The sequence below is a fragment of the Miniopterus natalensis genome, chromosome 12 (genome assembly GCF_054644295.1).
Source record: "Miniopterus natalensis isolate mMinNat1 chromosome 12, mMinNat1.hap1, whole genome shotgun sequence".
Lineage (NCBI taxonomy): Eukaryota > Metazoa > Chordata > Mammalia > Chiroptera > Miniopteridae > Miniopterus > Miniopterus natalensis.
Genome location: NC_142092.1, coordinates 19,889,225 through 19,951,309, shown reverse-complemented (window position 1 = coordinate 19,951,309; position 62,085 = coordinate 19,889,225). Strand labels below are relative to the sequence as shown.

General features: G+C 37.8%; 3 protein-coding genes, 1 non-coding gene and 2 pseudogenes across 4 annotated transcripts in view; 3 read left to right on the top strand and 3 right to left on the bottom strand.

Moving 5' to 3' along the window:
* The first annotated feature begins 2,538 nt into the window (after positions 1-2,538).
* Positions 2,539-4,133, top strand: RRAGA (Ras related GTP binding A). Its single transcript, XM_016205485.2, has one exon. The coding sequence runs from the start codon at positions 2,744-2,746 to the stop codon at positions 3,683-3,685; it is 942 nt and encodes a 313-aa protein (XP_016060971.1). The 5' UTR covers positions 2,539-2,743; the 3' UTR covers positions 3,686-4,133.
* Positions 4,134-6,606: 2,473 nt separating this feature from the next.
* HAUS6 (HAUS augmin like complex subunit 6) lies at positions 6,607-46,325 on the bottom strand. The gene is made up of 17 exons (XM_016205486.2): positions 45,958-46,325; positions 42,019-42,114; positions 39,742-39,820; positions 39,086-39,218; positions 36,084-36,231; positions 34,255-34,320; positions 33,303-33,351; positions 30,745-30,915; positions 28,697-28,890; positions 27,763-27,889; positions 26,151-26,253; positions 20,565-20,646; positions 15,407-15,473; positions 14,916-15,101; positions 12,626-12,761; positions 10,733-11,335; positions 6,607-9,496 (listed from the first exon to the last, which is right to left on the bottom strand). The coding sequence occupies exons 1-17, from the start codon at positions 46,083-46,085 to the stop codon at positions 9,435-9,437; spliced, it is 2,430 nt and encodes an 809-aa protein (XP_016060972.2). The 5' UTR covers positions 46,086-46,325; the 3' UTR covers positions 6,607-9,434.
* LOC148091791 (small Cajal body-specific RNA 8) lies at positions 15,546-15,676 on the bottom strand. The gene has a single exon (XR_015715500.1).
* On the top strand, positions 42,628-43,587 carry LOC148091790 (gamma-glutamylcyclotransferase pseudogene; annotated as a pseudogene).
* Positions 46,326-53,504: 7,179 nt separating the features above from the next.
* Positions 53,505-53,862, top strand: LOC107531431 (large ribosomal subunit protein eL31 pseudogene; annotated as a pseudogene).
* A 7,145-nt stretch (positions 53,863-61,007) lies between these two features.
* Positions 61,008-62,085, bottom strand: part of PLIN2 (perilipin 2) — a 6,977-nt gene continuing 5,899 nt past the window's right edge. The window contains exon 8 of the mRNA XM_087823153.1: positions 61,008-61,494. Coding sequence (XP_087679279.1) covers positions 61,093-61,494 — 402 coding nt within the window. The 3' untranslated portion in view covers positions 61,008-61,092. The remainder of the gene's footprint in view (positions 61,495-62,085) is intronic.

Sequence of the window (62,085 nt, the reverse complement as noted above, 5' to 3'; positions counted from 1 at the left end):
TCAATTAAAAAAGAGCAAGAGATTTCACCAAAGAAAATATGTGAATGCTAATAAGCACATGAAAAGATGCTTGTGCAGAAAAGCATTAAATAGCAAGCCTGAAACTGCTATCCTTGGAAAGTCCTGCTTGCAAGGATTGCCCATGGCTAAGAACTTGAATTTTGGGAGAGTCTCCACCATTCTCTGATGATAATGGCTCACTGTGCCTAAGCTGCTCAAGCAATAGGATTTATACTGACCACCTACTTGCCTCCTAGGAAGCTGGAATTTTGGCACATGATAGGTAACTGGTGCCTATATAACCAGCCCCCAATAAAAACCCTGGGCTTGAGTCCCTAATGAGATGTCCTTGTAGATATTTCACACGTGTTGTCACAACTCATTGCTGGAAGAATTTGGAATGTCCTGTGTGACTTCCTTGGGAAAGAACCTTTGGAAACCTGTGCCTGGTTTCCTCCAGACTTCACCCCATTTGCCTTTTCCCTTTGCTGCTTTTGCTATGGGTACTTTCCGGCTCAGTGGTTGAGCATTGACCTAGGATCCAGGAGATCTTGGTTCGATTCCCGGTCAGGGCACATGGCCAGGTTGCGGGCTTGATCCCCAGTCAGGGGTGTGCAGGAGGCAGCCGATCAATGACGACTCTCATCACTGATGTTTCTCTCTCTCTCTCTCCCTTCCTCTCTCTGGAATCAATAAAGATATATTTTTTAAAAAAGTAAGGAAATACTGCCATTTGCAAGAACAGGGATGAACCTTGAAGGTATTATGCTGAGGAAATAAGTTCTAAGTAGGTAAGGTATCACACGATGACTATAGTTAACAACACTGCATTGTATATTTGAAACTTGCTAAGAGTCAACCTTAAAAGTTCTCATCATAAGAAAAAAACTGTAAATAGGTGAGGTCAGGGTTGCTCACCAAACTTATTGTGATACTTATTGGGCCATATATCACATCATGATGTTGTACACCTAAAACTAATGCAATGTTATATGTCAATTACATCTCAATAAAACGGGGGTAAAATAATCACTATGATCCAATACAAACACCAGAAGAATGTAAATAAATCAAATTCTAGACATTGAAAATATTCAACTTATCCATGGGAGAGCAGGCATTCTGCTATTGATACATTTTCACTAAAATCTATGTCAATATCTACTTGCAGCCTATGATGTTAGAGAATATTCTTGGTGACTTAGACTGAAGGTGTTTTAACTTTTAAACATAAAATCATAAATGTTTTTACATTAAAAGAGAAAAGATGGTCTGTATGAGTGAATGTAATATTATTCAGCCTTTAAAAAAAGACATCCTGCCATTTGCAACAATATGGATGAAACTGGAGGACATTATGCTCAGTGAAATAAACCAGACACAGGAAGGAAGGAAAAAAAAGCTTGTGTGATCTCACTTATGCATAGAATCTTTTTAAAAAGAAATCAAATTCATAGCCCAGAGAGTAGAACGGTTAACCAGGGTCAGCAGGTGGGGGGATGGGGAGATAGTGGTCAAAGGTATGAAGTTGCGGTTATGTAGGAGAGAGGAGAGATCTAACCTGCAGCATGAGGAGTAGTTAATACTGTATCGAATGCCGGAAATTTTCTAAGACTGGGTTTCAGATGCTCTCACCACACAGAAAAAAAAAGTAATTATATGAGACGTTCATTAGCTTGACTGTGATCATTTCACTCTGTATTATCCAATCATCATGTTGTACACCTTAAAAACATTACATTTTTTACATAAAATGGCGTTTCATCACTGAATAGATGTGTAGCTTGGCGATGTTGCTTAACCTCCTCTGAGCCTCGATTGGCTCCCTTGAAAATCGGGTTATTTATTCACGGGGTCATTGTGAGGACTGAGCTGATGCACAGGTTCCAGGTTCCAGTTTCCTCGAGCTTTGGAATGCTGGTTACAAACTCTGAAGTCTGAGATTATCCGCAAAGCAGGTAAAGGAGCTTCCGAGTGGGAAAAGCACGAACCTGGCGCCGGGACACAGCCCGGCGGGGACTTACTGCCACGGAGCGCGGCGGCTCTGCGCCATCGCTTAACGTCTCCAGGTCTCACCTCCCCCACCTGCAGAGTTGTGATCGGCCCGGCCCTCGTACTCAGTAAACCAGGGGGCTGGGGGGCCTACCCGGCTGAGGAGTTACCCCTCCGCCGCTCACCTGCCTCCCGCCCGGCCCGCGCCCCGCCCACGCACCCCGCGCCCTTCAGGCCAGTCGTCGTGTGTGAGGGCGCCTTTGGCCGCGAGATGGCAGCATTCTCCCCGGCGAGCACACACCCACCCACCTTTGCAGCCCTAACCCCAACTGGAACAGAACAGAACGCCAGAACCCTGGGTTCCCCTTCTATGTTCTCGTTCGGGCGGCCCCCCGCGCGGTTTCATTGAAAGAGCGGTTTAGTGAAGCTCGTTAGGCTGTGACGGCGGAGCGCCGGAGTTCTCGCGAGATCGCCGCCGGAAGTGGGTGGCAGCGGAGGCGCGGCGGCTCACCTCACCGGAAGGCGAGCGGTTCTCCCGAGCTGTTGCAGCCGTTAGTCCCTCGGCGCTCTCCTCCGAGGCAGCGCTCGCCCCGCCGCGGCCTCGCCAGCCCGAGCTCACGCTTTCGGCTTCCCCGACTGCGCTGCCGCGCGGCCCCGCCTGCGGAGCGCCCGCCGCGCCCGGCCGCTCCCTCCCTCCGCGCTGCAGTGAGGCCGCGCCCTGAGGCCCAGTCCGCGGCGGCTCCGGCGGGTGATGCCAAATACAGCCATGAAGAAAAAGGTGCTGTTGATGGGGAAGAGCGGGTCGGGAAAGACCAGCATGAGGTCGATTATCTTTGCAAATTATATTGCTCGCGACACCCGGCGCCTGGGTGCCACCATCGATGTGGAGCACTCCCACGTCCGCTTTCTGGGCAACCTGGTCCTGAACCTGTGGGACTGTGGCGGTCAGGACACTTTCATGGAAAATTACTTCACCAGCCAGCGAGACAACATCTTCCGTAACGTCGAGGTGCTGATTTACGTGTTTGACGTGGAGAGCCGCGAACTGGAAAAGGACATGCATTATTACCAGTCGTGTCTGGAGGCCATCCTCCAGAACTCGCCTGATGCCAAAATCTTCTGCCTGGTGCACAAAATGGATCTGGTTCAGGAGGACCAGCGTGACCTGATTTTTAAAGAGCGGGAGGAAGACCTGAGGCGTTTGTCTCGCCCCCTGGAGTGCGCTTGTTTTCGAACATCCATCTGGGATGAAACGCTCTACAAAGCCTGGTCCAGTATTGTCTACCAGCTCATTCCCAACGTCCAGCAGCTGGAGATGAACCTAAGGAATTTTGCCCAAATTATCGAGGCCGATGAAGTTCTGCTGTTCGAGAGAGCTACGTTCTTGGTCATTTCCCATTACCAATGCAAAGAGCAGCGCGACGTCCACCGGTTTGAGAAGATCAGCAACATCATTAAGCAGTTCAAGCTAAGCTGCAGTAAATTGGCCGCGTCTTTCCAGAGCATGGAAGTTAGGAATTCTAACTTCGCCGCTTTCATCGACATCTTCACTTCAAACACGTACGTGATGGTGGTGATGTCGGATCCGTCGATCCCGTCTGCAGCTACCCTGATCAACATTCGCAATGCCAGGAAACACTTTGAGAAGCTGGAGAGAGTGGATGGGCCCAAGCACAGCCTCCTCATGCGTTGAATATTGCCAAAAGCTCTTTCTGAAAACGCTGAATTGCCTTCCCCACCTACCCACCCCCCGCATCCTTTTAGTATTCATAACGTCGTGTGCTTAAAAGTGGGCTTTGAAATGTGTGCTGCTTACTACTTCCGTCTCTTTCTTCCCTACTCCCCATTCTTTAAACTTTGGACGCTATTTACTCAGCTATCCAGTAGAGCTTCAAGATGGCCTTTCTGAAAAGTTGGTATGGTGTAACACTAAAGTAGGTGGTGTGTGTGTGTGTGTGTGTGTGTTCTGATTACCTGGTTAATATAGATGTACACATCAAAGCCTTTACAATATCTTCCTGTATTCCTTACAAGATTGCAAAGATGGAATGTTACTATTTTATCAGCAAGGTATTAAAATGCATTTATAAATTCTTCTTGGCTTCAATCATGAATAAACATTTGCTGTTAGCAATTTAAAATACGGTCTTATTTGAAATAATTTGAAGGTGGATGATATGTCTGAAGAATCTTTAGACTAACATGTCATGTTTTGCTTTACTGGTAAATTTGATTTTGTGATCTTAGCCCCCATCACCTTAGGGATGTTTCATAGCAGCTGTAACAATGGTTGAATATTGGCCCTGGAGCTAGACCACCTGAGCTGAGTTTGTAGTCTCTTCACTTACTAGCTCTGTAAACTGGGCCAGGTACTTAATTTTGCTGTGGATTTTTTGGGCATTTTTTTTCCACTCATGTATAAAATATAGGTAAGAATAGCACTACAAAATAGGATGGTTGAAAAGGATTCAATTAAAACATGAAAAGCATTTAGAATGGTGCCTGGCACATAGTACTGTATGTCAGCAATACCACCTACTGAGCCATTCTTTCTCCCCCCACTGCACACACACTCCAGAATTACTTGACATGGAGCCTAGCTAAATATTTGAGCCCTTACTAAATGCCAGGTATTCCTAAATATTTGATGTGCATTTTCTTATTAATCCTCACATGAGATAAATTACTTTTATCTCTGTTTTAATAGATGAGAAAACAGGTATCACCTAATTCAGCTGAACATAGGCAATATGATTACAGATCCTCCCCCTTTACTATTACATCCTACCACTTATTCCACTGATGAAAGTGTTAATCATAAAAATCCTAGCTTTTTTAAGTGTACATTATTTTACATAATTCCCCTAATTTTACAGATGGGGGAAACTGAAGCCCAGGAAGTTCAGTGATTTCTCAGTGTTTCACTCGCTTTGGGCAAGATCATTTTTCCATCTGTATTTGTCTGGAAATTGGATTAATATTGAATCAGACTCTTAGATTCTAACTACTTTGAGGGAAGGATAAGCTTCCTAATTTGGATTGGCAATGTGGTAAAGTGAAATCAGAAGACACAGTGTCCCTTTCCAGCTGCCTTTAGGATTGCTTTAAATGCAATCTACATATTTTGGAGCCAAAAAACCTCTCACCTCTTATTTTACAAATGAGACATAAGCTCTATATATAGATTAAATATAAGCAGTAGGACTTTAGAATTTCCAAGGCTTTATAAAGTTAACATTTTTTAAACCCTTTTATAGCAGCAGCCATGGATGACAAGGTCCTATCTGTGAAGAGCAAGAAGGTAACCAGATGTAAGTAATTAAATTCATCTACTTGGAGCCTTTGACAATAAGTTAGTATAAAGACTCCAGATGAAAAAACTCTGGAGGTATAAATGTACTTTTTAAAATACATTTAGTGACTAGTAATTAAAATGGCAGTAACAAAATGCTTTTATCAATCACTGAATCTCTCAAATTTCTGATCAAGTTACTGATGTGATCATTTTATGATTTGAAAGGCATGGTTCTTTTTGATAAAGGAAATTTCAGAGCTAAGTGGTATAATATTGAATGCTTATTCGAGACTAGAGTATGAAGAACATATGTACAAATAGTCCCATAGAGGACTCAAATATTTTAAATTTAGGATGTAGGCTTGACATTCACAGTGCCTGAGGCGAAAGAGCAACTATGCATCTGCAACATAATGTGAAAGGGAACTTCACGTTAGCAGATACTTTCCTTACATTGAGGAGTGTCCTTAAACATTTTTTTTAATTTTAGTATACTCAGAGTAGGGAAAAAATAGGGTTTCCTTTTATACAGGTCTCAAGAATTCCTACTTTTCCTTTAGATAAAATTCACTTTGCCCTGGCCAGCTAGCTCAGTTGGTTAGTGTCATCCTGATATGCCAAGGTTGTGGGTTTGATCCACAGTCGGGGAATCAACCAATGAATGCATAAATAAGTGGAACAAATCGATGTTTCTCTCTCCCCCTCTCAAAAAAAAAAAAAAAATCATGGTTAAGAAACACATGATAAAGAATGGTTTCAAAATATTTGTATTTTTGTTTTGTTAAATTAACCCGAAACGTTTTTTTTAACCTCAAGTATTTATTCCACTTGATAACATTTTTCATGTTAAGTAACATTACATGCTTGTCCTCTTTAAACATTTAAAATAACTAGGACATTTGCACATTATCTGAAGTTTCAAGTTGACAAGCCAGTTTGCACTTTATTTTATGAATAGTGACTAAAACAAGATACAGTCTGTGTAATCTACGAACGTAATGAGAAAAGGTACATTTGCAGCAATAAAGTAGCCACCTTTACCATTAATTCCATCACAGAAGAGGCAAAGATGACAATTCCAATTCTTCAATATTTGCCTTGGAGTCTATGTGTATACACACACACATTTATATGGGCATATATACATATGTCTGTAAGTATATAATGGGTGTATCTGGAGAGAACATATAACAACCATGAGAAAATATAAAAGCAATAAATGAAAAACACCAAGGGAACAAAATTAAGATAAACCACAGATTTCAGAAAAGGTTAGGCCCATGGACATGGAATGGGGACATTAAGACTTCTACCTTGAAGGTAGAATTGACATTTGTTCTGAGCCCAAAGGGACAGCTATCATGACAAGGTGGGAGACAAAGGGAAAGTATTCCAGCTTCAGAATTGTGAATTAAGATTTCTAAAGACCCATGCTCACCAAAGCATTTCAGTAAAAAAATGATCATAGTGGAAGGGGGAAGAGAGGAATTTACATAGGGGACTTAATATGCTTTATTTGAACTCTATTCTGGAATTAGCAATAGAATGGTATTTTAAACAAAGAAGTGGCATGATCAGAGCAGGCCCTTAAAGTCAAAAGACAGCTATGCAGGCAATAGTGGATAGGGACGACTAAAGACAGTCATAAAATGGTTTAGGAGAAAGTTGTAAATTTGAGATATTTTTGTACACTACTGGCATGCAAAGGACAGGAAACTGCCAAAAGCTCTCAGCCTATCACAGGTATGACTCAAGGATGTGGTTTTTGTAAATCCATAATGCCTAGAAAAATTTTGATCTTTTGAGTCTCAATAATTAAGGCCCTCCGATAGTTAACTGAACTTGAGCTTCCTTATGAGACAAGTTAACAATCTCTAAGTACTATATATATACTAAGGTACCCCAGAGCTAAGGTACTCCTAGCAGTGGTTCTTTTCTTCTGTAGAGAAACTGATTTGTTTCACTTATTTATGCATTCATTGGTTGATTCTTGAATGTGCTCTGACTGGGGATCAAACCCTCAACCTTAGCATATTGGAACAATGCTCTAACTGACCTACCCAGCCAGGGCTAGTTCTTAAGCTTTTTAGTATGATAATTACCGAGGAAGCGTATTTAAAATGCAGATTCCAAACCCCCATTTTATACCTATAGAATCTATATTTTTTAAGATGTATCTATCCCAGATGATTCCTTGAGTCTATCTTAGACAAGTCATTTAAGCTCCCTAGTTTCAGGTCATCTGTGAAATAGGTATAACAATCACTATCTTAAGTTATAAGAATTAAATGAAACTATATGTATTGTGTCTAGGAATGACATTAATTTTAGATTTACAGATACTGAGTTTTCTTAGGACAGACTAGAGAACTTAGTTCCCCAGTATACCTGCAGAGTCCCTTATTTGTTGTGTTAATAAAGGAACATAGCACCTTAAGAGAATTTTTTCCTTTATTTTTTCCACTGCAAATATGTGCTTTTTTCTCTTTTCTCAGACTGGCCTTCAAACTGGGATTAAGCAAACAATTTAGAAATAGCCCAAAATGAGTGAAAGAAAACTATTAAGCCCCTCTACTTCCAGAACTCTCCCCTTCCCTTTCCTCCTCTCTGCCAGTTTCTTGGCGTAGTTTTGATGGTTAAGAGTTGGGGCAAGATAGAGGGGTACTGTTGGTGCTATCACCTTCAAGTGTGTGCTCATTCCTCCTAGTTCATAGAGGGCCATGGCATGTATTCACCTGGATTCTAGAGACAAGCCCTTTTCTTGGCCAGAGTCCATGACTGAGTGAGGCAGGATTCTGTACAAGAGGCCTCACATCTGACTCCACTCCTGAGCCATATCCCATTGTCCTGGCCTTTTAGTTACTTGTGGTTTATTCAGGAAGGAAAATAGGGTGAAATCCCAGCTTCACCAGCTTAGCTGTGTGACACTAAACAAGTTATTTAACCCCAAATTCAGTTTTCTCAAGTTATTTTGCAGCTATTCTGTAGGCTGTGGGTAACTGATGGTTTTGAGGAAGAAAGTAGTGTATGCTGTGGGTAACTGATGGTTTTGAGGAAGAAAGTAATACAATCAAAATTAGCTCTTTTCCCACAAAGCAGTGCCCCCCCCAAAAAACAATAAACACAAATTTTTTAATTTACATTCTTCTGTTAAAGTATAAAACTAGGATTAAATTCTCAGTCTAAATTAGACTAAATATAAATCCGCTGCACAACCCATTGAATGGATTTATAGTTTGATAGTGTTCCTTAAAAGTGTCTAGTCATCTTCTTCCATCTTTTTCCTTTTTATTAAGTCTCTGCTCCAGTCTTTACTTATCACATGCACTTTATTCCATGAAACATCATTTTCAGGATCAACCTACTTGAATAACCAATCATGAAGCCTGTTTAGAGCTTTCCAAACTTAAATTTGGTCCTTTTGACTACACATCTCAAGGCACTATTTTCTCGTGGTTTTTTTTGGTTAGTACCAGAATGTTCCATTAAGAAACAATAAAAGTTATGTATTTCCCTAAAATGAAAGATAAGTGTATTCAATGGCTATTATGTTAACCACATAACAAATGTATACCAAAAACTACTCATCCTTATGTTAACCTTATAAATTTAACAACTATTTTGCCATTTTCTTAATGCTTACAAGATTTAAGAAATCAAAATGGCTTCACATAACTTGATGTTTACTTTCCAGATACTTCACATTTCAACCCCATATCCATACTTCTCTTACCTAAAAACATTAGAAGAAGCTAAAGGGAATTATTTAAGACTTTTTAGACCTTGAAAAAGAGTTCCAGTGTATATTTAAATTATAAGTCAGGTTTTTCTTAATTTTTTTAGCTTTTTTTCCCCAGTTACCATTTATGCCCTGATACCCTTCTCCACCTCTACCCACCCCTATAAGTCTGGGGCATTTTTGTTTGTTTTTTTGTGTTTTTATTGATTTGAGAGAGAGGAAGGGAGAGGGAGAGAAAAACACCAATGTGAGAAACTGATTTGCTGCCTCCTGCATACCCCCTACTGGGGATCGAACTGGTAACCTCGGTGCATGGGAGGATACTCAACCAACTGAGCAACACCAGCCAGCGCTATATGTCTGTTTTTAAATCAACTTGCTTCTACTGAAGTGTGCATCACAGGTAAATTATCTCTTCAAGTCAGACAAGGATTCTTTTGCATCAAGGCTCTTATTCAAGATTTCTGCTTCTGCAAAATTGATTTTTAAAAAGAGAAAAGGATAAGCAAACATTACCAAAAAAATAAAGTAGGACAGATTCCACGTAGTAGCAAATATCACTCTGCTTAAGTAAAAAGTTCACGTACAGATAATTTAACTACAATAAAATTACCATTATTCTCACTGAGGTATTCTCCAGATACTCTCCAGAGAATATCAATATATCCCTCTTAGAATACTTTTCAACATACCAGTGTTTAATTATCATGGGGAAACCAGTGTAAGATTATAATGAATTATCACCAGATCTATATCTATTCTAACATGCTTTAAGGGCAGGTTTTTTTAACTCTTTAAGATGAAAAATGTCAAACATATAATAAAAGTGAAGAGAATTATGATTAACCCAATGTATAACTATTAATGGGTTAAACTGTGTTCCCCAAACAGATATGTCGAAGTTTTAACCCCGGGACCTCAGAATGTGGCCTTATTAGACCAGGGTTATTGCAGATATGGTCAGTTAAGGTGAGGTCACTCTGGAGTACGGTGGACCTTTAATCTACACGACTGGTGTCCTTATAAGAAAGTACACAGACACACAAGGGGAAACTGCCATATGAAGAGGGAGGCAGAGAGATGATAGTTATGCTGCCACAAGCCAAAGAACGCCTGGGGCTACCAGAAGCTAGAAGAGGCAAGGATCTTCTTCCTCTGGTAGCTTCAGAGGGAACATGGTTCTTGCCAATACCTTGATGCTGTTTTGCAGCCTCCAGAACTTACTGTCTGCAGAGACAATTTCTGTTTTAAGCCACTCAGTCTGTGGTACTGCTTTTGCAGCCCTAGGAAACTAATACACTGACCTTACTTGTTTTATTACCCCACCTGCACCAAATTTATTTCAAAGCAAATCACAGATACTATATTTAACAGTGTTTCTCAACTTTTTTAGAACCATCTTCCACTAGCTAAGATTTTGACTAAATTTCCTTTTATTAGATTGTATTACAAAAGAAATAGGTTACAGATTTTTTGTTTCATTTTCAAACCCTGTCCCATACTAATTGTAAACTGTATACACACCACTAGAGATTCTGAAAGTACCCATAACAGTGATGGGTTCACTCTTCTCATCCTAGCCAAAAGAATGAGGAGCACATTTTGTCATATTAACAAAGATCATGTAGCATTCACTGTATATTATTTTTATGAGAAGTTGAGAGAAAACTTCAGCAGGTTAAGTGCACGGGTCTATTTAATCTTACCTTTTAAATCAGGTAGAAGTTCTCCAAGACTACATGGTGTTGTGGTCCTCGATCTTTGTTCCACTGGAGAAAACTTAATCAGTGGTGAAAGAGACTGTTTTCTTTCGCCAAGGGACGTGTGTAAAGATGGTTTTGTACAGTCAGTGTGCAAATCCTGAGTGTCCAGAAGGTTAAATATATCATCTATTTGCATGTTTTGAGGAGCAGGGCTAAATTCGGGTTTGTGTCTTTCAGGTGTTTCAGAATTAGAGAGGTAAGTTTCTTCATTTTTCTTGATAAGAGATTTTTTCAGAGCCTCATATCTACTGTAAATAGACTGTAAACGGGAGTCTGATTTTGGAGTAGTCTGTTTTGTCCCCACAACATCTTCTGGAAAAATGCTACTGTGCATAGGACTATTTGGTTCCAGTTTAAAATTGGCCTCTGTACTACTGGAGCTATTAAGACTTAAATGACCAACTTCTTCTGGAAGAGTTTCATGTAATATGCCAAAATCAATATCCTTAAAACCTTCTGTATGTTCAGTATCCATTTGAATTGATTCTGTACTTCTGTTATCTTCCATTTCAACAGCTTTTCTCCATGAGCTCCTAATATCACTGACTAATTAAACAAAGGGGGGGGGTGGAAAAAACACAATTTACCAATGTTCCCAAACACAGCATACAAGTAAACATTTCATTTCTAGTGCTCAAGATAAAACTACTGAGTATATGTTCCACAGATATGTTGGTTGGATGACAAAGCTCCACAATAAACCAAAGCCCAACAAGATCAAAGAACTCCATCTCCAACTGATCACACACAAATAACAAAAGCTCTTCCGGAAATGTGCATATAGTTTCACATAGCACATACAAATTGCATGTATCAAAAAGATATCTGGCCCAGCCGGGCGTGGCTCAGCGACTGAGCGTCGACCTAGGATCCAGGCGGATCGGGGTTCGATTCCCAGATAGGGCACATGCCCCGGTTGCGGGCTCGATCCACAGTCGGGGGCATGCAGGAGGCAGCCGATCAATGACTCATCATTAATGTTTCTCTCTCTCTATCCCTCTCCTTTCCTCTCTCTAAAATCAATAAAGATATATTTAAAAATAAAAATATCTGGCCAGGGTTCAGCCAACTTTTTCTGTCAAGGACCAGATAGTAATATTTTAGGTTTTGCAGGCCATCTGGTCTATGGCAACTATTCAACTCTGCCATTGTAGCATGAAACCATCCATAAACAACATGTCGATAAACAAGCAAGGTTGTGTTCAATACAACTTTATTTACAAAAACACAGGACAGTGTGTTACGCTGTGGCTAGGTTCAATGTGAATTGAATCAATTTAAATTTGAATATATCATTTCTAGCAGCAAAAGGGAAATCATAATCACTCAACCAGGATGATGTGCCTATATCAGGACAATATCAGAACTTTACCTACTCAAATTATAGGTTATAAGAAAAATGTATTGGGCATTCTGGTAGCTTAGGAGGGGTAGAAAAGATCTCTGAACACAGTTTTTGGCTGATGCTACTGGTTGTTGACTGGAAGATCACAGCCTCTATACTCTATAAATGTTGATCATAGATCAGAAGTGAAGGCAGAGGGTTTTTTTAAGTGATTAACTAAAGTATTTTCCAGGAAAAAGCCAAGTAAAACAAAAACAAAATTGTACAGTGTCAGGGAAAAATAATGGTACAGAAGAGGACTGCCATATAAGTGAGAGTGCCCACATGTTATGGTTCAATAAAAGTCCCTTACATCAAAACAAAGACCCACTGCCACTAACCTTAAAGTAAAAGAGTTTTAAAGTGAGGTTCCAGAAGATTTGTCAGACCATGTTCTAACAACAGTAATGTCTAAAAAAGAAAATAAGTGAAAGAAAGCATTATTAACTTACTCAAGTTTTCTGGAGTTCGGGGAATTTGGTTCCTTGTTAAGAACGGGTTAGAAACTAGAGAGTCAATCAGTTCCTCTAATTTTACTTCTTTTCCCGTAGAGGGCTGTGGTGAATCAGATAATACTGTCCTCACAACCTAAAACAGAAAAGGAAAAGTAAAGCAAAAATTGCCCCAAAATTAAGCCCATCGGCAGAATGCAACAAAAGCCCTGATGATAACAGAAAGCACTTCACAGTCAGCAGCCCTCCCACTGCAGATAGCACAAAAGTAAGCTCAACAGTGTAGCTCCCAGATACTCCCTAGAGACTATCTAGGCACAATCCTTATAAGACAGCGATTTTCAACCTTTTTCATTTCATGGCACACAAACCAATTACTAAAATTCTGCGGCACACCAAGAAATATATTTTATGCCAATATGACAAAAAAAAATAGATATAACTTTGATTCATTCGCACCAGATGGCTATTGTTGTATTGACTGTTATCATTTTTTTATTTGACAACCTAAGGGAAGAGAGGTCAGTGTCCCTGACTAAATAGTCAGGTATAGCATGTTTTAAAATTTTTGTGGCACACCAGTTGAAAATTGCTGCTATAATGTAAAATCAAACACAAAACTGTTTCCTCCCTTATCTTAAATGGATATGCTATAATAAAGGAGAGAATAGAAGATTAGAGGTAGTTCTGACTACACAGTGACCTAAAACTATCTGTAACACCAGTGAACTTAACAAGTCTGTATCTGCTAACATGACTAGTTTTAAAGCAAGCGGATTCTTAATTATAAACCATTTGCACAGTAACACTTCTATTAATAAGCAATACATTCTGACAACATATTTCTTTGCCAGAAACCTCCTTATCAAATATAAATTAGTGAACAAGGCATAGATGCATTATAAAATAAAGAAAACAATGTATACAATATGAAAATAGCACTCTATGTTAATTAAATGTGAATAAATCCAGAAAAAATATGCCAATTAAAATATCTGCCCCTTGAAATTCCTAAAAAACAAATTTCTAACACTCATAATCAAATTGATCTGCACTTACCCTCCCCTGTAAAAACAGAGGGCTTTTTAGGATTCGAACACTAAATATTCCTTGTCACAAACACTATTAAATAAGATTCATTTCATTTTCAGAGCTTTATGAGATTTTTAGGACTCTCCTCTTCCATCCCATCCCATTCCACTGCTACTATAAATACTTTTAACCAGAATATGTGCCTTTCATATCAGGAAAGAAAAAAAGACTGACCATCTTTTCTGTACTGTAATCAACTAACAAAGAAAATAATGTAACTTTAGAAATTTAACAATATTTAGAGCCCGGCCGGTGTGGTCCAGTGGTTGAGTGTCGACCTATGAACCAGGAGGTCATGGTTCATTCCCAGTCAGGGCACATGCCTGGGTTGCATGCTCCATCCCCATAGGGGGGCAAGCAGGAGGCAACTGATCAATGACTCTCTCATCAACGATGTTTCTATCTCTCTCTCTCGTGCTCCCTTCCTCTCTCTAAAATCATATAATATTTTTTCTTTTTAAAAAGAAGAACAGCCCGGCCGGGCGTGACTCAGCGGTTGAGCATCGACCTAGGATCCAGGCGATCAGGATTCGATTCCCAGTCAGGGCACATGCCCGGGTTGCGGGCTCAATCAATGACTCTCTCATCATTGATGTTTCTATCGCTCTCTCTCTCCCTCTCCTTTCTGCTCTCTGAAATCAATAAAGATATATTAAAAAATATATAAAAATAAAAAAAATAAAAAGAACAACATTAAGTTATGAAAACCTAGATCATGAACAATGATACACTTAATTATTTTTGAAATATTTAGAAAGCAGGACAAAAACCTTTAATCACTGATAATATATTAGTCTTTGTTCTAATATTCAAAAAAAAAGAAGCTCAGCTAAGTAACAAATAACATTCATGGAATATTTTAATAGAGCATAGCCATTGGGTATATTTACCCAACAACTGAGATATAATGGTTAAGTCCAAAAATATCATACATGTATTATTTATACTTTTGGATATTTATAGGATGGAACATGAGTTCTAAACCATGGAGGTAATCTTAACTAAATAAGTTTATATGAAATCTATTTCTACTTTTGGGGAGAATCAATTTTGCTTTATCCATGACTTTTATTATCTGTGAATTCCTCTCTCAAATTTTCCCCAGTAAATCAATAATTAACTGTATTTCAATTTCAATCACAATACTATAGAGAAAATAATAGATAGTTCAGTACACTTTTCACAATCTTTTTCTAACCTCTTCTGCCAGATGATCTTTCTCTTTTTGGAATGGATCAATTTTTTTAACTGGCAGAGGCCCTCCAAATGCACTACTCTCTGTATTCTTTGCAATATATGATGATGGAAAGTCTTCCCCTTCACACTCTGGTGTTTTCTTAGAAATTGTTTCAGTTTTTTCTCTAGATGTTCTCATCTTCATGTCCTGAAGAAGACAGATATATAATGTTAAAACCTTAATAATCATGCCTGATTTTCATAGAGGTTCTTGAGTTATCATGAACCTACATAAGTTTATTAACATTACTGTGAATTTATATGTTCACTGGCACAATTAAATAATTCCAATATTCCCATTTAGAAGCAACAGGGACTATGTAAATCAAAATGGTACATAATGTGCAAATACTAGGAAAAGTGAAAATAAAATTTTAATTTAATTGGGGTATCAACAAAAATAAATATTTTACCCTAAGTATGACCAGAATTAAAAATTGTTTTAAAATGTACCTTTTCAAATATTGTAACATTGCTTCCATCTGATGATGCAACTGGCTGCAACCCAGGAAAAGCAGGGCTAAAAGGGAAAAATCCAAGTTATGAGTAAGAAAAAATCCAATTCACTTTATGTATCTGAATATTCTTTAAAAACTGTCTGCCCCGTATCTGTCCGTTACGATTTCTCTCAATTCGTCCCGGTCATCAAAAGGCAGTTTATTCTAGGGAGGTATGGTGACAATTAGAGCAGGACTGCAGCCCAATTTGTGTATCGGCCTCCCAAATTATAAGCATTTGCCTTACCTGCTACATATTTTAAGTTGTCAGCATTTTTTACAAGGATTAAAAGACTTGATGAACACTCAAAAACTTAAGTAAAGGATAAGAACAAATTCAATTAATTAGAACTGCATTATTACAACACCCTCAGTCTTCAGATCACAGAATTTCATTGTAGCAGACTTTCTTTTAAGATTCTTTTGATATTTCATGACTAAAATCAGTATCTCTTATGCTGCATTTTCCTCTATAGCAAATACATTACACTTACAATAGTCATAGGTTATTCAATTTGCTTGCTGCATTCTACACATAGTATTCCTTAATTTCTTAGATTCCCTTGTCCCTTTGAATAAACATCAAAACCTTATGCATCTTTTCATTATAATTATAAAATAAGTTATTAAATTTCTGAAGCCTTCAAAGCAATGATAATTTTAATTGTTTATCTTCATCTTGAAAGAACTTTCTAATTCAGTCATGGACTGGGTCTTCTTGTGGCCAAAAGCTTTTCTATTCTAGTTTATATGAAAGGTAGGATTACCAGAGACCACTTTTCAACATCAACCATGTCAGTGCTTTACTTTCTGTTCATAGCCAGAAGTATAAAATTAACAGCTTTGCAAATATTTTATAAAATAGCAAATATGCTCTGTCAAATTTTTTCAAATATGCCCTTTTTGGAATTATCATCTACCTTCCAAACAATTCAAAATCACTGAAATTGCTCGAGCTTCAGCTTCACCTCAGCAGGATATAATCTACATATCAAAGGCAAAAGTTAACTATCTACTGCAATTTTATTTTAATTTTTCCAAAAACTAAACATTAAAATAATCAAAAGCCTTGTGAAGCAGGGCCAGCAATCTATGCACCAAGGCCACTAAGATGCCATTATGAGATGGTGAGCTCCTTGAAGACAAAGACTATGTCTTTCCAAAGGCTGCTCCCAGGGGCTAACACAGTACCTGATACTTGGTAGTGTAATACATAGTTGTAACTGATTGATGGATTAACTAATTATCAGTCAGTGTCACTTGAGGATGAGGTTCTACGGCTGCCATCAAACTTTTCTATTTGAATCATTCTTGCAGAGGCTCATACGAGAAAAATGGAAATATATTCTATATATTCTCTCATTTCTCAATTGGCAACATGAAATTAGCACTCTTAACATCTCAATCTAAGGCAACTTTAAAGCAGCCCAGGCTCAGCACTTACTCTCTACTGGCCATGCCAAAACTGAGACCCATGAAATCCTAGCACGTAACAGGTCAAAAGAAAGAGTACTGATCCCATCATGGGAATTTTTCCTAGGAAAGAGCACTTCCAAAAGAAAAAAAGATCACATGCCTTTTATTATTTTTTTATGTTTTTATTGATTTTTAGAGAGAGAGGAAGGGGGGGAGAGAAACAGAGAAGCATCAATGTGAGAGAGAAACATCAATCAGCTGCCCGCTGCAAGCCCCCTATCGGGGATGGAGCCCACAACCAGGGCATGTGTGCCCTGACTGGAAATCAAACTGGTGGCCAACCTCTTTGTGTGTGGCAGTGCTCGACCAATTAAGCCACACCAGCCAGGGCAACATGCTTTTTATAGTAGCAAAAATTTTGAGAAAAACCTAAGTCTAAAAATAAAATGTAACAAAGCCATTATAAGTGAAATTTGGTAATATAATGTTAAGTAAACATACATACATACATTTAAAAATTGCATTTATGCTATGTCAATGTTTAGAAAATTTTGTATTTTAGAATATAAAACTATATCCATGCTTTGATTAGAACTAAATTTATGATTGTAAAGAAAGCCTAAAAAGACCCTGGTTGGGTAGCTCAGTTGGTTAGAGCATCATCCCAATACACCAAGGTTGAAGGTTTGATCCTTGTCAGGGCACTTAAAAAAATAAAGAAAAAAATAAAGCCTAAAAAAAGAACTTGAGGAAAAACCCTGTCAAGTGATTTGTTAGAATTGTTAGCTAATAATTTTTCATTTTTATTTGCTGTTGTTTTTACAATATATCTACAATGAACAGAAATAATAAACAGAATTATAAAAAGAAAAAGATATAATATTGGAATTCAATTTCTAAGACTAGGGATGTTTAGTTGACAGGCATGCAAGATCTTTGAAATGCCATAAAGGAGAAACTGTAGAGGTTAAAGGTCTAAAAAGAACTGCATCACCACTACTAGAAATATGGAACCCTCCCTTCCAGAAACCATTGCAAAGAAAGTTAGTGTCCACAGTGTACATAAGCACAGGCACCATCAATCACTGAATTCTAGTTTTAAGTACAGTGAAGCCTCCATCAGCTCACTCCGACCAAAACCAGCCATGAGATTTATGGAGAACACTACTTATATTTTAGTACCTGTAAATGACAACTCCATGCCAAAGTACTAATAACACACTCTAAAAACTACACTCCTCCCATGCTTTTACATGAACAGTTGTATTGATCATATCCACATATGAATTTCCCAGTTAACTACATTGATACTGATATAAGATGATGCCAATACAAATATTTAGTATAATAGCTGAACTACACGCAAAAAAGGTATTATTTTCTTTAAATACAGTCTACTCTCATTACACATTACTAATGAAATATTTTATTACAAAATACCATTTACAGTAAAGAATTCTGAGCCAGTTTATTTATCCCAGTAACAGCTGTCTTCTGCTATCAAGCAGTAATATTCTTTCATATCCCATTAAGCATTTATCCCTCGTCACCAAAAGCCTTCCCCTCCCTCCCATCAAAAAACCAACCTATAATTAAAATATCTAAAGATAATTACAAGACCTAGGAGCTTGGAAGAAGACAAATGTGGAAATCAAAATATATTTAATGCAATTTGTTCCCCATATTAAGAGAATTCATTAGAATTAAATTCTTAGAGGCTGTGTCTGGCTCCTATAGAATTCTGATAGTACATCTTAGTACAAAATTCAACTTCAAGAAAGGATCTTGAGGTTCAATGGAGTTCATAAATAAAATCTGATTTATGAACTAATCTACTAACTCCATCACTCTTTAGTCCAGCAAGAGACTTTAATCAAAATATTTAATTTGTTCTCTCGTGGGAAGACAAACCAAAAACTTAATTAAGATTAGGGAGCACCAACTATTCCCACCAGCATGCTTTCAGAACAACTGTGATAAGGGGGTAAAATGCACAAGCCCAACAACTTTCCTATTTCTTCAATATCAGGTCTTCATGGAAGATTTCATTGTTTCTTTATGTACTCAGAAAATCAATATCACACCCAGATCTAAGAATAAAAATATAATTCTTCTGCAAGTAGTCCTGACTTCCTGTGAACCAGAAAATTATTGCAGAGGAAACTACCCATAACTCAATGTCAAATACAGCTGCGTCCCCAACTTATCCCCAGGGGATACACTCCAAGACCCCCAGTGGGTGCCTGAAACTACAGATAGACCTGAACCTATATATACTATGTTTTATATACAGGTATATTATACACATACCTTTTCACTTACAGGAAGCACTTTACAGCTTCAGCATATCCAAACTGCCAGGATCACTACTCTTGCACTTTGGGACCATTATTAAGTAAAATAAGGATTATTTGAACACAAGAATTGCAATACTGCGACAGCTGATCTGCTAACCAGGACAGCTATTAATGGCTGGGCAGCATATACAGCGTGGATATGCTGAATGAAGGGACAATACATGTCCCAGGCAGGACAAAGAAGGATGGCCCAAGATTTCATCCCACTGCTCAAAATGATGCATAATTTAAAACTTTGAATTATTAATCTCTGGAATTTTCCATTTAATATTTTCAGAACATGAGTGACCACAGGTAACTGAAGCTGCCGATAATGGGGAATACCATGTAAGTTTGACCCTTGTTGCAGGAGTTTTAACTTATTAAGAGAATACATAATAAAGAGGGCCTCCATTCATTTAAAATTTAGAATTTCCCTAAGAATTGTTGTTTACATATCTGTGTCTCATTTACATGGGGAATTTGGACTGAAAGGCACCTATTTAAGGCAAAGGGTAATCAGAAAAATATAAAATAATAAAGAAATATGTTTAGTATATCTGTAATTGATTGCTACTTAATAATGCTTAACTTCAATAAAAAAACAAATATATTCTCCAAGTAAATTACATATATTTAGTTCAAAGATTTTTGCTTATATAATCTGGCATCAGTTTTAAGGGCCAAAAAGGGATAACAGAGAAAACAGGCAATAAAAAAAATAAGAATAGTCCTGAAGGAAGTTACAACAAATCAAGTAGGTTTAATTTCTCATATGTTAAATTATGGAATTTGAATGAATTAGAAGCATTTCTTTTTTAAAAAAAAAGAATGGAACTCTTTTTATAAAATGAGGTGTAAAAACCCCAACATATAAGAGATAAGAGAGCAAGCTGCTCAGGTTGAAGTGGGAAAGGCTTGACTGCCAAGAGGCTGAATTAGATTCAATCCACAGAACCAAAGGCACTGCGGAACACAGACTGTGAATTAACAAGTGGATAATCTCAAAGGTCCCTAAACTCTTGGATTTAGTCAGTAGCTACAAGTGGTTTCAAAGAAGTTCACAGACACAAAAAGACAAAAACTCCCAAACTTGCATTAGATAATTTCCACGTTTTTTCTTCAAAAATTAGACGATTCTCATGAATCCCAGCATTTTGATATAGAAAAGAAAAAATATGCCCATGTATCAGAAATGTTGAATCTTTTCTGAAAATGTAGATTTGCAGTGGAAAAATACTGTCTGATTAAGAAGAAAATTATGGGCTATCCCACAGTAGAGAAGCTTGGAAACTGGCTAAAGATGGGACTAAAATTAGTAAAGGGGAAAAAAAATCAATATGAAAATCAATTTTGTTTTACCTGTTGGTTAGATCATATACAGTTCCCGATACATCACTGGCTCTTCTGCAATCATTTTCCTGGTTATGCTGTTTATGTTTATCTAAAAGAACAGAAAAATTAATTACTCTTTAATTATGTTTTTACATTCTAATATTTGGAGATCTCTTGAAATTCTACAACTTCTAAACAGGAAAAAAAAATCAAAATAATACAAATGCTAACAGGAAAAGACAATTATTCAATTGTTAAGTAGAAAGTGATAGGCCAGTGATAGAGAATATTAATGGCCTTTTCTAAAAAGATCAATAGTTCATACTGTTTCCAAATGGGACAGTCCATATTTCTCCAGCATTATATAGCCATGCTTCATGTTTAAGTACACAGACCATGCAATTACCATCTAAAACAGCAAAGCCAAAAAGATACAGTTCTTAGCATTTCCAGCCCAGCATCTATGACATTAGTCAACCTATACTTATTCTTCAACATCTCATTGAAAAACTATGTGCCACCACTATACTAACAATGGAAGAAAGAGTCTGCCTCCAAAGAGTGCAGAAAAGACTATTGATGACTAGAGAATTGTGGTATATTACTATACCACAGTATTATGACAGAAGTATACACAGAATGCAACAAGGCAGAAAGGCATCTGGCCCAGACTAGGGAAACATAAAAGAGGCATGAAAATACTTGAGAATAAGGTAGAACTTTGGTATGCAAGAGCACAGGGTATATCTAGTGGAAGCATGGTAAGAAATGAAACTGATTAGGCAAGCCATTGCTAGATTACAGAGGATGATATTCCAGGGGCTCCTCTTCTTTCAACATGTTAGCTTCTCAAAGAGTATTTACACATGTGTCCAAAGTGTTACTATATAAGAAGCCAATGTACTATGTGAAGTTTTCCTTTTAATCCATTATAATAGTATGCCAATTTACAATATTTTCAATCTCTATGCTTTTGCAGCTACTAATTATAATGAAATTACTGTGATTTATAAAATATTCCAAAAATGAGCACAAATACAAATATACCACAAACTTAGTAGACAACCGTAAACTAAAATGATTATGCACAACTATAAACACTATCTGATGGAGGTAGGCAGTTGACGTGCATTTGTTGCAGAATGTAACAAAGTTTGTAAGGTAAAAGTTGCTAAGTGAAAAAGCATCTAGAGCTTTTTCCTTTATTTTTTCCTAAAGGTGATGGCTGATAGGAAGCCATTGATGTATATTACACCTAGAGTTGGGAAGGATCATATTTACACTACAGAAAGACCACTGAGAGTCATTTGTGATATGGAATAGATAGAACACTGAAGGCTGAGTAGCTAGTTAGAACACGATTACAGGCAAGAAATGACAAAAACTAAACTACAATACTTAAGATGTGAGGATAGCAAAGGAAGGGACAGACATAACAGGGCATTTAGGGGGTAAAAACAAAACTGAACTCACCACTACAAAGCAAACTAAGATGAAGCAGACAGTGACTCCTACCATTAACACACTAGAACTGCTAAATAAAATGTAAGAAAAAGAAAAAAAGAAAAAGAGTGCCCAGGAGAAAAATAAAAACCATCACATGCCAGAACCAAAGATAGAAAGCATCATCAGCATGGTAATCTCACACTGAGAAATGAAGGCTCAATGAGGCAGGCTCCAGGATCTGAACACTGGAGACTTGATGCCTACATGGTAACAAGAAATATCATCTCCGGTCACTCAGGACGGGGATCTGAGAGACTGCCATAAGGCAGGACACTGTGAAAGGCTGTTCAGCCCTTAAAAGGGGGATTATAAAAATTCTGCCAACTGGACCAGAGAAGTAACAGAGAAGCTTGTGTCTACCTGGAATAATGGGGGAGGGAGAGAGGAAAAAAAAAAGAGAGAGGGAGGGAGGAAATTTAAAACCTAGCCTACTCAAAAGGAGGTATGAAATCAAAAGCTATATTGGCTACTTGTTGTTGGAATCCCAAACCAAAGACACTAACTGGCCCAGCTCAAGGGAAACACCTGGGACCCTAGGCCACTCTGTAGAGACCCTTCTACAATTCAGGGCCCATGTGACTCCTCCAGGGATGGGGAGACATTGAGATCAGTCAACAGGAAGCAGACCAGCATGAAAATTAGCAGGCAGAGAATATAGAAGCAGAAGTACCTGAAACACAGAGATATTAGAAATATTGACAAAGATGCATTTTAAATGATCAGAAAATAAAAAAACATCAGGAGCCATAATGAAATATGACACCATAAAGAACAGGCAGTTCTGAAAACGAAGCAAATGGAAAGTACATTCATGAAAACTAAATACTAAATGGACAGGTTAAAAAAGGAAATTAAACCTGACTAAAGAGATAATTACTGAACCATAAGAGAGATCCAAAATACCCCAAATGCAGCCCAGAGTTACAAAGAGGTTATAAATTTGAATGAGAAGTTAAGAGATATGAAGGACAAAGTCCCAGCAATAGAACTTACAAAAGAAAGGGTCAAAAGAATGAGAGAGGCAATATTAAGAAGAGATATTAGTGAATAAGTTTTCAGAACTAAAGAAAGATAAGAGCCTTCACATTAAAAAGTACACACAAGTCCCAAATAAGCTAAATAAAAACAAATATACATTCAGACACATCTCAATGAACCTGCATAATACAAAAATAAAGTCATAAGAGCAACCAGACATCAATGTCTCAGAAACAATAAACGGCAGAAAGCAATGAGATCATAGGAAAAAATAAGTGTCTATCTAGAATCCTACATGCAGTCAAACTATCATTCAGGAATTAAATGAAACTAAAGACATTATCCCAGAAAGACTAAAGAGATTTTACTATTCAGGGTCCAACACTAAAAGTAAAGGATATACTTCTAGATGTATTTCTCAAAAGCAAAAAGTAGAACAAGAGAATACTGATCAAAAAACAAAATCAGTGAAGTGTGGGTAAACCTAAACACGCAATGACTTTGAAAACAATTCCTACCAATGTCATTTTTTTTAAAAGGGGAGGGAAGTAGGGGCATTATTCTAGAATAAAAGTATAAAAGTTAGGTAGACAAAACAACCACATGTAATGAGTGAACTCTCCTTGGATCCTGGTTCAAAAATAAACATTCACAAAGGACAGTTCTGGGGCTAAGAGAAATCTTATTTGTCAACTTTAGAGTGACAGAACAATGCTGGGTACTGTTAGACCCCTTCATAAAGTAAAACTAATTTTATAAACATACACCAGAACAGACATAAGATTCAGGATAGTGGTTACCGCTACAAATTTAGGAAGAATGGGGTCGAGGAAAGGCAGATATCAAGAGTTAACTATGTTTGTACTTTTTTAAAAAAATCTAATGCGCCCAGCCGGGCATGGCTCAGCGGTTGAGCGTTGACCTAGGATCCAGGCAATCAGGGTTCGATTCCCGGTGAGGGCACATGCCCGGGTTGTGGGCTCGATCAGTGACTCTCTCATCATTGATATTTCTATCTCTCTCTCTCCCTCTCCTTTCCTCCCTCTGAAATCAATAAAGATATATTTTTAAAATAAACAAATAAATAAAATAAAAAATAAAAAAATAAAAATAAATTTTAAAAATCTAATGCAAATATTGCAAAGATTTATCAGGAGTGTTCAGTAAGCATGTATTTATATTATTCCCTGTACTTTTTAATATGCTGAAATATAATTTTAAAAACCAATTTAAAAGAAAATTACTTCAAGTAAAACATATTATTAAAGTGGAAGGGGGGGAAGTTGTTTTACTCAAAAAGTATAAAATAGCCCAACCGGGCGTGGCTCAGCAGTTGAGCGTCGACCTAGGATCCAGGCGATCGGGGTTCGATTCCCGGTGAGGGTACATGCCCAGGTTGTGGGCTCGATCAGTGACTCTCTCATCATTGATGTTTCTATCTCTCTCTCTCTCCCTCTCCTTTCCTCTCTCTGAAATCAATAAAGATATATTTTTTTAAAAAAGTATAAATAATATTTATAATAATATTTATAAATAATATTTATTTCCCCCAGCTCAGGGAAATAAAATGAACCCCAAGAGTACAAACTGTGCTGTGTTGGAGGAGGGGGTTACCAGCAAAAAACTTATCAAAAACCTCTAAATGTAGATTTCTGGACTTCTTAAGCAAACATATATATGCCCTCACTTTCAAGGCAGACAAAGAGATCTCTGAATGGACAAGTGGACAATTTCATGGTTTCACAAGCCTGAACTAAATCTGACAAGAGTACAAAGGCCCTTACCAAGTTGAAGTGAGAACACAATGACAAACAAATATGCCAAAAGCTTTCAAAGTAATTCTATCATCAAAAGCAATGCTCTACTGAAGGTCCTTTTCATTCATCAAACCAAGCAGTCAAAATGTTCCACTCTTCTCCCAGCTCCTATTCTGAGCCTTGCTCTCTGGTCTGCTATCCTTTCCAACCAGTGTCCTCCCCACACACACCTGACTCCCAATTCAATTACCTATTCCAGTTATGTTCACCCTTTTCTTCTTAAGTCCTGCCATGACCTCTGGCCTGCCTGAACTCAACTATGACATACACATATTACCTTCCATCTTGGCTATATAATTCATACATTTTTTTATTCATTTATTCCTCCACCTATCCATATTACATTTACTGTACTCAATAACAATTTATTTCACACAGTACTGGGCAACTGGGGAAAATGAATATAAAGTGTACACTGGATATTGCAGAGAAAGTAATTTTTAAGTGTGACATTGGTATGATAGCTGAGGAAGCTTAATAAAACATTATAGAATTATTGTTAATTTTTAAGTGTGATATTAGTATGGTAATAATATAGAGGAATGTCATTTTATGGAAAAGCATGCTGAAACACTGAAAGTATTTCAATGCCTAGAATTTACCTGGTTTAGCAAAACTACAAATATATACATTTAAAGTAAATATGGCAAATGTTAATTGTTGAAACAAGCTGTTAAGTATTAGGGTAAGTACTGTACCTTTCTTTCATGTTAAAAAATTCTGGGCTTCTACATAAAAACTTGTAAATGAATGTTTATAGCAATATTACTCATAATAGCCAAATGGTGAAACAACCCAAATTTCCATCAAAGGACAAATAAACAAAATATGGCTTAATCATACAATAGAATGTATTCACAAAAAGTAATGAAGTATTGATACATGCTACACCTTGGGTGAACCCTGAAAACACTGTGCAAAGAGTGGAAAACTATACAAATGAGAGAAACCAGACACAAAAAGCCTCATATTATATAACTCCACTTATACAACATATCCAGAATAGGCAAATGCATAGACATATGAAGTGTATTAGTAGTTGTTATGAACTGGGGGAGGTGGAAATGGGGAGTGACTTTTAATGGATATGAGATTTCTTTCTGAGGTAATGAAAATACTCTGGAACTAGATAGTGGTGACAGTTGCACAACTTTGTGAATTTACGATATGCCACTGAGATGCATGCTTTACAATAGTGAAATGATGTGCATTTCATCACAATGAAAAATAACTGGGGGGGGAAAGAATGTAAAGGACAGTTATCGTAGTGAGAAATATTGATGAGAGGGAAGTTTAAAAGAGAATAACCAACCTGGAAGTGAAGCAGGATACTGCAAAAGAACACTTCTTGCATATACTTCTTCTGAGGCAGGATCAAATGAAAGAGGAGACATAGGTGGTAAAAGATCCACAGCCTTCAAACAGAGAATTCATAATTTTGAAATATACACATTTTACTTACTACCACATAACAATACTAAGTTAATCTATGACTGGATGATTCCAACAAAGACAGAATTACTATGCATATAAATTATCCTATAATTATTTTTAAAACAAGGAGTACAATATTAGGAACAAGGCGACTGCTTTGTCCTTCAGCTGTATCTCAAACATTATACTACCTCTAACATCAAGAGGAACATCTCATTTTTTAATACAATTCTCTGAATCTAAAAATAGTAACTATAAATCACAACAGCCACTTGATGAATACTCGAATATGTATTTTAAAAAATTACAGAAACCAAACATTTGACCTTTGGGCTCAAATGCAAAGATGACAAACATACACATACATAGCATTCCAGGTCATTCGTAACATGATAAATCAAGAGATTGCTTTATATTAAACTACTCTCCAAAAGGCAAGTCAAACCCAGAAAAGAAAACGCTAAAGGAGTTCGTCACCACCAAACCAGTATTACAAGAAATGTTAAAGGGACTGTTTCAAGGAGAACAAAAAAATATATATATATATCAAAACTATGAACAATAAAATGGCAATAAGTACATATCTAACAATAATTACTTTAAATGTAAATGGATTAAAACCGCCAAACAAAAGACATCGGGAAGTTGAACTGATGAGGAAAAAAGGTCCTACATGCACTGCCTACAAGAGACTCACTTCAGATCAAAAGACACAAACATTGAAAGCAAAGGGATGGAAAAAAATACTTCGTGAAAATAAAATTTAAATTAAAAAGTTGTGGTATCAATACTTATACAAGACAAAATAGACTTTAAAACAAAGGCTACAGCAAGACACATCTGGGTATTTGTCCGAAGAAACCCAAAACACTAATTCAAAAAGACATATGCATCCGTATGTTCACTGCAGCATTACTTACAATAGCCAAGACATGGAAGCAACCTAAGTGTCCATCAATAGATGAATGGATAAAGAACTAGTGCATATATGACTCGGCCATAAAAAAGAATGAAATCTTGTCATCTGCAACAACATAGATGGACCTAGAGAGTATTGTGCTAAGTGAAATAAGTCAGACAGAGAAAGACAAATGCCATATGATTTCACTTATATGTGGAATCTGAAAAACAATAAATGAACAAACAAAACAGAAACAAACTCATAGATACAGAGAACATTTTCATGGTTACCAGATGGGAGGGGGAGTTGGAGGGATGGGTGAAAAAGAGGACGGAATTAAGAATTACAAATTGGTAGTTACAAAATAGTCATGGGGATGTCAAGTATAGCATAGTCAATAATATTGTAATAACTATGTACAGTGTCAGATGGGTGATTTATCGGGGTGACCACATCATAAGTTATATAAATGTCTAAACACTATGTTGTACACCTAAAACTAATATACTATTGTATGCCAACTATAACAGAAAAATAAAAAATTTTTAAAAAAAGAAAAGAAGGCAAAAGTCAAGTCAATATTACTTACTGGAGTCCGACCTTTAATTAGACTGAAAGGAGACAGACCAAGAAATTCTTCCCACTTTTTATGCCATTCTCCTTGTTTTTCAACAATAGAATGTGTTATAGCAGCAAGATCTTCTTCTAATTTATGCCTATAATAGCATAAAAATAACTTCATTCAAACATGAGTATATAATAAAAGTATTGAGTAAGATATAAGAAGTTTGTAGAAAAAGCAAAGTATAACAAAGTTCAACTAATACAGCACATATAAATTGAGTAAACTCTCACAATAAACACTCAGAATCTAAAATACTTTTTAAGACTAGAAAGCAATAATACATCTATTACTCCATTTAACTTTAAAATACAATTTTTTTCAGCCCTAGCCAGTGTGGCTCAGTTGGTTGAGCGTAGTAGTCCCGTGCACGAAAAGGTTACCGGTACCATTCCCAGTCAGGGCATATGCCCAGGTTATGGGTTCAGTCCCCAGTCACATCAATGTTTCTCTCTCTCTCTCCCCCTTCCTCTCTAAAATCAATAAAAACATATTAATAAATAACTACATAAATAAAATACAATTTTTTTCATGGTTCTGAACTAGAATTGAAATTTTACTCTCATTCTCTATCCATTCCTAAAGACAACTCATACCTCTCAGTCACTCTGCTCAAAACTTTTCTGAGCCCTAATTTATTAGCAGACCCACAAAAGAAAAGCTATAGAAAAGTTAAAATTATTTCATAAAGAATTATCACTCAGAGCAAATAATATATTTCAGACAAAACTACATTAATTTTCCTTTCTACTTCATGTGTCTCTCTTATAAGTACTAGTAAAATTTTCACAGTTGTTTGCCAAAGCTAAAGAGTTGTTAAACTACACAAGTTGTGCTAAGAAATTATTAAAACCATCCTCCTCCTCCCCCAGTAAAATAACAGAGAATCTTACTAATGTACCTCATATGGTTCAGATCCAATAATCTTTCTCTCTGAAACTTGGTCTCTTTTTCAAGGAAGCGAAGGTCTATTGTCAGTCTTGCTTGGTCAGCCTGACAACATTCATATTTCATTACTTTCAAGACTTCATTTAATAACTGAATAACTGTTAACAGGTTCAATTTCCCAGCCTCATAAACATTTCCTATGTGCAACTAAGGGTTCAAAAGGAGGAAAAAAGTAGTAAACTACAGGTTCTTGACATAATAAGCTACTACATAAATATATTTTACTATTACATTAAAAGGTTACCTTAAAGAAGAATAAAAAAAGCCAAATGTCTACCCCAAAATAACACTATGTAAATAATTTTGGTCCAAAGAAAACTGTTGTGGAACAATTAATATGCCAAGTTACAGTTTTGTTATGTAAAAAGTTGAAAACTAGAATGACAGAAATGCAAATAAATGGAAGCAAAATAAAGATTGAGGAGAAAAAGCAGATTTGGAGAAAGATTATGAATTCATGTTTTGTCTTTTTTTTCCCACTGTGTAACTCAACTCACTGCCTGCAGCCTATAGACAGAAGCCAGGCACACAGTAAGCCCTGGCATGGGCACTATGAGAGACCCAGAGGCATGGGCTTGCCATAAATCCAAAATTTTATCTTTGTATCTTCTGGACTATAATACCATGCATGATAAAGTCATGTTTTAACAGAAGTTGCCAAATGACGGCACCTACAAGCTGAATCCAAACTTAGACATGATTTTTTGGCCTGCACAGTTCCAGTGTTTTAAAATCATTTGAATTAGTTGCCAATATTTTTAATCATCAATTTCATATAAAAATTACTATTTCTCCAAAGACCTCATTACTTCCCACTTTATCCCAATTGTTACACACAATTAGCTTACTTCACTTACACACATTACTTGCCTAGTCCCTCTAGGATTCTTACGTTGTCAGATCCTAATTTTTATGTGCTCTGAATTTAAAGTGCCTGTCATATAACCTATGAAAGGGAAACCTCTTCAGGGTCACAATATTTTATCTTTGTATCTTCTGGACTATAATACCTGGCATACAGGAGATGCTTATTAAGTTGTAAGTTTAATAAAATTTTTAAAAGTGTAGACTATCCAGATGGAAGTGTCCCATAAGCAAGTGGAAATCATTTTTTTTTACTTTTTTATTTAATCCTCACCCAAGGATATGCTTATTGATTTGAGAGAGCAAGGGAGGGAGGGAGAGAGAGAAACAGTGATGTGAGAAAGACCAAACTGATTGGCTCCCATACTCACCGACCAGGGATCGAACCCACAACCTAGGTATATGCCCTGACCATAAATTGAGCCCCCCACCTTATGCTGCAACACTCCAACCAACTAAGCCACCAGGCCAGGGAGCAAGTGGAAATAATTTGATGTAGTTTGAATTAATGGAGAGGCTGGAAATACCAATTTGAGAATATTAATGTGCAGGAAGCTGAAGCCATGGAATTGGTTAAGAAAATACACATGAATCCGTAATGTGGGAAAGAAAGGGAGACATTGAAGGAACCATGGCAACACTTTCATTTAAAAGTGAGACAGAGAAAAAGGAATCAGTGAAAATACTGTAAACTGCAATTTGAAAAACCAGAGGAGGGCAGAGACATGGAGGTCACAAAAGCTAAAGGAAGAAAAGACTTTGAAACATTAATAGCATCAAGGTGAAAGAAACCAGAGAGAATAGAGCCTTTCTAAGAAGACATTTGGCAATCAGATCATTGTTGCTCTATATGAGAATTTATAAAGAACTATACTATATCACCTTCCTAGGTAAATTCCCACTCTCTACACTAGATATGATGTAACACCATATAAGGTACAGACAATTAATAAAAGTTGATGGATATAAATATACACAGCCTTACCAGTACCCCTCTTTATAAAAGTTTTACTAGATACACTCAAAAGTAAATTCTGAATACAGTAGAAAAACACTAAGAAAAACAATATGTAATATATATAAAATAAGTGCATGAAGGGAGTAATCTCAAAAGCTTCTTTAACATCAAATGCTTACCTGACACATTTGTTTCTCAATTTTGTCAAGTAAGAGCCTTGGAACATTGATAGCAACATTAGTTCCATCTAAAGTATACTGGTTAACAAGATTAAGGACTGAACTAACGACTTCCCTCTCTTTTTCCAAAAACAGGAGTGTTTCATTCACTGAGGCCCACAAAGACCGAACCTTTGAAAACAGACAAAGAAAATATTAAAGTCTATATGTAATCTGTACATACATTAAAGAAACATAAAACACAAATATATGCTCACTCCCAAGAACAAATGAAGTATTCCCAAATGCCTTCTGGTGAGAAAATTAACTAACTGTATTTTAATAGTCTAAAACCACTGGTAGTATTTCCAATGGGGTATTATTTTTTATTTTAGATAGAAAAATATTTATTAAGCTCTTTAATAAATTATGTGTACACAGCTTTTAGAAAAGATAGTGTTTTGTAATGAACATATATTTAGATATCTTTGTTTTTTTTTATGATGACCCTTAAATTGTCATCTTTTTTTCAAGGACTAGAGGTTTATAACTCTTATATGTAGTAAATCAGGAAATGTTTACTAACCCTGTTAATGCCAAGCATCTCAAAGAAGAGGAAAAGGGAATTCAACATGGGCATATTTCAGGCAAAATTCCCCCAAAATTCAACAAAGTAAAATAATTTAAAATTTTGATTCCCTAATTAAATTAGTTCCTTCTATTTATTCTTTTTTTTTTTTTTAACATTCTCCAAGAGTTGTCAATAAATACTCTGTCTCTGAAGCTGTTTTACTGCTTTATTTGTCATTAATATAATCCTAAAATTCTGACATGCATGCAATACAGCATGCAGCTGGCATCTTTTCTTGAGGCAAATTCAATAAAGTATCTCCAATGGGACTTTAAAACTAAAAAATTCTCAGGAGAATGTAGCCCACTATGATTTTCAAAATAAATCTAAAAAACCTTATACTACCAAGATGCAACTAGTATTTCCTATATTCTGACATGCCAGCAACCTAATGAAGATTTTTCAGAGAGAAATAATAAAAGATTTTCATGAGGGGGGAAAAAAACCTACACATTAATCATGTCACTCAAGTTTCAAAAAGTTGAAAGGTGAAAAACCATGCTTCTTTAAAGGTATCAAAAAACTGCAGCCAACCCAAAGGTCTACCTAGAGTAAAAAGAGTACACTGTGCTATATTCATAGAACACTATACAGCAATGAGAATGAACACACTGCAACTATATACAGAAAAGCATGGATAAAACAACATGAGTAAAAGAAATCAAACACAAAATAATATACTCTATATACTCCAATTTATATAAAGTTCAAGAACGGGCAAAACTCATCTTTAGTGTGAGAAGGGAAATGGCTGTGAATGAAAGGGGGCTTAAGGCTTCTGGAATGTTGGTAATGATCTATTCCTTAAACTGGATGATGGTTACATGGATGTGTCACTTTGTGAATTTTGCCAAGGTATACATTTATGATTTTTACACCTTTTTGTATGTTATGCCTAAACAGAATTTACAAAAGTGGGAGAGGGTGGAGAAATATGATAATTATACCTATGCTGGTGTCTGTCTTCCCATGGTACAAAGTAAAGTTGTCCCCAAAAGAAGGCTCACTGGTGGGCAGTCTAGGTTTCACAGGATGGCATTTCCCTGGTACACTTACAAAAATCCAATCTAGAAATCTTATCTTGTAAATGGCTCAAAGGTGAAGCTGAACAACATTAACCAAACTCAGGAGAGATTGCTGTGAAAGCTTTAACAAGTTTTATACCAACCTATTAAATTTATAATCAAAGATACTGCATTCAGTAATAAGAATGTTCACATTCACTAAACTGGAAGCTCCATGAAAAAAGTAACTTTGCTGGTTTTCATCATTGCTATATTAGCTCTACTATCTAGAAGAATACCTGGCACATGGCAGATGATCGATAAATATTCATTGAATGAATGAACAATTATTTCCTGAGGATAGCACTTACCTTTTCCAGTGACAAAGAGCCTGAGCAGCCAAATTAATACCAAAGCAGTGTGATGATCACAGAATCAGAACAAAGAACTTAAAGACAGATGTCACTTAAACACAGAAGCCTAAGAAAACACTCCTGCCCCACATCGAAGTCAACTTCTAAAGCCTAAGACCATTTATATCTGCCCGATTACGCTCTACTACCAAGCCAGCCTCAATTTAACTTCTCATTTTTCTTCCATACTTACCATCTCCCTTCAGTTAATATATTTTATTTTTATAAATACTGATTAAGTTACAATCAAACTGAACTTTTCTTGCTGGCATGAAAAACTTTAAATTCACCATATTTAAAGCTGCTTTTGTATATATTAGTCTTATAAATTATAAGCTATTCTTCCCATCATATTCAAACATTTTAGAGGCACACTGTTAATACCTTTACATATGTAATGCTTATAATGAGTAAAAAAAAATTTAACAGTGCTACAAAAAGAAATGACAAAGATAGTCAAATTAAGTAAGCAAACATTGCCTATCACAAAAGTAAGAAAGACTACATTTCTCTCTTCAAAATTTGTCTCACCTTTTGAATCTTCTCTTGTATATCACTATGGTCATCATAAGGTTCCATTCTAGTTAAAAATTAAATAACCTCATTAGTCATTTTTTAAACTTTATTTTAATTGTTGACACTATTACAGATGTCCCCATTTTCCCCTTTCTCCCCCTCCCCTGAGTCCGACCCCCTTCCCTCTGGTCATCACCATACTACTGTGTCTATGGGTTATGCATATATGTTCTTTGGCATATCCCTTCACCTTTTTTCATCCAGTCCCCCCACTTCTCACAGCTGTCAGTCTGTGTCATGTATCCCTGCTTCTGTTTCTATTTTACTCATCAATTTATTTTGCTCATTAGATTCCACATATAAGTGAGATCATAAGGTATTTATCTTTCTCTGACCAGCTTATTTCACTTAGCATAATAATCTCCAGGTCCATTAGTCATTTTAAAAATCACACGGTAATTTACCATCCAAAGAGCTAACTGATCTGCAAACCCACCCACTAACAACCATTCCATTTAAGACAAAAATAAAATTCTAGCTCAAAGCAATAATTTATTAGAACTGGACTAGTACCCAGCCAGTGTAGCTCAGTGGTTGAGCATCGACCCATGCACCAAGAGGTCGCCAGTTCAATTCCCAGTCAGGGCACAAGTCCTGATTGTGGGCTCGATCTCCAGTGGGAGGCTTGCAGGAGGCAGCCAATGGATGTTGATATTTCTTTCTTATCGATATTCCTCTCTCTCTCTCTCCTTTTCCCTTCCTCTCTCACTAAAATCAATAAAAACTTTTTTTTTTTTAAAAAAAAAAAAGGAAGAACTGGACTAGGAATCAGAATTATATTCTATATCTATCATCATCTAAGTATTGATATATTACTTATGTTTCTGAGACTCTCAGTTTCCTTACCTGTAAAATGCTGGAGCAAAACTAATATGTAAAGCAATTTTCAGCTCTAAAAGTCACTTACTTTTTTACTTGGTTTTGCAGTCCTATATATTCTGATCTCAAACGTCCTATTTCTTTATCTAATAATCTGTAAGAAAACATACAAAATGACAGCTATACAGATGCTCCTCGACTAATGAAGGGGTTACATACATCCCAATTAAACCCACCACAAGTTGAAAATACCATAAGCCAAAAATACAGTTAATACATCTAGCCTACTGAACATCATAGCTTAGCATAGCATACCTTAAATTTGCTCAGAACACTTACATTAGCCTATACTTGAGCAATTATCTTGAGTTTTATCTCAAGAGTAATTGCCTTACCCCTCTGCTTACCAGAAGCAAGAGACACAGACGGGCATTTTGTAGACATGATGGGATATGAAAACAGAATATCAAAAAAAGCTGGCAACACAGTTAAGTGCAGAGTATCAATTGTTTACCCTGTGATCATGTGCCTGTGTAGGAGCTGTGTCTCACTGCCACTGTCCAGTATCATAAGAGTATCATACCATTTATCACTAGCCAAGGAAAAGATCAAAATTCAAAATTTGAAATATAGTTTCTAGTGAATGCGTGTGGCTTTCACACCATCATAAAGTCAAAAAAATCTTAAGTCTAACCATTTAAGTCAGGGACCATATGTAATTCCATTACAATAAACAGTCTAGTTACTCTTTTTTTTTAATTATTATTTTTTTTATTGCTATTAGACAGAGGGAGGGAGAGAGAGAAAGAGAATCATTGATTGGCTGCCTCCTACACACTCCCTACTGGGGATCCAGCCGGCAAACTGGCATGTGCCCCAACTGGGAATCAATCTCCAGGTTCATGGGTCAATGCTCAACCACTGAACCACACCTGCTGGGCAACAATACAGTTACTTTAATATTTTCCCCCCTTCATATCTTTGCTCAAGGCCTCTGAGGACTACTCTTCCAAATACACCCAGCAGCCAGCTAAAGGACTCTACAGTTCCTTTTAGAGTTACAGGATTTAAGATACAAGCTGCTATTGAGAGGAACCAAGGACTTTTTGGCTCATGTATTCTCTGACTTCAAGTAAAAATGTTGGAGGTCAGTAAAACTACTCTGCTCTCTTATCCTTGTCTCACATTCCTAGGGGATAAATTTCAATGTTATCCAACACAGTCAAGCAACATTGCAGCTTTAAGGTAGTATCAAAGGAATTTGTAGCTTTAATAATAGATAACACAGCATTTAAAAATTATCTTACTGAAGTTGTTAATAATTGTAAAAAATTAGACACAAACTATTTCTGAGTAAGAATCTTGCCTGTCTTGTTTAACACTGTAGGATCAATGCCTAAACAGTATCTGGCACATAGAAGTAACTCGAAAACAAATCTGCTGAAGAGATAATCCTAAACCTAAAATAGTATAAAATGGTTAAAGAAACTATGAAATACCAACTTAAAGGAATATCTACTTAATAGATACTCAACAAACTATTAAGTAAACATTAAAAGTAATATACTATGGCAATATGAAAAAATTTACAGAATAAAATATTAAGATAAAAAAGGATACAAAACAGAAAGAACACTATACAGCTTAAACACATATTTCCAAGTTAAAAAAAGAAAAAGAAAAAACTCCTAAGAAATTAAAATTTTAAACTAAAGTGGTATTTTCTTTTCCTCTAAACTTTCATTTACAGTATACCTAAAGTTTAAAACATTTTATTCAGAAGTTATCTGGTTTTAAAATGGAAAGATAACAGCAAGGAGTTTTGAGGTAAACATGGATTATTACCACTGAAGGTATGATGACATTTATACAAAAAGAAAAGAATTTTCAGTTTCTAACTATTAAAGTTTTACTTACTGTGCATTTTCCTGATACTGATGGAAAACAAAATCTTCTCTTTGTAAAATCTGTAAAAATCTGTTACGTGCTACGTGGGACCTGGCAATGCACTTGTGCAAATCTTGTGGCTTAGAATTAAATGTCTCTGCAACATGTTTGGATGAATCTACATAGAACACAAGATCAGAGAAAATTTAGACTTATAAGCTAATAAATATTTAAACTGCTGGCTTTTATTAATAATTATTTACATATTACTTATTAATTATTTTTAAAGTGATTAACAGTCTCATATAACAACTCCTTAGAAGCTGGCATGCCACATATACAAAAAGATACAACTAATTTCAACAAAAGCAAGGCAACTTTAAAGGATATTTGAGCCCAGCCGGGCGTGGCTCAGCGTTTGAGCATCAACCTAGGATCTAGGAGATCAAAATTTGATTCCCAGTCAGGGCACATGCCCCAGTTGTGGGCTCGATCCCCAGTAGGGGGCATGCAAGAGGCAGCTGATCAATGACTCTCTCATCATTGGTGTTTCTATGTGTCTCTCTACCTCTTCTTTCCTCTCTCTGAATTCAATAAAGATATTTAAAAAAAAAAGGATATTTGAAGTTGAGTTGTTTTACATAATTAAAGCTTTTTAGTGTCCATTTGCCCAAAATAATTCTTATCACAGCTTGATGTATCCATGTGCAAATACACCGTCATACATGAGCAAATACACTGTCGTACGTAAGCAAATTCTTAACAAGATCTTTTAACAACAAAGGAAGAAAATATACTAAAAGAGATGAGGTGAGATCACATCATCTCTACTGAGGCCATCCACGTACTTTTCTTCCTAGTAAGAACAGGACAGGACAACCAAAAAAAAAAAGTCTCCATTTCTCAAGTAATTAAGTAATTCTTGGCTGTTACTAATGTTCAAAGCAGACCCTGCGAACAATCCATCCAAACATTTCAGGGTCCAGGTGTTTTACCTATAATAAATCCTACTTTAAGGTGGCTCAGTATGAGATGGATATTCTGGAAAACAGGGACCCCACACTGCACTTAATGTTACCAATCCAGGTCCTAGAATTAACCCCAAAGAAACCACCATGGTTTCTAAACATTTAGCATTGGACAAGTTCACTGAATGTAGAAGTCATCTAGGGACTGAATATGTTAAGAAGAATTGCTTTAAATCAGAAATAGGACAACCCCATGCTTAGAAGCCTTATGCACAGTAAACTCTTGCTAAATCCAAATGCACACATTTCATATAAATTTTGGATTACATGTAATTGGGGTAGATCACCTACTTATAGAAAAACTGGTAAAATACTTATGTTACATTAAATTTAAAATATGCAAATGCCTATAAAACAAGATCACATGTATTTTTTTAAAAAGCATGCATAAAACATAAACTAGAAAAAAGGTTTACATGTCACATCACAGAGAAGGGATAACAAACAAAAGCTCCTACAAATGAAAAAGAAAATAGCTGAAGAGAAAAATGGACAAAGGATAAAAATACAGAGTACAAAAAGAGTATAAATTACTCTTAAATACTCAAACAATTTTCAATATAACTAAATATATAAGAGAAATACAAATTAAAACTACCCGGAGATTCCATGTTAACTATCAGAATGAAAAGATAAAGGTGTCTGATCACACACAATGTTGGTGAGCCTTTGGGAAAATAGACACTCTCCATACACTGGTGATATAAACATAAATTGTCCAATCTCCACGGAAAATGATCTGGTAATAATAGCAAATTACAAATGCACAATTTCTTTGACCAAAAAAGAAATCATCTTCTTGGAAGAGAGAGAGAGAGAGAGAGAGAGAGAGAGAGAGAGAGAGAGAGAGTGTGTGTGTGTGTGTGTGTATATATATATATAAAGAGAATATATACACATTTGCCTGTATTACTGATTATATTGGTTGCTTTCAAGAAGGGAAACTAGGTAGTTAAAGAATAGACATGGAAGATAGACTTTTTTTTTTTTTTTTGGAAGATAGACTTTTAACTTTTTGATTTTTTAGGAAAAAAAAGAAAAAGAAAAGGAAACCAAAATGTCAGCAATGGTTGTCTCCAGAAATTAGAAGATGGGTACAGTTTACTGCATCAACTTTTCTGCATTTTCCTGTTCATGTTTTATAAGCATAAACCAAGTAAACAGAGCAGCATATTTAATAAGCTAAACAACAGCCTGGCCGGGCGTGACTCAGCGGTTGAACGGCGACCTAGGATCCAGGCGATCGGAGTTCGATTTCCGGTCAGGGCACATGCCCAGGTTGCAGGCTTGATCCCCAGTCGGGGGAGTGCAAGAGGCAGCCGATCAATGACTCTCATCATTGATGTTTCTATCTCTCTCTCTCCCTCTCCTTTCCTCTCTCTGAAATCAATAAAGATATGTTTAAATAAATAAAGCTTTAAAAATACAATGTATGTTTTGTTTCTATGAATTAGGAAATAGATCAAATCCCTTTAAAACTGCAATTTGTAACAAAAAATTTCCACCCACTACCAGTAGCCAAAATAAATCTCCCACAAATTCAACACATTTAATATAGTGTTTTAGAGGGAAACTATAATCTGCAGGTCTAATATGGCCCACTGGCCATTTTCTGAGGCCAGCAAGCTAGGAATACTTTCCACATTTTTAAAGGGTTGTATTAAAAATAAAATAAATAAAAACAAAACACAGAGAGGTATATGTGACAGTGACCCTATGTGGTCCACAAAGTCTAAAATATTTACTATCTGGCCTTATACAGAAAGTGTTCCCCAACGCCTGTATTAGAATATAATAGAACAATTTGAACTGTTACTTATGTTCATTATGAGAGGATTTCAAACTATAGTTCTAGTAGAATATTAACTATTTGCCTTCTTGGGTTACTTAATATTTTTATCTTACCTTGCTTTATTAAAATTTCTTGATGATTTACAAACTGCAAAGAATAAATATTTAAATAACAAAACAAAACAAAAAATTTCTACTACAAGTTTAACTTACCTGTAGAATGGGTTTTTATATATGTTATTGCAACATATCTTGCAAAATGATACATCAGGTGAATAAACTTAGGACCACCAGGAGAAAGAAATAGTGAACCAACAACTCGAGGAAAGCTACTTCCAGATTCCGCCTATGGAAAAAAGAAATAAGGTAATTTGAAGTCCTTAACAACAATAACCTTTATATTCACATCAAACTGTTTTGAAGCATAATAGGATTGATCAGGATTATTCCATTTAAATCCAAAGCTGAATTTTTGAATCTTTCTAAATTTTTGGTGGACTTGGTCACAAAAAAGTAATTATAATATAAACCCACAATTATTGACACTATTTGGGGACACAAGCTAAAATAATCTATAATCAAAAAAGTTTTCTTTAAATAAAAACTGTGATATAAACTCCAAGGAATCAAAATCCTATTTACAATGCGCCTAGGTAGCAAAGCTGGTTTTCTAGAAATATAAATCCCATTCAAAAACCATGCAAAGTATTATTCTAATTAATCTTGCTTCTACTGTTAACATAAAAGCATTAAAAACATTTCACCTCTAAAAAAGTAATATACAATTGTACCTCAATAAACCCAGAAAAAAATTTAATGTAGTTTTTAACCTCTTTAAAGTTTTCATTTTCCAGAAAGAGGATACTTACAGAAATTTTTTTTAACCATTCACAGCAATGTTTCCGGAATTCAGTATCACTTTTTTGGTCAAATGGAGGCCAACAAAACCTTAAAACACAAAAGCATTAGAATTATGAACAAAAAAAACAAACTCAATAAAAATTAAAAACATCACATTTATCTCCCATCCTAAAAACAATGCTAAATGAATTAAGGCCAGCATCATAGATTTCAGCTAATGAGAGACACCAGCCTATGAGAAATTGGGTCTTCTTCTTATAAATATCTATAGGGTTGAGTTCAATTTAATATATATATTAAATGAAGGAATTAATCATTATTAAAATTACTAAAAGTCAGCTAAAGATGAGGACACTTTCAATGGATTCAATGGACTAACACATAAAGATGGTATAAGTTAGTATGTTAAGCCTGGAAAAAAGAGAAACATAAATGGTTACACACGAAGAGCACATGAAAAGAAATGGCATGAGAGCTTTTGACTCCTAAAGATAACCTATTCATAGTCAGTGGGTACTACCAGTTTGTGGATAAACAAAACAGAAAATTATTAAAAAAGAAAAGCCTTGCCTCAGCTTTAGTTCAAAATAACAGACTTTAAAATTTAGCTCCTGGCCCGGCCGGGCGTGGCTCAGCGGTTGAGCATCGACCTAGGATCCAGGAGATTGGGGTTCGATTCCCGGTCAGGGCACATGCCCGGGTTGCGGGCTAGGTAGCCGATCAATGACTCTCTCATCATTGATGTTTCTCTCTCTCTCTCCCTCTCCTTTCCTCTCTCTGAAATCAATAAAGATATGTTTAAAAAAAAAAAAATTTAGCTCCTGCTTTCCCCTAATAATAAATTTTACCTAAAATTTTACTCTGAAGTATTTTATGACCCCATTTTTTTAAGTTTCTACAGCATAGCATACATTCTTTATTAATAGAAAAAAATTTAGTATGCACAGAAAAAAAGACTGAAAGGCTGGAATGTCAACAGTTATATTCTCTGGCTGGTGGGTTTAGGAATGATTCCTATATCCTTCTTTACATTTTTTGTATTTTCTGAATTACTTAAAATGAGCTGTAGTTTGTTTATAATGAGAGGAGAAAATCAGAAAATCTATTTTTATTTGAGCAGAGGAAGCCCTATATCGTAATGAAAGAAATTTCCAAAAAATGTTTCAAATATACCTGTTCTCCTGATCATTCATAACCTTAATGGAAGGCAAAATATTAATAAAAAATTATTTCAGTTCATACAGCACTTTTTTCTTTCCATGCCACTTTCATATTTCTCAAGGTTTACAATGCAGAAATAAACTGCGTTGTAGTTGGGGGGAAAAGGGAAAAAAAGAAAAAAATTATCAAAAATAAAACAATGCCCTAAACAATGCCCTAAACTTGTTGCTTTTTTATATTGAGGGTGATGACACAATATAAATGTTAAAACAAATGTGAACACTTTTTCTGACAGAAGAAACCCAAATCACAAGCAAAATAACTTGGAACCAAGGCAAGTAGGTATTAATATTTTTATCTCCTTCTTAAACTATTTAATATTCAACACCACATAATAGGCTAAACTTAACAGAAATCATTTTTGCCTACAGCACTTGACACTCTAATATATATGTGATTAACAAAAATAATAAGGCCTGGCTGGGCGTGGCTCAGCAGTTGAGCATCAACCTAGGATCCAGGAGATCGAGGTACCATTCCCAGTCAGGGCACATGTCCCAGTTGTGGGCTCGGTCCCCAGTCAGAGGCATGAAGGAGGCAACTGATCAATGACTCTCTCATCATTGATATTTCTATCTCTCTCTCTCTCTTCCTCTCTCTGAAATCTATAAAGATATATTAAAAAATAATAATAATAATGATTTATAGACACCTCGAAAGTAAAAATAGACAAAACAACATAACCTACAAGAAAAGAAATAAGGCAGAGGGTAATTATCAAAAAGAAAAGTAAGGCAAAATTGAGTGTATAAATTGGTACTAGTTATTTGTTTTGCCTAATAATTAAGACTATGAAGAATGTTAGGAACTAATTTTTTTTTTTTTTTAAATCTAATTTACCTAGGAATATACAATGATTTTTAAGATGAGTACCAAATAAATATCACTCAGATTTATAAAGATTAAGCACTAAATTTGTAAGACTCAAACCTGATTTTTATGACATCAATTCAAAATAATACAGAAAGGCCAAAGTTGATATCCTGGCTTATATCAAGGCATAGTCCCTTTTCAAATCTGAGAATGATTAGTTACAAAAAGAAAATTAAATAACTTTTACTCACTTGAAAACTTCTTTGGTGAGAGACTGGTCCAGCGTTTGAAACAAGAAATAAGACACTATTTGAAAGGCATCACGGTTCGGCTTGTCGAACATGTTCCTAATGGTTTAAAAAGAAATAGAAGCAGGGGACAAAAAGAAAAACGGTTAATAAAACTAAGTATCATCAAAAGCTGTATAAAAGTTTGACACAAATTAGTATTTTTCACTCTTCAAGGGGCTAAGGCAAGTTCATTTTCCTCATTCATGTATATTTTTACAACCAATTAAGAAAAACATACAAGTTGTATTTCTGATTCTGAAAATACATATCAAATAGAAAAAAACTGGTAGAACTTGCTTTATTACAGTGAGACCATTCTACAACAAAAAAAAGAAAGAAAAGGAAAGGCTAATTAGGTGGAGAGAACACCATGCACAGCCTATGATACACTGAAGATGTTAACACCAACATTTACTGAATGACAATAAAATAGCTAATATTTATTGAGTTTATTATTTCCAAGTATTAATTTAGGCCTTTTACAGGCAGTAACTCATCTTTTACCACAATCATATGAGATTAAGTACTATATGCTAGCTGCTTTACCATGGGTTATTTTATTTAACACTAATGATAGTACAAAGTAGTTTGATTATCCCCATTATACAGATAAAGAAACTTAAACTTTAAAGAGACTAGATAATTGCCCAAAACCACATAACCAGGAATGGAAAACCAGTGATTTGAAATATGTCATCTGACCCCAGTCTAGGGTCTTTACTATTATATTTTATTCCTACAACCATCCTTATAACGGAATTCTAGCAAGCCTCTTATAGGTTTTTTTGTCCTGATTTCCCTAACTAATCAATACAAAACCTAAAAAACTACAATCTGGGGGAAAAACAAAAACTAAATTTTGTAAGAAATGTCACACAGGTATAAGGCATCCTTTAGGCCAGGGTCATCAGCCACTGCTCTATGCTCCATTCCCCTTCTCAACCCCTCCCAGGACCCCAGGGCTCTGCAGGTGTCTGGTAGGAAATGGTAAATTCAGGCTTTGAGGATTAGGGGCTAGGAGGAAGAGTCTTCTGAACTTAATCTAGGGCAGCAACCTACCAACAAAGATCCACCTCAGAAACCACCCTCTGCTGCATGGCCTACCTGCAAGATTTTAAGCTTGACTTTGGCTATTACCAAGGCAAAACAAGTCAAACTTGCATGGAGGTATAGCCACCATTTTTCAAAGACCTTCTGGTGAAGTGTGGTACGAAAAATGAACCAAAGCAATTTAAGGTCTCTGGATAAGCAAGAAAGGGATAAAAACAGAACATATATCCCAACAGAAGTTAATGTTTACACTCAAGAAGGAAAGAACCTGTGGAAGTTACCAGATAAAAAATTATGAGTCCTCCCCCACTACCCTAGTATAAAAAGATGATTTGTAAAAAAAGAAAAGTCATTTACATGGGTGCAACTCGAGCATCAAAGAAGTTAAAAGCAACAAAACCAAGTAACTATAAAGGAAAGGTCTCAGAAGAAACTGAAGACATTATAATAAAAAAGGGAACAAAACTCACTAGAACATAGTAAAATATATCTAAGGGGATTCTCTCTACATGCTATTATAAAAGTTTGAACATTTAGAATAAAAATCTGAGATACTTTCATGTTTAATACATTTTCAACAATGACCTGAAGGAATATCTCACTTGGGTAATTCCTTGTTTTCAGACTCTAAAAACAAACTGGATTAGGAGCTAGGCAATTGAAAAATGGGCTGTGAGTTACTGGAATGCATGACAAATAGATGCAAATATTCCTTCTATGAACACAGAAAGCTATCATCTTGAGATTTTCAAAGAGAGAGTTAATGTTAAAGTTCCCATGCTATAACTATGTAGTGACAGATGGTTACTAGACTTATTGTATTGACCACTTTGTAAGGTGTGTAAATGTTGAATCACTATGTTGTACATCTAAAACTAATATAATACTGTATGTCAACTATAATTATAAATAAATTTTTAAATCGACAAAAAAAATTTTTTTTAAGTTCCCACGTTTACCCATGTCAAACAACTTTGTCCTTGAAATGTTTCTGTTCCTCAACAAACACAAACCTTACCTCCTTATTATCTCACAAACTTGTTATTTTTTCACTGAGTATGGTTTCTTCTCTTTGACACTTAAGCTTTAATAAGTTATCTGTTGAAGATATTTGTTCACCCACTAGACTAAAACTCCACAAGGTAAAAGTTTATGTCTGTTCTGTTCATCACTGTATACCCAGGTCCAATACTGTGTTCAACTGTTTGTTGAATTAACCAATGAAAGAATTACCTTTTCTTTCCATTCCCACTGCTACCATAGTTTAGACCTACCTAACTCCAATGCAACCCTGTAATGCAACCAGAATGGTTTTTCCAAAATGCAAATCTTTTGGGCAAATACATAACAATGAAATTGCTGCATTATATGTTAAGTGTATATTTAGCTTTATAAGAACAGTAGTTACACAACTACATCCTCAAAGAAACTAGAAACGCACAAAACTGCACACCAAAAAGAATGATTTTTACCATATATGAGCATAAATAAATAAAAAATTACAATATTTTCAAAATAAATTTGATGCCACATTCGTGCTTAAAGCATTTCAAAGGGAACATCTGTTTCCAAATAATAACCCACCGAAATGACTCTAAAGACTGGGGGGGGGGGGCAATGATGGTGTCAGAAGAAAGAAAAACAGCTACTACTGGGCCAGACTTGACAAATTTACTAATTTTCAAAGGGGAACAGCAGATTACAATTGAACAAACCAGAGCTGAGAAAACTAAGATTGCTATAATACTAGAGAGAAGGGTGCAGTGGCAATGGGAACCATTCTCAGTGGTGGCCTGGAGAAGCTTTAAGCTTTGACAGTACAGGGAAATGAGGCTGTGTTGGGGGCATCAAATCACGTGAGATAAATGGAGGGTTTATTAATACATAATCATAACCTGATAAATGCTATCCACTATCGTCAATTTTTAGAACAGACTCCTAAACAAAACACTTCTACATGTAAATCGCAGTAACTTCTAAACAAATAGTTACCAAACAAAACTTAATTATACCTCTAAACCTTGACAGTAAAAGTTGTAATACAGCTGAAAAAAGTCAAGAGGGAGAAGGCAGAGGGAATTAGGGAAACGTAGGTGAGCTAATTATCTTATAAATAATAGCTACCTTCCTGGTGAAATTACAGTGGGGAATCAAGAGACATTTTTCAGATTGATCCATCAAGAAACAGCGGTTTAAATACACACTAAAACACTGTCACTAGACGAACTGAAATAACACAATTAAGATTTGAGAACAGGAGGTAGCCAATGCACCCCAAATTTCTCTTGGCCTATAGTGGTAAAATCAGATACTGTCTAAAGTTGGTACTTTAAGATACAAAAATACAAACAAAATACTCAGATTTATAATCATAACCATAACATTAGCGGCAAAATAGAGAAGGGGCTTCTGCTCTTCATCTGAATACCCTTCTCTGTTTTTTGCTAAGTGTGGCATGCCTCAGTTTGCTAATTCAAAAGTAAAAATTATAAACTAAAGAGCAACTAACTAGCTTGAAAGGCTCCCTGGAGCGCCAAAGGCGTTTGCATGTACGGTCCTCACGTCCCTCCACCACCAACTTGCACCCCGCCCTCGACTTCACAGACCGCGCAGCTTTACCACCAAAGCAGCATTCAACTGCCTCTCCGGTTTTGCCCCAAATGCAGACTCTACTCCCCTACAAAGCGCTCCAGGCACGGCTCCCTGACTGATCGTCTCTGCCAGCAGGGAGCAGAGCTTAGGAGCCGGCGCCGGGAACGCAGCACCGCTCCACGTCTTCATCCATCAGCCGGCCAGGTCCGCGCCGAGTCCCCGGCGACTCCCCCGCCCCGCCCGCCCCGGCCTCCTTACACTCCGAGGTGCGTGTGTGACGCCACCTTCCCGCAGGCAGCGGTGGCTGGGCCCGGCTCGAAGCCGAGAGTCTGCAGATACATCCAAAGATGCTCCTTCTTGAAAGAAGCGACCCGGGACGAGCTCATCTTCGAGGCAGGCGGTGTCACTGCAACGGAAGAAACAAAGGCCCAAACTACTCAGAGCGCCCTAGGGCCCCTTCCCCACAGGCAGCCAGCGGTCGCTGCCGCCCCTGCATTGCCACCGCCTGCTCCTCTTTAGTCCGGAGCCATTTCGCCTCGAACAGCTGTAAAGTCTCAGGGAGAAATGGAGCCTCTAAGCGCAACCCCGCACAGCTGCCGAAGCCGCCTCAAACCAAGACTCCCGCGCTTCCTGCGGAGCCGCGGGCGGGCCGCCGGGCTATAAATCCCGCCATGCAATGCGCTCTTCCCTCCGTCCCCGCCCGCCAGGCCCAGCGGGGAAACTACAAGACCCACAGTGCATTGCGTGGCCAGCGGACTTTCCTGCGCCTGCGTAATTGCAAGCGGTACCTTAAGCGGTTCTAAAGCTTCACGCTTTGCGATCTGAAGGCTTTGAGGTTCCTTTTGTTCCTAGAGACGTGTTACGTCAGATAAACATGCAGATGGAAGACTGTGGCTCCGTGTCGTGGAAGAAGCACTGGGTTCCATCCTCAGCTATTCTCACCGACTGTGTGACCCTGAACAAGTCACCTAACCCCTGAGTCTCAGGTCTATTATTAGTAATATCGCCTGTATTTCAAATGCTGAACGTTTCTTTCATCTTCTTGCTCTGCGATATCTGGCTCTCCCCTAAGCATACAGCTTACCCCTGCAGCCCTCTCAATTAATGACTTTTCTCTCCCACACCCCTATGCACCAGCTGCTTTGCAGTTCATGCTGTTACCCACAGCTCCTCCTTGTGGAGGTCATGTGTGAGATCTCCAGTTGCTAGACCTCATTCTGAGAAGATTTAGGACTTAATTCTGCCCCTCCAACATTACCCCTGGGATAATTTTTGGTGATTTTCAATATCAGTGTAGGCGACCTTTCCAATGCCTTGGCCTCTCAGTTCCTTGACCTTCTCAGCTTCCTGGCCCCTTTCTCTCTTTGCTAAATTTATATTGCAGAATCCAGAAGCCTATTAAATCCAGTTCTCAACCTATTCTACACCTGCAGCAGCTAAACCCAATTATGATGCCTGGTGTCAATCAAAATTTATGACAACTCAAGTGGGCCCTTAGGCCCTCTTCACCCTACTATTTATCCCAAATCTCCTTTTCACACGATTATATGGACCTTCTTCCCTCCTCTAAACCTCCAATACCTACTTTTCCATCCTCACTCTCAGTGATGTCCTTTGTTCTTAGTTAATAGATGCTTCCAAAAAATAACTTCCATCAACAACTTACCAATATGCCTAAATCTTTTTTGCATATAGTCTTCCTTCTCTCTTGTTAATCTGGGTGAATAAAGTCATGCCTATATAAGACCAGTCCTCTCACTTATTTGGTAATAAAAAAAGAATAGTACTCCTTTTCTCCTGCTCTAGGAGTTTGCTCCAGCATTTGTCTTCTACTTTGTTGTGCATCATCAGTTCTTCTCATTAGTATACAAACATGCTATAATATCTTCCGTCATTAAAAAAAAAAAAGTTATCTATACCCATCCATCTCAAGGCTAATGGTAACTTGCCAAGACCATTTATATAAATTAACATTCTTTGTTTGCAAACCGCAAAACTGGCTTTGGTGGAATTTTAGTAAATGAATATTGAGTAGCATGAAGAATGGAAAGGCCATAGAATAAGGCTCAGGGAACTGCAGGCCCATGTGCCACTGCACTCAAGATTTTTATCCCAGGCAGTCCAATTTGCTTCTTTTAAATGGCTTAATATATTACTGTAGGTGAATGTCCTTGTAGTACCACCCAGGACAAGAAATTGTGGATGAAAGGGGGCCTCTGTAATAAATTTAACCAAAAGGAGCCTCACAGGGTGATTTGATCATAAATTCCTAATGGGGTACTCACACCTCAGGCCTATAACTTCCCTAGTAAAATATTATCTTTGCCTTAAGCAAGCCCTGTCCGTTGTTTTTGTGCGTCTAGGTTAACACATCTTTAAAATGCCACTTTTTCAGACCCCCTCAGAAATGTAACTACCCAGGAAGGAACACATAATCTTGTTAACCATCCATTAATCCAATCATAGAGATTTCCCTGCCTTCATGTAATCTTTTTTACATTCCCTCCTTAATTCCAGGTATATAAAAGAAACTGCGAAACTGTCATTCTCCTAAGCATTTGAGATCGTGCTTTCCAGCAATGTCATCCGTTTGTCTCAAATAAACTCTTATAAAAAAATCTGTCCAGGTTTGGACATTTCTTATGTTGGCAAAATAAAACTCCAACCATTCCCCCTTTGCCAAAAAGTAACCACCATTGTCAGTTTTATAGTAATCACTTACTTCGGTTGTCTTGTAGTTTTACTTCCCAAGTGTGCTTCCCTACACCTGTAATTTAATCTTGCCCCTTTAATATTCGTTCTGGCTTTTTTGGGGGGAGGGGGTGTCGTTCCCAGGTTTGTCTGTGTGTTTTTAATAATATAATTTAATATGCAGGTTTGCCTCCATCCCCTCCCTTTTATTCTTAAAATTTATCTCTTGAAGACCTGGGGTTACTTGACCAGAATAATTTCTCATAGTCTAGGTTTTACTGATAGCATCCTCATGGTACAGTTCAACATGTTCCACTCTCTCTGTCTTCCAAATTTTTCAAATTGGCACCTGGATCCAGAGGATTGATGAGACTCAAGTATGATACCTTTGGCAAGACTAGGTGATGGTGCAATCCCCATCAAAATCCCAATGACATTTTTGAAAGAAATAGAACAAAAAAATCATCATATTTGTATGGAACCACAAAAGACCCCAAGTAGCCAATGCAATCCTGAGAAAAAAATAATGAAGCCAGGCATATCACAGTCCCTGACTTCACATTATAATACCAAGCGATGATAATTAAAACAGCATGGTATTGGGAGATAAAACAGACACATGTACTAATGGAACAGAAATGAGAGCCCAGAAATAAACCCACATGTATATGGGCAAATAATTTTTGACAAAGAAGCCAAAAGCATACAATGGAGAAAAGAAAGCTTCTTCAATAAATGGTGCTGGGGAAATTGGAAAGCCACATGCAAAAGAATTAAACTAAATTAAAGTTTGTCCCCATGTACAAAACTTAATTCAAAGTGGATCAAAGTCCTAAATATAAGATCTGAACCAATAAATTACCTAGAAGGCATAAGTTCTGAACTTATGGACCTTGGTCTTAGAGAAGATTTTATGAATTTGACCCCAAAGGCAAGAGAAGTAAAAGCAACAATAAATGAATGGGACTACATCCAACTAAAAAGCTTCTGCACAGCAAAAGAAACCACCAAGAAAACAAAAAGGCAACCAACTGAATGAGAGAAAATATTTGCAAAAATATTTGCAAACTATAGTTCTAACAAGGGGTTAATATCCAGAATATATAAAGAACTCACACAACTCAACACCAAACAAACAAACAATCCAATTAAAAAATGGGCAGAGGACCTGAACAGACACCTCTCCCAAGAAGACATACAAATGATCCACAGATGTATGAAAAGATGCTCAACTTCACTAGCTGTTAGGGGAATGCAAATCAACACTGCAATGAGGTACCACCTCACACCTGTTAGGGTGGCTGTTATCAACAAGACAAGCAATAACAAGTGTTGGAGAGGGTGTGGAGAAAAGGGACCCTCATTCACTGCTGCTGGGAATGTGAACTGGTACAGCCACTGTGGAAAACAGTATGGAGATTCCTCCAAAAATTAAGAATAGAGTTATCATATGACCTGGCAACCCCTCTTCTGGGTGTCTACCCCCAAAATTTGAAAACATTTATTCGCAAAGATACATGCACACCCCTGTGTTCATTGGAGCATTCGTCACAGTGGCAAAAACATGGGAACAAGCAAAGTGTCCTTTGATAGACGACTGGATAAAGAAGATGTGGTACATATGTGCAATGGATACTACTCAGCCATAAGAAAAGATGAAACACTGCCATTTTCAACAACATGGACAGACCTTGAGAATATCATACCAAGTGGAATAGGTCAGAAAAAGTTAAGAATCATATGATTTCACTCATAGGTGGGATATAAAATGCAAAGTTACAAATAAACAAGAAAAACAAACAAAAACTCATAGACACAGACAACAGGATGGTGGTTACCAGAGGGAAGGGTGTGAAGGGGGTAGTAAAGAGTAAAGGGGGTCAAATATATGCTCACAGAAGATTATTTGACTTTGGGTGGTGGGCACACAATGCAATATACAGAGCATGTGTTATAAAAGTGTACACTTGAACCTATATCATCTTACTAGCCAATGTCATCCCAACAAATCTAATTTAAAACAAAATTTTAAGACTAGGTGATGGTTGGTGTATGCTCTTCATCTGGCAGAATGTAATATCTTTGTTTATGCCATTGATAGACATTAATGCTAAAGACCTAGATCCATTAATTCCCTGGGAATTGCAAAATGCTGCAATTCTAATTTATCATTTGTTATGGATTTCATGCTTGTGCCCATGCCCTCCCTTTTTTTGTTAATCCTCACCCAAGGAGATATATATTTAATATATCTTTTTATTGATTTTAGAGAGGGAAAGGAAGAGGAAGAGAGATAGAAACATCAATGACGAGAGAGTCATTGATCAGCTGCCTCCTGCATGTGCCCTGACTGGGAATCGAACCTCAATCTCCTGGATCCTAGGTCAATGCTCAACCGCTGAGCCACGCCTGGCCAGGCCCAAGAATATTTTTTTCCATTGATTTTTAAGAGAGTGGAAGGGAGGGAGGGTGGGGGAGAGAGACAGACAGAGAGAGAAACATCAGCACCTCCCACATGTGCCCCAACCAGGGCCAGGGATCAAACCTGCAACCCCTTGCTATGAGAGCTGAGGCTATATCCACTCAGCCACACTGGCACCATGCTGGCACCCCGATCTCAAACTTCCAGCCTCCAGAACTGTGAGAAATACATGTTTGTTGTTTAAACCACTCAGTTTAAGGTAATTTGTTATAGTACTAAGGTATCACTTATTTTTCATTTGTTAGTGGAAATACTTTTATGAGAGAGGCTTTCCCTCATTTACTATTTGTTTACCTAGTGGTAAAAATATAAGGAAAGTGCCCTGGCCGGTGTGGCTCAATTGGTTGAGCGTCATTCCCATGAACCCAAAGGTCACCCATTGGATTCCAGATCAGGGCACATACCCAGGTTGCAGGTTTGATCCCCAGTTGGGGTGCATGTAGGAAGCAACCAGTCACTATTTCTCCCTCACATCAATGTTCCTCTCTCTCCCTCTCACTTCCTCTATCTCTAAAAAAAATTTTAAAGTATATATGTGTATATATATATATATATACATATATATACACACACACACATATATATATACACACACATATATATATATAGCTAAATTCTTTCCCTTTATTTACCAGTTTTCAAGATAAAGAATTGGTTTGCTATCATCCCCTGAAGGTAACCAATTAGATTGTTCACATATATGATGATATATTTGAATATTGTATGGGGTTTAATCTGTTGAAATTATTATCCTTATTGAAGTTCGAAACTGCCCATCTTTGGTCAGTGGGAACCTTTTCAAATTGGCTTCATTGCTATCTGCAATAACAAGAACTTCAAGGCTCATTTTGTACATTTCTTCAGACCTGGAATCAGTCATATCTCAAAAAAGCCCTGATTTCTTTTAGTGGGAAAAGGTCTTTCAAAACTATAATCTGGACACTAGGGATGCTTATTGCTACTTGGTTGGCCATTGTTTCTACAGTTTACTTTTCTAATACTTAAGTAATGCTGCTCTGTGTCAGACATTGCTCTAAGTTTTGTATTTTACAAATGTTAATTCATTGATTCTTCATGACAAACCTACTGTTACCCCCATTTTACAGTTGAGAAAATTAAGGTGCACAGAAATTAAGTAACTTGTTTAAGGTCACACTGCTATTAAGTGGCAGAACCAAGATTAGAACCCAGGGTCTAAGTCTTTACCCATCATGATATGCTTCCTCCCATTTGATCTGTTTCCAGTCACATGCCCGGCCCTAGGCTAGGGGAAAGCAAAGAAACCTTGACCAGCGTACCCACGGAGACAACCTCCTCCCACACGAGGACACAAAAGTCCTGTTACCAGAAGAAGCAGAAATGAATCCTGGGAGGCAAAACAAAACAAAACATACACACACAAATGTTAATTCTATCAGTACAAACACACGCACAACAATTCAAGATTATACAGACCAATTTTTATTATAGGCATTTCAATGATTAAACTTCGAAGGATTATATTAAATGATTTATGATACAGAACTAGGATCCCTTACAAAAGTTTAGATCAAAGTTTCATTACAATTAGGACCAAGTAATCAAAAAACAGACTAACCCCCAATAGATTAATCCTCAAAGCCACAAGAATAAACACAATAGCAATATGAAGTTTAATGTGACACAAATTTTGTATTTAGCCAAATAAGTATTTTCTTGTTAGTTTTTCAACATTTCGCCCCCAGAAGACTCAGGGTTATTAGCATGTGAATGACCATCCTCTTCTTCCAAAGCTATAATATCTGGAATTTCATCAGTCTCAGATGTCAAGTCTATGGCAGTGAAATCAAATACCTGTAAAAGAAGAATCTCGGATAAACAAACACTAATGAAGTAAACTTTCAGGCTCAGGTGAGCTCACGGAGACATTACTTACTGCATGGAGGTGACCCTTACTCTGTCCATAGTTGTGCTTTCTAGCAAGGTGCTTATAGACCCAGAGCCTAAGTCTTATAAAAGGAATAAGACTTATTCCTCAAATTCACTCATATTATGAAAGCACTAAAGAAACTTCTCTTTAAGAGGAAATTGACTAGTGGTGGACTTATTAAATGAAAATTTAAGAGAGAGAGACATTGATTTGTTGTTCCACTTATTTATGCATTCACTGTTTGCTTCTTGTATGCGCCCTCACTGGAGACCGAACCAGAAACCTTGGCGTATTGGGACAACACTCTAATCAACTGAGCTACCTGGCCAGGGCTATCATTATTCTCTTAAAAATAATAATGCTCCACTTTTTTATAAGCCTAACTTCCAATAATGTAAACCCTTTGGGAAATGTCTAGGAATTGAGGAAGCAAAAGATCTTTTAATAGATGAAATAGCCATCAAAGTCCTAGCTCTTCATTGGAAAGGCTTTTGGGGGTAATAAGTTCTATTACTTTACATACCATTTTGATAACCTAAGTAATGTTTCTTAGGTAAAAGCAGATTAGAAGCAGAAAATTAGTAAGGTATAATAGATTACTAAAGGCTGGAATCTTGATAGCAGAGGAAAAAATTATCTGATTACTTAACAGAAGCAAAACAACTAAGTAAAAATCCTTCAAAAAACAGAGGGGAGCTTTTTTCCCAACTTGAGCTGGGCATAATGGCTCCCGCAGAGAAGGGTGACAAGAAGGGCTGCTCTGCCATCAATGAGGTAGTGACCAGAGAACGCACCATCAACACTCACAAGCGCACCTATAAAGTGGGTTTCAAGAAGCGACCACTCAAAGAGATCATGGAAATTTGCCATGAAGATGGGACTCTGGATGTACGCATTGACACCAGGCTCAACAAAGCCGTCTGGGCCAGCGGAATAAGGAATGTCCCGTACCCCATCCAGGTGGGGTTGTCCAGAACCCTAACCAGGACAAGAGTCACCAAACAAGCTATACGTGTTGTTCACCTACATACCTGTCACCACTTTCAAAAATCTACAGACAGCTAATGTGCATAAGAACTAACTGCTGGTTGTTGAATAAAGCTATAAAACTGCAAAAAAAAAAAGGGGGGTAAGGGCAAATGAGGAGTTAATTGTTTAATGGGTATAAAGTTTATTGCTTGGAGTAAGGATGAAGTTCTGGAAATGGATATTGGTGATGGTAGTACAACATCATGAGTGTACTTAATGCCACTGAATTTACACTTAAGAACAGCTAAAGTGGTAAATTTGATGCTAGCATATTTTACCACAATTTCTAAGATAGCTGAGGGGGAAAAACTGGCAAAAAGAGTCTTGCTTTGGTCAATGGGACCCCTTACCTGACTGCCTGTGGCCTTTATTGCACTTTTCCCTAAGAACCAGGTGCTCAGAGGATTGTCTGGTTTGAGGCACAAACTTCCACCATTTGTTCCTGAGGCTTTCAGTTTGGAGAGATCAAGCTGCATTCTAGCTGCTCATGAATGTTCACTTTGCAAAGTGAGCCTGACACCCACAAAAGCCAGCAATATTTATACAAATGGATTCAGAGCATCAGCCAGACAAGTCGACAATTGTAATTTTAGACTTTTTAGGTTAAAAGCATATCTTGCTTAGCTCTCTCTCCTGAACTATTTCTAGTAAATGTATATTATAACATTCAATATCACTTTGTTTTTAAATAAATGTAAAATAGAACAGGAAGCTACAACACAAGAAGATATGGGCAGAGGGATTTCCTGGGCCCCAAATAAGAAAACAAGCTGCTATTTTCTTCTAGCAAAGGCCTAGAGTTCTAGACAAAAAAAATACACACACTTTGACATCGGTAAGACATTGCGCTAAATTCCCACCCTGCCACATATCTCTTTTCTAGCTCTTTCCTCACCTCTCAAGTGAGAAAAATACCTGAGTGGGTTGCAGATAAAGAATAAAGGTAGTATGAATCCAGCTTGTAAAAGGTGTTCAATAAACAGTAGCTTTTCTCATTAATTCCTTAAATACCACCACACCAAAAACCTTCAAAGTCACCTATAGGCCAGGTAACTGTGGGCCTAAAATAGAGTTCTTTGCAAAGGTTGGAAATTCCACACTTAGAGTTTTAGGAGAAAAGCTTCCATCACCACCACCAACAACAAAAAAAGTGCCTCTAGTCCCTGAGATGATTTAGGAGAGCCATATGAATAATTCATCTTCCATATGATCATAATGATTCAGAGTGTCTACTTTCCCTTAAATTCAAAGCCTACATGGGGGCTGTGGAAGAAACAGGGGAGGGCAGGGCAGGGCAGCTAGGAGGCAGCCACAGTAAAGTTCCCACAGTGAGTTTAAATTGTAGTGGTTGTGCCTGACAATCTTCATGGGGTTTTTAGAAGTGTGGCAGAAATCATGTCACAGATTTATAAAATAAGTCCCTGCCCTGCAGGGCAGGGCTCAGCGGTTGAGCGTCGACTTGGGATCCAGGCGATCGGGGTTCGATTCCCGGTCAGGGCACATGCCCGGGTTGTGGGCTCGATCAGTGACTCTGTCATCATTGATGTTTCTGTCTCTCTCTCTCCCTCTCCTTTCCTCTCTCTGAAATCAATAAAGATATATTTAAAAAAAAATAAAATAAGTCACTTTTTCATTGACCTGAACAAGTGTCAAAGACGTATAAAAGTCTCTTGCTGTGACTGCCCAACAGTGATGGAGGCCAAACTCAGAATCGGATGTTTACTATGAAACTAATGAGATAATTATAGTCCCTCCCTGAAAAGCACAGGAAACCAGCAATACATTCTTTTTAAGAAAACCAAGTGACCCTGCTAGGATTCCCTGGGCCCTGTGGACATTGTGGAGGTTGTTCACTATACAACCACAGTGGGCGCCTTTCCTACCATAGACTTCATTGATTCCCATATTTATTATGACTTTCCAGAAGGTGGCACTACACTGTTGAGGATAAGGTACCATTTTCTAATTTGCATAAAGGTAGACTAGTGGTGGCCTGGGACCCAGGATAGGCAAGGCTACTACTACAGAAAGAAAAACACCATCTGTGGGAATTTAACTCTCTAGTAAAGGTGGATGTGCATGCAATGCTGGTAAACATGACATAGGATGACAACTGACTTCTTTTGAAATAGAAAATAATTATTGTAGAAATAATGAAGTGAAATGAAAAACTAAAATTTTTGTTTGTTTGTATAAAAGGAATTCCTGTGGTCCTGGCTGAATAGCTCAGTTGATTAGAGCATCGTCCCCATGCACCAAGGTTGTGGGTTCGATCCAGGTCAGGGCATATACAAGAAGCAACCAATGAATGCATAAATAAGTGGAACAACAAAACTGACATTTCTCGCTCTCTCTCACTCTCTCTCTTCCTCTCTCTAAAATCAATTTTTTTAAAAAGGCATTTTATGGAGAGCACATTGAGGGTCTTGTTTGGAGAGAAGTGACTATAGATAACCCTATCCCTATTTTTGTTTCAGGTTAAAATCATTTGTTTCCTATATTCTTTGCTTCTCAAAGTATGGATAGTGGGTGACTTGCAATAGAATCGTTAGGGATGATTACATTTTTTTTTGGCGGGGGGGTGGGGGGAGATGCTATTTATTTATTTATTTATTTAATCTCACCCGAGGATCTGTTTTTATTGATTTTTAGAGAGAAGGGGAGGGAGAGAGAGAAAAAAACATCAATGTGAGAAACATTGATCAGTTGCTTCCTATAGCACCCGACCAGGGATTGACCAAGGATCGAACCCTCAGCCTAGGAATGTGCCCTGACTGGGAATCAACCTGCAACCTACACCAGATCACACTCCAACCAACTGTGCCATTTGCTGGGGGGGGGGGGGGGGAGGATGCATTTTAAAAATGCAGATGCCTGGTACTCCCTCCAGACCTACTAACCAGACTCTTTGGTGGTGAAAGTCAGGAATCTGCATTTTATCAGTCTCCCCAGCTAATAGTCCCTGGCCCAGACAGAGAGCAGGGGAAGATTACATGGTTTTATCCACCCCAAGGGCTCCCTAGGGCCACTTTGCTTAAGGGAGTCAGCCTGACAGGCACATCAGCTACCTCCTTGGCCGAGTTTTCCTTTGCTCTAACCTGTGTAGGGCAGACAGTGAGAAAGGAACTGTGCTGGACTCACACTATTCAACATCTATCCGTAGTCATTTACAATTAGCTAGAGTACAAAAGCCAGCCCGGCCTGGCAGCTAAGGCGGTTGGCGCTTAGCCCCTACACCAGAGCGGTTTGGGTTCAGTTCCCCGCCAGGGCACCTGCCTAGGTGGCAGGTTTGATCCCTGCCCAGGGCACGTACGGGAAGCAAGGGATCTGTTTCTCCCTCACATTGATGTTTCCCTCTCTCCCCCCCCCACCCCTCTCTCTGAAATCAATAAAGAGCATGTCCTCAGGTGAATATTTAAAAGAAAGAATAAGAAGGATTCGCACAAGAAAGAAAGGAGGAAAAAAGATTAATAAAGAACAAAACAAAAAATAGGAAAAAAAGTTAAAAGCAGAAAAGAAGGCTTCAGCGCTCACCAGCCCTAAAAATATGACCTGGGCCTATCTCAGTAACGTCTCAAACATGGGAGAGCAGCAGGAGGATCTCAAACAGTGCGCAGGGAGAACGGGGAAGACACCGTAAAACACGCCTTCAGCTTACGGCGACCTTCTGCTGCCTGTTGCTATTACCTGTTGGGCCAGAGACTTGCTCAACAGTGGGATGGCAAAGTATCTTTTCCTTACCAAATGCTTACTGTGGAAATATTATAGGATACCTCTTGGGAAGGTAGACGCCTATAGCAGAAAGGTGTTGCCCTGAGATAAAAGCAATAAATGCTTTGGTTTAGAGAGCAGGGACATCTCACAAGACGATCAGCCATGCAGGCCTCCGTGCTGGGTCACTCCTGAAATTGGATCAGGACCAAGGCCCAGCTGACCCAGTCCCAAGTCCAGGAGAGCCCAGGAAGGTTAGGCTGGCAAGAGGCCCTCCTTCCCTCCCCCAGCACCTGATAGATATATGCACACATATCTACCTCGCTCCCCCTTCCTCCTTCCCTCACTACCACCTCCATGAGCCAAATGAAACTCTAAAAGAGGCATCTCAGGCAAACCAGCTTTTAGTTTTTCCCCTTTTCATTTTTTAGTTTTTCAATACGTATAATGCCTTAACAAATCAGAAATATTTGACTAATCATGACCTCATAGTATATACTCACACCAGAATTAGCAAGTTGAAGATACTACATGGCACTGTCCCACAGATGGTATCCCCATGCCTCTAGTGCAAAAACAGAAAAAGACAGCCCATCCTCAAACACTTCACTTCCATCTGTTGAGGCATCACTAATTTTATGACAGATGAGAAAACTAAGGCTAAGGGATTAACGGTTAGTACACCATGTTTCTTTTTTTTCACCCAGAATTAACCATAAAGTCCAAATTATTAGATGCAAAGGAAAACATCCTTGAACATCTGGGCACATCATGCCAGGCTTTAGGCAGCTAAATGTTTAAAAACCTGCCATAATTACTGTGCTAGGCTTAGCTTTTTTCCTCAAAAGAAATGTCCTCCTTAGGGAAAATTCTGTGAAACCAAAACTGCCTGTTTATACAACAATAAAGTTTAAGATGCAAGAACACCACAAATTTTGAGACATGTTGACAATAGCATGAAATGCATTTAGGCACAAACTTGAGACACAAAGACAGACAAAACCACCACCAGTGTCCATAGCTCATGGCAAAAAGCAAGGGCTAGTGGTGTTCTTCTAGATTCTAGAAGCTAAGAGAGGTCTCCTTTATATTGTCTTGCTCATAAAGAACAGCTCTGAAATGTCTCCTTTTCACAAGCAACTCAGTCGGCACTATAACTCTTACGATGGGAAAATGCAAAAGCTTGGGCAGAAAGCTATAGTGTATGAACTTTTCAACCAATTGGAATAAACCATGAAATACCAGCCTTGGAGTTCTGAAGCAAAGAGGGGCAGGGCAATTTGAACTAAAGTAAAAAATGTTACACAGGCTCTAGAAAATGCCAGTCACTGGGGGCGGGCGGGCAGGCAAGTGAATGAATAGGCTCTATTCCCAAAGCCCAGAAATCACGACAGTCCCATCTTCCCAGAAACAAGAAGCTCCTTAGCTTCAAGAGCCTCAGTGAGTCCTTACCCTTCAACTCACCTGTTTACTGATCCCCGGAGTTCCCTCAAGGGGGGAAAATTTAGCTCTATAACTTAGTTTTGATAGATTCATTCATGCCAGTGCACGTAAAGTTATGTGCTGCTTCCTTGTTTTCACAGGGAGAAAGAGATGAACCAGGATAGAGACGACAAATTAGACTTTGGTTCTGCTGAAGGGCCGCCTTGCTCACCTTTTAGTAAGGACAGGCAGAGGCATGTAGTTCTATTCAAATTCTAAGATTTTATTTTTTTTTAAGTTTGGCATCCTGCAGCTTTTTTACAAGGAGATTTATGGTATTTCCTAGGTAGCTGACCAACATCGAAAGGACTGGGAGTCTGAACACCCTAGGCAGGAGGGAAGACAAACCCTCTTCAACAGGGGGTCCAAAGCCTTTTTACTTCTCTGATCACCCTCATGTGATCTTCTAAAGGTTTCTTACCAACAACTGTTGGGGACTTTCTGCCAAAGTTAGTGATAACAGTCCAGCTGAGACTGGACACTAAACAATCTCACTCCAGGGGTCGCAGTTTAAATGGCTCATTGGCAAGAAATGCCTGTGGCCTTTCCATGAGACTAATGCAAATAGTCACGCACTTGTTTCTTTTCAGCTTTGGTTCCCTTACAGCAAGGCAGTCGGTCAGGAGTTCCTTCTGTTGGTTTAAAAACCCATTCTCAAGGGGTCCAGTAAACGGGCAAATGAAGGCGACTATCACCCAGTAAAATCCTTATACGCACATTAGCTTTTTCTTTTTTGTCTGTGTAGAAACGTTTATTTGTACTAATGTTTAGAATACAGGAACTAGAAGAAAAACACAGCTCCAAAGTGACAGTGAATCAAGGCCTGCCCAAGGCCAAGGGGAAGGCCATGCCAGGCTGTCCCTCCCACTACTATAGTGTCACCAAGCAGAAAACTGAGTTATCAGGGTGTGAAGACCTTACGAGCTGCTAGCGAGCATGCAAGGGAAGAAAGGGATGTCTGTGTGGCTTCCGTGACCCTGGATCCAGGATACACAGAGCAGGAGGCTGAGACTCCCAATTCAGTTAAGGGCAGGAGCTGAACACCCAGGTCCAGGAAGAACAAAAAGGGGATTTCAGAGGTAAGCTTTTTCATCAAGTTACAAAACAGGCACATTGTCTGACATCTCTGTGTGACCTCAAAGCGGCTGGCCTGGACCCCTGATGCTTCCCCTCTCCCCACAACACCAAGGGAATGAGGAAGGCAGACCATAGGAAATTCCAAGGGTGGGGAATGCTGCAGTCACTAGAGACCGCCTGCGAGTGAGCCAGGTGAGCACAAGAATCAGGGTGAAGCTGCTGCTCCCCCTGGGATGGGACAAGGCAGGACCCAGAGGGTGACCAAGAGCATACTGGCTCAGGCAGAGGATCCTGGGTAGCAGGAACAGAGGGCCGGCAGAGCCACTCTGGGGGGACACGTTAACTTTTCACTTGTTTAAAACCTGTCATCAAACATTCCATTTTTGGCATTAGTCATCCAGTGTGATTACGCTGCCAGATTCCCTCTGACAGCCAAGTGGAATTCATGTATGTGTATTAATAACCCTGTCATGCAGGCCAAGCTGCTCTATGAAAGCAACAAACAAAGCACACGGAACACACAGCATAAAACTGATCTATTCTGCAGTGAATTTTATTGAACTCACAGGAGACATTCCTTTATGAAAAATAAAAAGACTAAGGTTATACAAGCATGCATTGCGAGACAAAACAATTATGAGGCCTGCTCAGACCAAATCGGAGCGGACACCAGTTCACACGACAGCCCACCTGACGGTGTTTTTATTCAGTACAGCCAGCCAGCCAACAGTGGCGACAGGGGGAGACCATAAATGCAATGTGACCTTTTGTGACCTCTGACGAGGCTCTGACCAGTCTATCATTCTTTTCTTACCAGCCAGGTTAACAAAATGACCCACCTGCTAATGCCAGGAACTTCAAAGACATTAACCAGTTGGAAACGACTATCATGAAGGGGCCCTTTTTTCTAGCTAGCTGTTTCCCCAATTCGGAGCTGTCTAGCAGGTTCATTTTAACATAGCAGAAGGCGTCATCTGGCTGGCTACACCACCCACTGGTGACAGGGACAGGATTAATGTGTTTTGTGCTCAGGTTGCTGGGCCTCCTGGCTGGTTGTAGTCTTCTCTGCAACTTGGACCTGAGTATTCTGAGACTCAATCACCTGAGGATAAAAGGGACCTACCAGCCAGTTGAGGGGTGTGTTGTTTACAAGATAATCCATCACATCATCTAAAGACTCCTTCATTTTCTGCAGCTGCCCCTTGCTAGAAGTGAGGAAGCCGTCGGACACTTCTTTAAAGGAGGCAGCGTTGCGGAACACTGAGTAGATGTCTCCAGCCATCACCCCCAAGTGACTGGCCTGATCTTGGATGTTCTGTGGTAACCCTTGGACGTTGGACAGGAGGGTGGAACATGTGGTCTGCAGCTGCTGAGTCAGGTTGCGGGCAATAGCAAGAGTACGTGACTCAATGTGCTAAAAATAAAACAAGTTTAAAATTAGCAGTGGGCCCAACAATGCTAAGTATGAATGAGTTCAATTACACTAAGCTGGTTATGTGTCCATCAAACATGTGAATTCTTCAACTTTTTAAAATCCTCATTAACAACCCTGAGTGCTGCAGTCTTTTTATTCACGTCATAGATATGCGTACTAGCTTTTGGAACCTGAAGAACCACTTTTGAGGACTACGACATGCTTTTTCTTCTGTTTGGAACATCAGTCCCCTTACTGCCCTTTCACCTAGTTTATTCTCCCACTCAGTCCCAGCTTAATTTAACACTCACCTCCTCCAGGAAGCCACCTGACTCACCCGTCCTCTCCAAGACCAAGTTAGGTACTTTTCCGATATAGTCTCATTGCCTGTTTTTATGCTGTCAAAAACACCATGACATAAAAATGCCTACATCCCCTATTTGTCTGTACTGAGGGCAAGGCCCATGTTCTAATTTAGCTGTATCCCGTTAGGGGAAATATGCATATCTGTAGGTTGTTAAAGTTACTGCAGCTTTGCTTTTCTGTTCAAACTTTTGCTGGAGAATAGTATTCTCAGAGGCATTGCAGGAA

Coding starts and splice junctions, on each gene's coding strand:
- RRAGA (XM_016205485.2), top strand. CDS start 2,744: ATGCCAAATACAGCCATGAAGAAAAAGGTGCTGTTGATGGGGAAGAGC.
- HAUS6 (XM_016205486.2), bottom strand. CDS start 46,085: ATGAGCTCGTCCCGGGTCGCTTCTTTCAAGAAGGAGCATCTTTGGATG. Junction 39,821..42,018: donor CTCACCAAAGAAGTTTTCAA/GTGAGTAAAAGT, acceptor TTGTGTTTTAAG/GTTTTGTTGGCCTCCATTTG. Junction 26,254..27,762: donor TAATTAAAGGTCGGACTCCA/GTAAGTAATATT, acceptor CTCTGTTTGAAG/GCTGTGGATCTTTTACCACC.